Source organism: Lactuca virosa, chromosome 8 (genome assembly GCF_052849685.1).
Source record: "Lactuca virosa cultivar CGN04683 chromosome 8, Lactuca_virosa_CGN04683_v6, whole genome shotgun sequence".
Taxonomy (NCBI): domain Eukaryota; kingdom Viridiplantae; phylum Streptophyta; class Magnoliopsida; order Asterales; family Asteraceae; genus Lactuca; species Lactuca virosa.
In genome coordinates this window covers 151784456-151856544 of record NC_136433.1, presented here as the reverse complement: position 1 = coordinate 151856544, position 72089 = coordinate 151784456, and the positions used below count along the sequence as shown (strand labels likewise).

The following is a 72089-nucleotide window of genomic DNA, read 5'->3' as shown; positions in this document are numbered from 1 at the left end:
TCATCTCTTCCAAAAAGCTTCCTAACGTCCATTAGCTTCATAAAAACCCTTTCTTTACGAACATGCATGTCCAATGCATGTCTTGAACTTGGTTAGGTCAAAAAGGGTGAAAATGAGGTCAAAACCTCATGCATGGAACCAAAACTCAACCACTATTCAGATCTGGAACATTAAACCTCAAAGGGACCTCAAGGATCCATAAACTTTCCAACTTTATGGAATCCTTCCACTCAAACTCTCCCAAACATGGAGAAAATGCATAAAAAACTAGATCTAACATGCTTTAACACAAAAGGTAGAAGCTTGAGGACTTACAAGAGTCCAGAAACAACACAAAATGATGAGGAGAATATTTGTTTGTTGGAACAATGCACCAAAGACACCTTATTCTTCTTCAAAGGACAAAAAAACTACCACAAAAGCTTACAAGATCAATAATGGAGGCTAGGGTTTGTTTGGGATGAAAGGGAGGTGATGGAGGTTGAGGGTGTGCAAACCCTAGCCATCACACCCCTTAAGTGGGGGCATTAATCCCGAAAATTAGGGTTTTGCATGCAGGCGGCCGCCACGTCGTGGCACTCAAAATGAAGGCGTGTTTCCATCGGGTGAGACCATGCCATGGTGCCTTCCCCTACCACGTCATGACCAACCAAAACTCCATATTTTAATCTTTAAATGCCAAAAACACAAAGGGAAATATATACTTGGAACTGGTGTTACAAATGGTATACAAATTACATCTTGTCTTATACTAAAACTTAATAAAATACAAGATATAAATAATTAAAATATTTTTTATATAAAATAAGAAAATTAAATTTGATGTGTAGTGAAAACCCCCAAACAATATATATATATATATATATATATATATATATATATATATATGTGTGTGTGTGTGTGTGTGTGTGTGTATTTGTGTGTGTTTTTATATTATGTGAAACAACTGATAAATATATAGAGTATCTATAATGGAGAGTTCAATGTGAGAGTTGAATGAGGTGGAAAGTATATTTTCCATTCAATGGATTAAACTCTACCACTGTAAGATGGCACATTGGCATTCAAAGGATTTGGAATTCAATGGTCATTGAGCTCTTCAGTGAAAAAAAAAAGGTTGTAACTTTTAAATAAATATTATAAAGTAGTTTTTGTAATGTTCCATTGAACTTTGTAAAGTTCAATGCATTGTGGAAAAAAATTATAGTTATATGACATATAGAATGATGATGTGACAATCCATTGAAATCTTTGGAGTTCAATTCATTTTGGATGCCCTCGCAATAATTAAGAAATACACCAAAGTAATCATGCATTTATTCATTTTTTTAACAAAAGGGGATCTTGAAAGCAACGATCTAATCTAAACTACAATCAAATAAAATGTTCTTAATTTACATTGAAATTTTAATAACATTTTATTGCAAAACATGACCATAACACACCAGAATACATGACTTTTAGATGTTGATAATTGTCTATCTATATAAGTTGTTATAGATTCTTAGAAATGAAAAGTTCTAACCGTTAGTTTTGCTCTCCTTTTAGGTTGGTCATGGTCATCAACAAGCTCATAACCCGTCTTCCTAAAATATCAAAATTAAAGCAAGCTTACTCTAAAAAGTTATATATTTAGCATGCAAACTGCATAGAGAATAGGAAAAACACCAAAATGAACCCTCATATAATCGGAAATGTTATACCATACCAAAATGATATCATAGTACCATACATTAGAATTTATACAAAATCGATTGTGATATGTCATTATTTTAACCAATTAAAATGCCAATTACGGATCCAAACAACTGATCACCATTACATAATCAAGCCCAAATCGAATTGTGTGTGTTAGGAGTGAAGATATTAACCGAAAAACTAAACAAGAACCAATTAATTAATATAACCGAACTATTTTAACTGAACCATTACTAAAATATATGATGCAGTTTGTAATTTTGATTAACCGAATACATATGGTTCGATTATGGTTTTCATTTAAAACCAAACCACTATAAACCGAACCGAACCAATAATATTAATAAATGTTTTCTAATATAATATAATATAATATAAAAATATTTGGTAGGTAATTATATTAGGAATTAAAATTTTAAATGGTAATTATTTGAAACTACATAGGAGAAGTAATGTTTTATCAATACAAATATATATACACAATCATTTATTTTTTATAGCAATGGACTTTATGTTTTTCAATTTTGATAGAAGAATGTTTTTATTTTTATGTCATTTTAGACCATTATGACTAACCGACATTAACCATTAACCATAACCATTAATGACTAAAATCGTTAACCAAAACCAATATTAACCGTTCCTCAATGGCTATCAAAATACATTAACCAATTATAATGATTATAGTTCGGTTTTGACCAATAATCAAATCAAATCGTCTCATACACACCCTTAATTTGTGTTCAAATAGAATATTGGGAATAAATGATAATTATATATATATATATATATATATATATATATATATATATATATATATATATATATATATATATATTAAATCTGAAGGAGCTTATGAATAGTAACTTTCCATGCTTTTGGTTTTGACCACAAAATTTTACATGTTTTAGGTTTTGGTCACAACAAGTTTGGGAAATTGACAATTTTAATCCTTGGATTGCTTTGTTTTGTAGTTTTAGCCAAAATAAGTTTGGGAGGTTGACAGTTTTGGTCCTTGGATTGCTACCATCTTAATATTTACATAAGCAATCCCTGCTTTAAAATTATGTTTACATAAATGGTCCCTATAATTTATAGAAATGGTCCATATATTGATAAAAAATTACAGAAATGTTCGTTTTGTGATTTACACTTTCATCACATATCTTTTAAAGTTTTCCGATTTTCACCAAAAGCAGCATAGCCGCGCTTTGTTTACTAGTTCAAATCAAGAAACATGGATAAAAAAGAAACAACACAAAACTAAAATTCCACATGTCGAACCCAATATTAATCACATAACTGAGACCATTTTATTGACCTTTTATAGATCACAATAAAATGTGATGGATTTCACATAACCAAATCAATCACATTTTAGTGTAACCCCATAATAGATTTGGTATTTAGTTGGTTAAGAATATAAAAAAATTCGGATTTAACCAACATTCTTCCACCATTTTTGTGTAATCCTAAAATTCAACAAACAAATCAAAACTTGTGCATAAATAAAAATGATGCGAGGACTGAATTTTCATATTATTATTTTAAACATTCAAAATACTTAAGAATCTGGGTGTCCAAAATATTAAACTCGTTAACTCATATAAATATATGAAGATAAGATGCACATAAGTTTCATAAACTAATGTATTAATAAAACTTGACACTAGTATAAGTCGTGTCGTCCAATCCATTCATGATCATATAAAAGTCAAACAACAATTATTAAAGCGTAGCTACACTTCACGATCGTGTATGTAGTTTCTTTAAATCGTGTATATGTATTTATAGTTTTTTTTCAAAAAACAAAATTTAAAATATGAACTTCAGTCTAGCATAACTTATAGGCTCAAACACAATCCAAATACAATTTTTCTAAATGTATTATGATCAGTAAGTGTCGATTTTTAATATTGATTCAACTTTTAATGTCATGTTAGAATGGAACTCGATATCTCAAAATTAGGTATTTATATGTACTTTAATATCACTATATCATTAATTTGAGCATCAAGTCCCTAAAAACACCCATTGTTAAGTGGTCCGCTAAACTTTATTGCATCGAAACAAATTCTTTTGGTACAACACATGGTTAGTTCACGAATTGTATGTCTAACGCCTTAGTTTCGAGGCACGTAATTGTATGCTTGTCTATATACGTTAGCCAATTTGTCAACACTATCACATATTCACAGTAAACAAAGTTGTTGACATCAGTTTTGCCATAATGGAATTTTTGTTGTCTAATATTAGTTTACCACTTGTAAAGAGTTATAAGCTGTCAAAACTATATATGTCTACCACTTAAGTGTCGAGACGTGTCATTATACACTTGGTTATATGCATTTTAGCGAATGTGGTAACATTATAACAATAAACAAAATTGGTGATACCAATTTTTCCATAAAAGAATCTCATATTAAGTTTTCACCTTTCTACCTGAACAAGCTTATTAGTGTATATGCAAAACCATAACACAGTGCTACTAATACAATTTCAACTTGTGAGGTGAGTTTTCTCACCATACCAATGGGTCTAAGGCACCAAGGTCGGCCCATTTTACGTTAGTTGGATTACTTGCTATATAGAGGTGTGATATGTATGTATGCATGGTATGCGGTAGAGATAGCCCTTTAGGGCTAATGGTAGAGACAGCCTGTATGGCTGATGGTCGAGATAGCCTTGTGGCTAATGGTAGAGACAGCCTTTATGGCTGATGGTAGAGATAGCCTTGTGGCTAATGGTAGAGATAGCCCTTGTGGATAACGGTAGAGATAGCTTCATAGCTAATTGACGTGTGATATGTGGTAGAGATAGCTTTATAGCTAATGTGATATGTGGTTTGTGTGGGGTATGCTCTGGGGGACTCACTAAGCTTTCAGCTTACCGTCTGTGGATTTGTTTCAGGTACATCGGAGCCCAAGGGCAAAGGCAAGGCGTGATGATGCGGCGTGCACTCTATCTCTCTTTTCCGATATGGTTTGGGGGACACTCTGATGTTTTGAAAATAATAATGTTGTAATGATGGTGGTTTTGAAAACAATTATTGGGATTTTCATGTTTTATGAAATATGGTTGACTAATTAAAAATAAAAATTTTCTTTGTAAAATTTGGGTCGTTACACGGAGCGCCAGCAGGCTCTGAGAAGAAGAGCTTTCGGCTCGGAAGTTCTGCCCCCGCGGAGCCCCGGTTCCTAGCCAAACCCCCTAGTAAGTGAGTTATGCTTACCCTACTTCAAGTATAGCTTATGTATAAGTTTATTATCATTATTATGAACTTATAAACAATATATATATTACAAAATATAATATACAAAGTGTTATTATAATATTTTTTAACTACTCGCGGTACGGGGAATCTGGTTTGAAGGGCCGCATAGGGTTTTTGGATTTCAGAAGTGCTATAATGCCAAAATGGTCCTGCCATCCTGTGTTTCATGTTTGCCCCTGTTTGTACGTAGTGGTTGAAAAGTATTGTTTAACACTTATAAATCAATATCGCTCGTAAATAGTCTATAAATATTAGACTAAAATCTAGCGGTAATGATACTAGGTTTCGTCGAAGGAAATTATATTGTTAAGAAGCGAAGCGCTGTCCGAGTTTAGAATCATCACTTTAACAAGTGAGTGCATAGTTACTTTCATCTTACACATAGATATGAAGTATTTAATATAAATTACGTGTTATGTGTGCATATTATTTGTGTTCTTAATATCTATGTTGGATGAACAAAATATACATGTGTTTATTCGATTTAAACTGTATACGTATTTTATACCTATAATTATGATGGGTAAAGATGGGTAGATTAAAGATAAGATGAGATGAGAGATGAATGATGAGAGATGAAAGATGATATAGATGATGAGAGGTGAAAGATAATGAGAAGCGATGGCCCAGTCATCTAGCAGAGTATAGATAACAACCACAGACTATTCTAGACAGTCCGGTGGAACACTAGCAGGCTCGCAACCTGTAGGTATTGTGAACGGTGTGTTCACCAAATGTACTCTAAAAACTCTGGCAGCTATGGACTTAATGCCTCATAAACGAACATTGGCAGCTATGGACTTAGTGTCTTACAAATGAACGTTGGTAGCTAACTAGCTATGGATTTAGTACCCTATAGATGAACATTGGCAGCTATGGACTTATTGCCTAACAGATAACATCGGCAGCTATGGACTTAGTGCCTGTTAGATGAACCCTGGCAGCGATGGACTTCGTGCCTATTCCTTACGACAATCCTTAGGAATGAATGAATGAAAGAATAGATGATTCTTAGGGTAGATCCTTAAGTATAAAGAAGATAATAGGTCTGAGTAATTGGGTTAATTGTTTGATACTGAAACATAATAACTATATTATTGTGGGTTGAAAACCCTATGTACTCACCAGGTTTCCCAACCTGACCCACTCGGTTTATTTGTATCACAGGTGTCGATACGAAGCTACATTACACTGAGAGATTAACGGAGATGTAGATCATTAGTGTAAATGAATGTAAGGTATGTTTATGCTTATGTTTATATATTGAGGATGACATCCCAAAGTTTTGATATAAAAAATTTATATTTCTTCTGAAATGCTTTGATAATATATTTATCATGTTTTCTGGGAACAAATTCCGCAATATTATTCTTTAAAAATGAATACTCTGATTTTTAATAAGCATAAATAAAAATTTTAAAATGACCATGAATTTGGGGACGTCACATATAATGAGATAACTTACCTGGACAATTACTCCGACGATTGACAAATATCCCTCCGGCGTAACGGGTAACGCGTCTAACAGATATTAACCTAGAAGACTATAGCTTATCAGTTCCTATGACAATCTGATAATGAAAGCTAGATCCGTCACTAATCTCAATGAATACCGAGATTTCTATCAAATAAGGCTCAACCATGCATGACGGTTGTGAGGCAGGATCATTTCGGCATATAACCTTTTTGAAATCCAACGTGACCATTCTAGACACCTCTCTCGTACGAAGATCAATCAGCATTATAACTGAAATTACTGATAAATCTTATATATATATATATATATATATATATATATATATATATATATATATATATATATAACAACGACTATGAATATAAATATAAGTTACACCAAAAACGTAGCTTAACTTATAGGGATCCTAACGAAAATCGGAATTTGCGCTAGCAGAACTTCGACCCGAAAGCTTTTATTTGTTGGGCTTCTAGATACCTCAGGGTCCTACTAATATACCCTAATAACTAGAGAAACTCAAGCTCCATATTTCAGAGGAATTCAGAGAGAAGAAATGGTTTAATGTGAGAAAATGGTGCATGTTCGAGAGGTATTTATAGGTTGATTCGAGATGCGCATCACGCACATGGTCGGGTGCGCGCTACGCACTTGGTTAGGGGTGTTGACGTGGCTCCAGCAGTTGTCTGACATGTGGGAGCTTATGGGTGGTGTGTCAATGTGCGCCACGTGCTTGGTCTGTGCGCACCAGTTCGCGTGCAATCTAACAGATTCTTCAAAAACTCATATCTTCTCCATACGAGCTCCGTTTTTGGTATAATTTATATCTACATGTAGCTATCGACGAGATCTACAACTTTCATTTAGAATGTGTCAGCTAATTCTCATTTTATCTTTAAATTTATATTTATATTTTTAATAGGCTTAGACTGTTAAAGCCCGTATAAAAATCACAACTTCTTAATATGAACTTCGTTCTCGACTGTCTTTACATCGATAGAATCATATGGATGGATGAGATCTTTAACTCCCGTGTAGATTGTTTTTCCTAACAATCGACCAATTTTTATTTCATTTTCTATGTTGTGCACTGATGCGTTGAAACTTCTAAAAATTATAACTTTCCATACAAAGTCAGATTTAGGCATTCTAAATGTGCGCACTCTCGCTTTTACGACTCCAATGACTTTTGTCAAGACTATTCTAACTAGTCCTCTATCAAAAAGTCTATTTAACGTAATTGGTCGTTTATATTGTAAAGTGAAAATGAGGTGTTACAAATACGCATATGTGAATATAAATGTAAGTAAATTCACATATGAATCCACCACCTCCCCTCTCCCGCCACCACTCTTTTACTACCTTTGCCACGTCACCACCACCTCTACCACCAACCACCACCACCACTGCCACCAAACGTCGCCACCGCTTCCACCCCCACCTATGTCACTGTCATCATCACCAAGACGTCTGCCACCCGCCGACACCACCACTACTACTGCTACCACCATTACCACTGCCACCACCACCACCTATGTCACCCCTACCACCACCGTCTCCACCACTGAAGTGTTTATTTTTAATTTTAAGAAATATTAGTATTATATATATATATATATATATATATATATATATATATATATATATATATATATTGAACATAATATAACTCAACATGTGATTATTCAAAATATTTATGATTTAAAAAAGAAGTTTGATTCAACTTGTTTATAATCCTTAGTTTGTTATGATGTAAAAAATATTTAGACTCAAATATTTTATAATCTTTAATTATATATTTTATGATTCAAAATATATAATGATCCACAATTTTTTTAACAAAAACTTTATTTAATTAAATATATTATTGATCTAAAATCATATGATTCAAAAATGATTTAATTCAAAATACTATGATTCAAAATTTTATAATCCAAAAATAATATGATTCAAAAAAAAAATATGAACGCAAAATATTATAATCCTTAATATTTTTCTTATTTAAAATTTTATAATTGTTAAACATTAAAAACTCAAACCGATATTTAGTTTAAAAAATCAAAAAATAAATAAATAAATAAATAGCAATAATATCTTCAAGTATGTAGTAAAGATATTAAAAATAATAATAAAATAAATAATAATAATAATAAGACTTGAAAACCGAATATATAGTTGTTTAATTTTATTTATTTATTTTTTAATTTTTGTTTAAAAAAATATAAAAATAAATGGAAATAAATAATAAAACTCACTTAAATGACGTTTCATGGACGTTCGTCGCACGTGATTAAAACCTCGAGTCCGTATTATTTACCACAAATGTGGGTCGAATGCAAACACATCACGGTCAAATTATGGATTTGACGTTTGTGCCCTTAACAAAATTAATAGTGAAGAATTATCCTCGCAGTCCTCACCTTGTGATGGAATCTAATTAGTATTTAATTAAGATAAATATAAGGTAGAAACTAGTTACAATGAAAAAACGTGCAACCAAAGGACTCTATGTCCTAAACTAGACTCGAGCGTTTCTTTGGTAACATTAAATTTCAAAAGGGAAAAAAAGTTAACGAAAGTGGTATCAATGGTATGTCGCAAATTTGAGTTTTTAAAAAGCGAATTCATAATTTTGCTCTTATATATCCGGCCAAAAACACATAATTCCCAATTTGCAAAGTATCTAAAAGAAATGTTATTGCATAATTTATTTATTTTTAATTAATACTTGAATGAAAAACATATCATACACATAGTTATACCTTTACACTGATTTTAATAAATAAAAAAAATGAGCTCAATGAATCAACTAGTAAAATTTAGACAAAAGAATGATGGAAGAACAATCAAATGATGATTATATTAAAATTTCTTTAGAACTTGTTTATTCCATATCTATAGGATGCGTTGATTGATATTGAATTGGTGAGTTAGAATTTTATCATGGTACTAGGCAGAATTGTTATTTTGTTACGAGAGTTGGTAGATCTTGTTTTGAAGTTAGTTTGTTGTTGACACGATTGTATTAAGATTGACTAGAATTCTTTTCTAGAGTCCTAGACTTGTTCATCCGTTATGGTTTCTTCTGTATCCTTTATCTGTTATGTAGTGTTTGGTAATAGTAATCAAAGTGATCTCATTGGTAGACTACGACCTTGTCTTGGCCTTAACTTGGGAGCAGCAAGTAAGTTGTCTCTTCTTTCCTTGCATTTGCCTATTTGTAACAACCTAAATCGAATTACTTAATCTCTTAAATAACTAGATTACAGATATTCATAAATTACCACATTTGGAAATTAGGGTTTGGGTTTTTTAGAAGTTACAGATGGTTTTGTGTTTTTGGCTATGATATTCAGATATGGCAAGAAATGTTTGTAAGAATAAAAGGTTCTATTAATTGACAACAAACAAAACAATGGCTGGAATTGGAATCTATTTCCAGTTTTTTCATCAACGCATCAAACTATAGAACAGATTCATCAACTTTAATTTATAAAAATATTTGATATTGATCGTTGACACCTATGCCCTAGTCAAGATAGCAACCGACTCCCATTCCAAACTGCATATCACATCCTGTAGTAATAGTATAGTATTTAGTAAATTTCAGCATGAAAAGAATAATAAAACAACAGCTAAATGTAAAGAAATAAGAAATAGCAACATGCTTTCATTGCTATTTGCATCTATGACATACCGAGGGGTTCTGTGGATCAATGTCAAAGCTATTAATAGCACAGTTTTCAGCCAGTATTTCAGTAGGCTCTTCACCTATTACATAGATCAACATCAAAGCTATATTATATGTTTCTGCTTAAAGTATAACTTCTTCACAGAGATAAATAAAATAATCATACCTTGTTTAACAACAGCAAGAATCCCATCTTCAGAGCACATCATAACAGGTAAGACTCGATCAGATGAAATATTAGCACTAGCACGACTTGAAGAGCTCATAAAAGTGTCATATTGAACCTCCCATACATCACTGGAAGATATACATATATTAGATGTTGTGTCACTAGTGCCAATTCCTGAAAGAATTATTGGCTGTTGTTGCCTTCGAAGATCCCATGCAAATACAGTGCCATAAGAGCCTCCTGCCTACAAAATATGATATATATTTTTTTTCCACTTTGATTATTTAGAGAAATAACAAGTAACAAGGAAAAATGCTCACAAGACATGTGTGCTTTCGTGATGGATGAATATCAATAGAATGTACAACACCAGAAGAAGCTCCTTCAGCCCTGTATATTGAGTGGAATATTGTTTATGTCATGCATTTATGGTGGATTATGGTAGTGAATCCTTAGGCATTACAACCTTTACCATGCTTATTTTTGTCAACCGGAATAATTTAGGCAACTGCAAGTCAAATTATATAGCTTTGCCAAAGATTACTTTTGTGATTATCATCTCTACATAGATCACAGAATATCCTATTCATATCCATGAGTACAGTACTCTTGGGTGGTTTCCCTCATTGTAACCTGTCATGTTAAGTCTCATTCTTATGGAACCAGCCTTACACCACCATATATTGTTTGAGCTTTAAATAACAATGTGAGTGCAACAAACTACCATCCGCTAGGGAACTGAACAAGCTGTTCATATTTCATTTTCTTGGGAATTTGGATAGAATGAATATATGAAAGTAAATCGATCACAAAACTAACTATGAGTAAAACAAATAATGAGCAACAATAGCATGAAGTAGCATTTTACTTACCAGTTGCCCTTGAACTGTGAAACTGGCCCTCCAGGTCTCCTCTGATCCCACCACTGAAGAGAATTTCCCAAGCCGCCGGTAGCAAACTCCGTGGGAGACGCCCATCGGGCAGCAGTATAAGAAACCAACCCCTTGCTATCAAAAACTCGACGATAATCCAAACCCGAATCACCGACGCTAATCAAGTTCACTCTCCCATCTTCTCCAACACTCACGCACGCAGAGCCGTTTTCCTGCAAATCCAGGCACGAAATTGGTCCTAGATGCAAGGTTTTTTCGGGTATAGAGACCTCGGATTCAAATGATGCGTCGATAGGGTTTGGGAAAAGAATGTGGAGGGAGCCAGCGAAGGTGGAAGCAGCAATTAAGGGGTTTTGGAGCGACTTTTGAGCAACTTTTAGAGAGGATATCCTGGACGATGTTGGGAATGAGGATTGTAAGGTTAGAGTCGGTGCATCTGTAGGGTTTAAGGCATGGATCCCAATGGAGGTTTCGTCGGTATCGGAATTGAATGACGCTATAACGACGTAGCGGTCGAATGCGGAGAGAGGGGGGAGAAACCGGAGAGCGTCTATGTAGGTTGACTGTGGAAGCCTGTGGAATTGCTTTAGGGTTTCTGTAGACATTGTTAGGGTTTTAGGATGGAGGGAGAGTAAAATGGGAATTGGGGAGAGTTGCCGGGAAGTTTTTGGAGCTTAAAATTTCATGAGTTTTAAGCTTCATTGTTTTTCCTTTTTTTCTTTCCTTTTTCTTTTTTGTGCAAATACCTTATTATAATAAAGTAAATTACAGTTTTGGTCCCTGTGGTTTGATAAGATTCATACTTCCAATTTAGCCTTTGAAAATTTAACAAGATACATTCCTATGATTTAAAAAAATCACCCTTGCTTTTATATTTTTGTTTTTATATTTTGCCGTTTATATTTTATTTTATTTATTTATATTTTCTGTAATTTATATTATTTTTAAATTTTATTAGAATATATTTTTTTATATTTTGTTCATTTACATTTTTTTGACGTTTGAATAGTTTTTCTAGATTTTTTTATGTTTTGTTCGAATGTATTTTTTAATGTTTTTTTGATTTTTTATTTTTTTTATGTTTTTGTAAAGCTTTTTATAAATATTTTTTGTATAAAAAATATAAGAAAGTTTGTTAAATGTGAATATGATTAACATGTATTAGGTATAAAAATTATTTATTTTAATATGGTTATTGTATAGGCTAACCGGAATTTAAAATGAGTGTCAGTGGCTTCGAGTTTAATATTTTTAATTTTAGAAATTGTTTTACATTTTGTTCCGAATGTCAAATGCTAATCAGAATTCTTATAACTCAAACACATGTGTCAATATTTTCTAGTTCATTTTTTTATTTTTAGAAAAAAATTTCGTTTTCGAATTATATGGTTTCCAATTAGCCACCATATAACTTGAAACTCGTTTTTAAAATTCGGCTAATATCTGTCAATCCTATTAAAAAAATAATTTTATACCTAATGTATGTTAATAATATTCACATTTAACAAACTTTTTTATATTTTTTACAAAAAATATTTAAAAAAATATAAACAAATAAAACATCAAAAAAATGTATTCAAACAACACGTGAAAAAACTAGAAAAAATTATTCAAAAAAATATAAACGAACAAAATGTAAAAAACATTAAACAATATATTCGAAAAAAAGTTAAATAAAATTTGAATAATAAAGAATATAAATAAATAAAATAAAATGTAAGCGAAAAAATATATAAAAAAATAAACAATAGTATATATATATATATATATATATATATATATATATATATATATATATATATATATATATAGGCTTAGGTTATTCTATTTAAAGTAATTATTGTGTTATTGTATACATAAATGTGGGCCAATCAAATTTACTTATTTTAATAAAGTGATTAATATATATTATTGAATTAAATATAATTGAAAAATATCATCTTAATTAATTACAATGGTAATTTAGTCAGTTAATATAGATTTAATAAATGAAATTTGCATATTTTAAGGGATCATAAATTCTATTAATTTTAAAAATCCGATTTTAAGAATTATAAGGTTTTTAATTCGGACATTCTGACAGAATATGTTTGAGTAGATGTTTAAAAATAAAAATATTCTTGAACCATAAAATAATAAAAATATTCTTGAACATATTTCTTGATCATGACTTTAAAAATTTCTTGTAGAATAACAAAATTCTCGAACCATCAATTGAAGAATTAAAACAAAAAATTACATTAATTCTTATAGAATACATGTAACAATTGCTAAGAATTACATTTATTGTAAAAGAATAAAATTAAAAAACTTTCAAATCAGGAAAAAAAACATCAAAAATCTAACAAATACACTAATTCATTCTAAAAGAATAATGTTGCTAAGAAACACTTTCAATTTTGTTGTCCGTTCTTCAAGTATCAAGTTCTTCAAGCATCAATTTCTGTGAAAACAAATCTAATTGTAGTTTATAATCCAATAACGCATTAGCAAATGATAAATAAAAAACTATATAGCAAATGATAAATAAAAAACTATATTCCTTTAGAAAAATATGCGGACTTGTTAACTGCACCAAAACCAATAACCAAAAATTGTAGAACATGTATAATCAATGAGAAAACATACATACTACATTCCAACAGAATTAGAATTCGTGTTTCATTCCGATAGAATTTGAATTCGTGATTCCATTCCGATATAATTTGAATTGTATAAAACACACAAACCACTAAATCATTTCATCAAACAGTTAATTATAATTAAACATAAATTAAGCCGGATTGAAATGTGATGGATAAATTATAATTAAACAAACGATTTCCACTTCACCAACTTAAATTTTTACAAACAATAATTTGTTTCTATTCAATCCCACTGAAACAAATCAGTGAAGAATGTGCAAATCAACGTGATGGAAATCTATAGACAAAAAAATAAGGATTGAAACTGATGCTTACCATTCTATCGATAACCACTATGGATTGTTGACAGATGGCTTCAAGGATGATAAACGCTTCAACGGAGATGAACAGCGGAGATCGAGCAGTTGATGCCGGCGGGATAGCCGGAGGTGAGCAGTCGACTGAGGGTCGTCTCGTGTGGTCGGAGGTAAGCAGCATGGAGGAAGCGCCGGTGGTGAGCAACGGAAGTGACCAGCACCGATTGACAATCTTCTGGTGTGGCCGGAGACATCTACGTTTGGCCGGAGACGGAATCGTTTGGACTTCGGAGGATTCACGATGTAGGCGGAATCCATCTTTGCCCGATCAAGAGGAACACGGGTTTAAAAGCCCTAATCTTTTAAGTGGATCCACTTGTTGAAAGCAAAGACACCCTTATTTATTTAGGTTATAAATCAATACCATGATTATAGGGGTTATTTTTGGAAGTTACTAAACAAATTACTAAATTATCCTTATTTATTTATTTATTTAATTATTTAATTTTTTATTTAATTTTGATTGGCCCACGTTGATGCATACAATAACACAATACTTACTTTGAATACCTGGACCTAGCTCTCTCTCTCTCTATATATATATATATATATATATATATATATATATATATATATATATATATATATATATATATATATATATATATATATATAGGCTTAGGTTATTTTGTTTTTACTAACTATTGTGTGCCAGAATGCACAGATCTGGACCAACAGATGAAATTAATCAATGAACATGATTTGAGATTGTATGATATTACAATGGGATATCATGTACCATATAATCACACAAATTTTAGAAAAATTGTATTTTTGACAATTAACTACAATTATAAAAGGAAATTTTCGGATTTTTAGGGATAATTAATTCTCCTAATTTTAAAAATCTGAATTTTTTTATTAATTCAATTTTAATTATAACGTAATTTGTAAACATAACCGATTTTATTCTGTCAGAATATTTTTTTTATAGAATGGTGCTCTTTCAGAATTTCATTCTATTAGAATATTATTGAAGAATAACAAAATTATTGAATCAGAGTTTGAAAAATAACAACATTCTAATATATATTCTTATACATCCGAACTTAAATACAAATTCATACATATTCTTACAAACTAAAAGTCTTATATATTTTAATATAATTATACACATTCTAAAAGAATATCAACAAAAATGAATAAAATTCTTAACAAATAACAACATTATTAAAATGTGAGTATGATCAAACTTTATTCATTCTTCAAGTTATTCCTATTAGGTCTTCAACGCATTTTTCCAGCCATTCCTATCACAAATACAACAAAAATTAAAAATGGTTAAAAGCATGTTACTTGCAATTAACTATCATTCTATATATTATGGTAGAATACATAAAATATAAGAGAATACATAGAATATATTTTGGCAGAATACATAGAATATATTCTACCAGAATATAACAAGTATCTTCTAAGATAATAAAAAATATAAATAAAAAACATAAATGCAATGGTATTACAGTCAAAGTTTCATTCCTCGAATTTCATCGCAGTAAAGAGAATATGGACTTTTGTATCCCACAATCCACAAATTAGATATATCTTGTAGCTACGATTATCAAATTTTTTGGAATAAAACATAAATAAAGGTTAGGAAATTGTTCAATACTTCTATTCGAAAGATTATAAATGTTTGATGATGTTTCAACAAAAATAGTAAAAAGTATGTGCATTCTAAGATAATAAAAAATATAAATTCTGACAGAATGTATCACACATTAAATAATTGTAATTTATTCTAATATAATATAATCCTAAAAAACATGTTTATTCTGCAAGATTGTACTGTAATCATTTTCCCACAATGGTTTTGAATATTCTTAAAGAATTTGTATTATCAATAGTATGAAACTAATTCAAAGAAATCAAATTAAATCATCATTTTTATGGAATAACTAATCATAAGCAAAGTCAAAATAAGGAAAATAAAGACCTCATTAGACCAACACCAGACTAGATTAACACTAGATTAACAGGTGAAGTAGAAAAGAAGCATGACAGTTTCAAAAAGCTAAAATCCAAGAAAGATGAAAAATGGTTGTTCTATACCATTCCAGATTATGAATATGATAAGAGAGCAACATGATGAAGTCGTATCAGGATAATGTCTGAGAACAATACTCTTTCAGGTCGTCCATACTCTTCCGGGTCAAAACCTAAACATCATCAGCCCCAGTGGTAAGGAACCTGATGTTATCATCAGATAAATTAAACACATAGGTATTAGAATAGAAGAAAAACACTATAATTGTCAATTTAGAGTATGAAACCAGCCTCTTCCTTGTGGGACTTATCGCCAAAAGTTGACAAGTCAAATGAAATAGAGACAGGAGTACTCGAATCTCCTAAGTTTCAAGATCAGATTCTCACATTGATTTAGGAGTTTATTCTTGAAATCTCGAAATCACTTAATAAAAACAAAAAGGAGGAAACAAATTTGACCTTGATTAAGCAATGACGAATTGGAGTTCCGGTTTGTAAACCATATTTCGTTCCGAACTGGAGTTCCGATTTGTAAACCATATTTTTGAAGTCTTTCCCTCTGGTGCTCCTGTCATCTTTGATCGTGGGTAGTTTAGGATTGATTGCATAGCATGTCGGCGATGGAGATAATGATGGTGGTGGTCGACAGCCAAGATGATGATGGTTGTGGATGATCGTTTTCAGAGAAAGACGAGGAAAGGGTATTGGTGTTATAGGTTTTAAAACTGATAACCTAATTTAAAGGGGGTATTATTTGATTTTATCAATTTACCATAATTAATTATAGTATAGATTACTATTATACCCTTATATTTATTATTAATGATTTATTAATTCCTGAATTCTCATTGGTGCATACATGCACACAATAGTTGCTAGAAACATTTGAACCTAACTCTCTCTCTCTCTTTCTCTCTCTCTCTCTCTCTCTCTCTCTCTTTCTCTCTCTCTCTCTCTCTCTCTCTCTCTCTCTATATATATATATATATATATATATATATATATATATATATATATAACAAAAATATAAAAGTAAGGATAAAGTGGTCTTTTTAAATGGACTAAGGATATGCAGTGCAATTTTTTTAAACAACAGCGATGCATCTTGTCGAATTTTTAAAAATTAGACTGAAAATACGAATCTGACGAAAACACAAATACTAAAACTGTAATTTACTCTTATACATATATTGAAATTCATGTGCCCTAGATAGTTTTAGGCCGGAGGGTATGGAGCGGGAAAGGGGAGCGGGAAGGCTTCCCTCTCACTGGAACACCGTACCGTGGGTGAAGGGAGCAACCCGCGGGAAAGAAGTGGGGGGAGGGGTGTCGCACTCTCTCTCCTCATTCTATTGTCCAGTTCTTTTTTTTTTTATCTTTTTTAATATTTATAAAAGTATATACCTACTAAAAAAATATAAAAAATATATCAAAATTCATGGTTTTTAATTCCCTACAAAATGAGTATAATTTATGTATGAAATATATTTAAAAAAAAACAGTGATGAGAGCTTCTCACCCATTAATTGGGTTTTAGGTGAAGGAAATGAAAATGAGGGAAAGGGTGGTGTGGCCCACAAAAAGTAAGGGAAACTCCCCACCCATACTTTGGCCATAAGGTATAATTTATGGTTTTACACTTTGGACATAAAAGTTTGTTATTTTCAAATCTACCCATAGAACTTTCTTATTTTAAACTTTGGCCATAAAACTTTTCTATGTTGGCATATTTGGTCCCTATATTTTTGTACGTTCACACTTCCCACGATGTTACTCTGTTGAACGCCACTTTCCATATATACGTACATTGTAAATTTTTAGTTTTACCCCTCAATTTGATATGTTATTTTAAAATTTGCCCATAAAAAATTCTTATTTTAGACTTTGTCCATCAAACTTTCTTATGTTGACATATTTGGTCCCTATATTTTTGTACGTTCACACTTCCCATGTCGTTACTTTGTTAAATGCCACTTTCCATCCCCGTACTTTATAAAATGTTAGTTTTACCCCCTCAATTTTTCTTACTTTAGACTTTGGTCATAAAACTTTCCTATGTTGGCAGATTTGATCCTTACATTTTTGTACGTTCACACTTCTCACGCCGTTACTTTGTTGAATGCCACTTTCCATCACTATACTTTGTAAAATGTTAGTTTTACCCCCCTCAATTTGAACAAAAACAAGTTCCACCTATTTGCGTTACGTATATTGGCATGTTTGTATGTTTGATGTGTTTGGTCACTACATAGAAAATAAATTACAATAATTGTCCATGTAATTTACGAAATATGTCTCCATGTAGAATTATATTTACATGAATGGTGCATATGTTGATGTACTACACCACCCTACTGTTCTCGAAATATTATACACACACAAAATAGAAACAACAAACGAGAAAAAAAAACCAAAGAAGCATTGAAATATGTAAACATGAAAAAAAAATCCAATTGTCGCAAAGCGCGGATTACCTTCTAGTTCTATTTAATATTATCATATGTGAGAAAATTCTAACATGATAAACTTATTCTTTTTTTTTCGTATAAGAGTTGTGTTTTTTTTTTCAAGAAACATTAATCACAATAAAAATGTTTATATATATCCATATTGATGAATCACATAGAAATTAAAAATTCTAACATAATAAACTTATTCTTTTTTCGTTATGCACGTTGTGTTAGTGAACATCACCCCAAGGGTGGTGTGGTGAGCGTTTTCGTGGTTCATCGTAGTTTAAACTATGGTTGATCACTCTTTTTGTCTATATTTCTTATCTATCTCTCTCTCTCTATGCGTTAAGACCATCCAGTGGTTGTGGTGGATGGGTGTTGTGATGAGGTAGCCACTTTTTTGGACATTCACGGCGTTAACATTCCTAATATAATATAATATGTTTTAAAGTTGTAGTATAATATAATTTGTTTTAAGGCTATTATATATCAGAGTTTTAACAAAAAAAAAATAATATAAAGTATTCTTGTATTGCTTGTTAACGTCATGTTCTTGAAATTTGCTTAGAAAAATGAAGGAAATAGAGGAAATAGAGGAAATATATGATAGGTTTCCTATGCATCTATACATTAATATTTGACAATGGAAGCAATAAAATTAACTATAAATGTGCATGCAACCTACGATCTAGGTCTTACTAGTCACAACAATTTACTTTCAAAGCTGCAAAAGTAATACTACAAAAAGAGATATGATTACTAACATTTAAGCAAAATCAAATTTGCTTCTTGAACCCTTTTAGATCTCGAAAATCATGAAGCTTCTGGAAGGCTCTAGCACCCAAAAGAGAATGCCTTTAAAGGATTACACCCAAAAGACTAAACATCATAAAATAAGGATATAGGAGAGTAGACTTGCAAAACTTGAATTCTTAGAGTGCAAGGAGGAAGGGACGAAATAAATAAAGGTCGGGCGGGTCTATTTACAGATAAGTTGACTTGAAGGCATCAAACAAGTAGCATACATCGTGTTTTCTAATGGCTCATTGAGATTTTTCAGCAACCGTGCTCTTCTCTTTCTCCTTAGCGGGTTCCTTCAAGTTTACTTCCATTTTGTCAAGCTTCGTCTCCTTGCTATCTTGATGCTCCTCTTCATTACTTGGACTAAATTCTTCATATTCATTTACTCCTTGACTTGAGCTTATGGTGTGGAAAAGGCAAAAACTTCAAAGACCATTGGAATTGAGGCTCTAGCTTTAGTGAGCTTAATTTCTTCTTTTGGTTTTGGATTTTCCCAAGCTTGCAACTCTTATTTCATTACCTTTTCCAGCTCTTCTAGCTCATTATCTTCATTTACCCCATCCATAAGAAATAGTTCATTTTGTGCTTTCGAGTTCATCGAACTTTCGTGTAACACCCTGCTTATTTATTAGATAAATAAATTAATTAATGAACAAATGGTAGCCCTAAAATAAATAGTTATATATCAAAGGATGGTCTCGAAGGGATAATTATCACAGTTTTAGAAGTCGGGGGTAAAAGGTATAAGCTCTGAATTTAATTTGAAAAAGATTTCAGAAGTCAGGGTGCGTTTGGTAATTATTGGACTTAGATTGAAAAGAATTTTGAAATGTTGAGGGTTAAATGGTAACTTATGGGACTTAAATTGTTAAGAATCTAGAATGTTGGGGGCTGTGTTGTAAATTATAGACCTAAGTTGAGAAGAAATTGAGAGGGGGGACTAAAAGCGAATTTTGGGCTTAAGTTGTAATTGGACGGGGTCATGACCCATCACCTTTCTTCTTGCCATCCATTTAAAAACATGGCTTCAAACAACCCTAACCCTAGGACCATTTTTCAGCCGCCGCATCTCGTCTCCAGCCGCCACCACCCCACATTCGTGTTTTTTCCGATCAGCCAAGATCCGACGAATCTTTGTTGCCGACGCTGCGTCAGTCGGAGACCGGAGGAGCGAGTTGTTTCTATCGCGTCTGTAAAGGAGGTTGGAAGACGAAGTCAGGAGTTGTTCCGCAGCTGTCTCTCGCCGGTAAAGGCACGCCCCTTCCCACCATATTCGCTCTCTTGTTTCTTCATCTCGTCGAGAAGCCATCACCTTGCTTCCGCCGCTGCTGTCATTTCCGGCGAGAATGTATAGAAGACGAGTGGGAGAATCAAAGCAAGAAATGACGAGGTGTTGCTGTTGCAATCGTTTCACCAGAAAAGGCGTGTTTACTGCGGCTTCCTCCCCTTCTTCTGTGCGTAGAACCGACGACAGCCATTTGGCTGCCGCCGCTCACCACCACTGTTAGGTGTGGATGTGTGTAACGTTTGTGTGTGTTAGTTTCGTCTGATTGTGTGGATTTATTAGATGTTGTGGGTGTTGTATGGCGTGTTTGTGCCTTGCTCAGCCGGAAAAACCAAAGGAAACCCACCACCACCACTTACCACCACCGGCCACCACAAGGTGACTGTGTGTGTGTGTTTATTTCCCTTTTAGTGTGTTTATTTCTGGGTTGTAAATGTAATTTGAAATTGGAATAATAAAAGAAATTGAAAACCACCACCTTAGGGTGGTGGCTGCCGCCTCCTGCCGCCACCGGCCGCCGTGTCGGTTGGCGGTGTGCTTGCCTCGTTGAGTTCGATTTGTTTAGGGTGATTGAAACCCTAATGGGCCTTGTAAGCCCTAATGGACCCTAATTGACCCAATAAAACCCTAATGGGCTTAATGATATTTTAGTGGGCCTAATAGGCCCAATAAAGCCCTAATTGACCTAAAAGCTTAACAAATTGATAAATGGGCTAGTATTTGGGTTGGAAACCCTAATTAGGGTTTGGAAAACCCCAATGCCAATAAAACCCTAATTTAGGGAATTAATCGAGACACTCGGGGATTATTTGATAACTTGAATTATTATATAATAATTATTGGCAAAAAAATTAATCTAAGCAATATTGGACTTAATTGATTAAGTCCTTAATGGGTTAAGTAGGAAACTTAACCCTAATCGTCATTTTATGTGAAACCCTAATTTCACTTGGGCCTTAAGTTGGGCTTTTCTATTGGGCTTTGATGATTGGGATGATAATGGGCAATCTAGGGACAAGCAAATGGGCTAAAATAATTTAATGGGCCTAGGATAAGGCCCATGTAAGGGGTTTGGGCCTAATTTGGAAAATTGGGCCATAGATGGGCCATAGTTTGGGCCTTAATGATTATAAGATGTTGGGCCTTAGAATAAGACCATGTATAGGCCTGGGCCCAATTTGGAAAATTGGGCCGTGTTGGGCTTTGATTGTTAATTGACTTTGGGCCTATGGATTGGGCCTTGGCCTTGAATAAGCCAAGCTTGGGGTAATGTAGTAATTATCCAAATAATGTACTTATGGTTATGTGTTAGGACCCAATTATTAATTGGGTGATGTTTTGTTATTGACAGATCGGGATTCTGTCATCCAGCAACTGGGGTTGTGTCTTCGGGACTTCAGCAGTGTGAGGTGAGTTACCTTCCAGTAGGAGTGAGTCTACGGCCACAATGCCGGCCTACTAGTAGGAATTGTTTGTTAGATGATTATCTGGTGTGTTGTTATCTGATATGCTTTATGTGCTAGGATGCTATGACATATGTGTTAGTCGTGGTAGGGGTGATATAGCCCCTAGTTACCGGTTGAAAGATACCGAAGGGGTAGATAGTACCCATGCATGCCTAGCAGTGTGATCATGATATTTTATTATGTGGTAGTAGTAGGGTGTGAAATAGTCCCCGGATACCGGTTGAAAGATACCGAAGGGGTAGGTCGGGCACCCAGATATGCCTGACAATATATTCATATATGTTATGCTATGTTATTATGTGATAGTGGTAGGGGGTGAAATAGTCCCCGGTTAGCGGTTGAAAGATACTGAAGGGGAGGTTAGCTCCCGGTTACCGGTTGAAAGAGACCTAAGGGGAGGCCAGCACCCATATATGTTAGGCGGTTACCGGTTAAAAGAGACCGAATGGGAGGCCAGCACCCATATATGCGAGTTGGTTACGGGTTGAAAGATACCGAAGGGGTAGGTCGGGCACCCAGATATGTTTGACAATATGTTAGTAGTATGGTATGTGGTATGATGAGGGAACTCACTAAGCTTCGTGCTTACGGTTTACAATTTTGGTTTCAGGTACTCGTTTTCAAAGGAAATGAGCCGGCTTGATCGCAACGCATCACACTATGTTTTCCGCACATGAGATCTTTAGGATTACACTCTGATATGGTTTTATGATAATATGTTTTGATTATTGACACTTTGGTTTTGACATGAGATATTAATATGAATGTTTTTATACTGATGGTTTTATATAATTACTTAATTAAAACGAAATTTTTGGTCTTGAATTTTGGGATGTTACATATTTCGTTAATTTTGAATACGAAAAATATCATATTAGCCCAACAAACCTGTCACTTTTGTTTTAAAAGGTCATCAAAATTATTTTTTTTGTAGATAAAGGGAATGAAGTAGATTATCAATGGTTTAAAAAGTCATTATTGAAGAAATGACCTGGTAACCCGGTAAAATGTAAGCCATACCATTTTCCACATATAAGAAAATTAAATTCCAACTATATCTTCCCCATTTTTCCAATAGCAATATCCTTCCCTTCAACAGTGCTCTGTTCATGTTGTGAAAACTGTAAAAACAAAAAAACTAATTTAATGCAAAAATTAAGTTTTTTGGGGTTTTTACCCCATAAAATGGATCGATTAACCTAAAACAGTTAAATTAAAAACTGAAATAATTCATTCCCCGACAACGACCGCCAATAACTTGATGTGCACAGATATACCTACCAGTTTTAAATTTATAACATAACCAAACTTAACTACTAATGCACTGATAGGTAGTGTACCTAGTCAGTTTATAATATAGAAAAAGTAAGTCGGGTATCGATCAAATGGAATGGTATTTAGCTAATAAAAAATATGGAACAATATCGCCAATAACTTGCATATTTTGTATGTTTGGGCGGGGCCCATTATGCGAGTTAGGGCGAGGCCCATTATACTCATTGGTCGGGGGCCGTTATGCGAGTTAGGGCGAGGCCTATTATACTCATTGGGTGGGGCCCGTTGCTTGTATGGTATGTGGTAATTTGGGGAGACTCACTAAGTTTTATGTTTACGGTTTAAATTTATGTTTTAGGTACTTTCAGTTTGAAAGGGAAGGGCCTGACCTGATCGCAGCACATCCACTCGAGTCCAACATTTTTATGATTTTTAGATTGTACTCTGATAACTATTTCCATATCGACATACATTTGATGCTTTGATATGAATATTGGATGATTTTGATTGACTTAAAACCAAAAATTGTACTTATGATTTTTGAGATGTTACATAAATGATTTAAATAATTAGTATAACTTTTATAAATTTTAAAGGTTAAATTAAATAATAGATATAAATATTATTTATAATATTTATTTCTAAAAAAGAAGTTTATATTTATAAAGTTTAAAAGTATTTTATTAAATATAAGAGAGAGAGAGAGATAGATAGATAGATAGAGAGAGACATAGAGAGAGAGAGGGGGAGAGAGAGTAGGGCCCACTAGGAGTGGAAGACACTCTCCCCCTCTTGATTTGGTCTAACCACCTCCATGAGTTTTGTTTGGTTGTTAAGTCTTCCAATGTATGTTGTTGAATGGTTCAACCCTCATAATTCAGATGGATGACTTTTAGATGGAGATTAATGATAAAAGGATTTTATTTTTCCTTCATTGACTAGCCTTGGCCAAATTTACACACATACATACACTCTCTTCTCTCTAAAGCGTTTTGAAGAAAAAAGTGCTCACAAATTTACTCTCTTGAAAGATCAAATTCATATTTGATTTTCAAGTGTAAGATTGTTTGTGCATTGCAATAATGAGCTATCATTAAAGTGTTGGAGCTTATTGGTGAATTATTTCTACAGAGGAAGTCTCAATTGCCTTATTGCCATCTTCACCAACGTTCAGACCTTCTGAGAGGATTCAAATGCTTCAAAGTTTGTAATCCTTAAATCCACATATAGTTGTTTCATTTAATCTTACATGTTCATGTAAAATGGTCATTTGGTGGTTTCTCCTTGTTCAAGTATTTTATATAATTTTATAAAAGTCTTACGTTGCAAAATCTCTTGATTTTATGATTTTTGAAATCCAAGCTTGAACAAAACCCCAACAATTTCAAGTATGTTTAGACTATTTCTTAGTATTTTGACCGTTGTTTTAATCATGATGTGTGGCTAAAACTCTTAGTTTCTAAATTTAAGTTGTTTTTACATTTGGTTTGTGTGATATATCATGGATGATTGTTGATTTTAGATTTCAGTTTAGTAATGCATGTTCAATCATTTTTATTGAAACTTATTTATGCGCTTTACTTGAATCTGCCATCTAGGCTAGGTTATATTTAAGTGATTATTAGTAGGATTTATAGAATACATAATTACTTTTGGATTTTTACGAAGTAACAAACTTTACACTTTTCATCATAACATGCATTACACGTTTAAAACTTCTTGAACTTGTGAGAAATGGAAAATAGTGTCGGGAAACTTGTTTTCTTAATGCAATCTTTCAATCATAATTCAAGACTTGCTTGAAATTGTTTAGTTAGATTAGGTTTAGTTAAAAAAAAAAAAAACTTGTTTTAGCTAAATATTATCGTACCAAGTGTTACAAACTTGGTAATGTCGAGTATCGATTTAAATTGTGAATCAAACACCTTATATCATTCAAGTTAGTGATCATACCAAGTGTTACAAACTTATAGTCAGATTCCCTTCTTTTTGATTATTTCAGTCCTTATTACTACATGTTTGTTTTATATCAAGCTTTTATTTCTACTGAAATACAAACACCCTTTTTTGATTTGACTTGGATATATTTCTGTTTAAATATGAATCCATGTGGAGACGACCTCACTTACCACTAATACAAGCAATTGTGAAAATGTGAGTAAATAATCCGGATCCCTTACATTTGTTGGTATCGACAACTAACAAACTGACGTCGTTGTCAGGGATTCGACTATTCCAACTTTTGTATGCTAAGATCTAATCGTACAGGTACACCTTTGGAATTCAATCAAGAAATCGAGAATACATCAAGACAGTTATGAAAAAGCAACTAAAAACAACGACATCAACAAAAAACCTGTGCAACAACATCATTTATCCACTTATCTTTGCATCAAGCGATCCAGAGACCGACTATGAAGTTCTATCTGATCATCCTGAAGAAGAAACCCGCGACTTAAACATGGGAGAAAACCATCCGGAGAGAACCCTAAGGCAATGGTTTGCACCGAACATAGAACAACAACCATTGTGCATCAAACTTTCGCAAGCAACTCAATACAACTTTCAAACAAATCGTCTATAAGCTCGTAGATAAAAGAGACGCAAGTAAGATCATAGGATCGTAGAATCGGAATTCGATCCGATCCCACCCTCCCTTGATTTATTTTTTGAAAAAAATAAAAAAATCATAAAACAAAAAGTATTATAAAAAATTATAAACAATTATAAAAAAATTGAATTTACGAATTTACCACTTTCACTCTTTACCGCTTTACCGTTTACTTTTTTTTATTGTGATTAATGTATAAATTTTTTTATAGGTTTTGAGCGAAAAACTGAATATTGAAGATATTTTAATGTTTTGAACTTATAAGTTAAAATTATATATTTTTTTTTGTAGGATCTTAGAATCTCGATCCCGATATTATAAACCCAAAAAAGATTCTATATAGAATCCCGGTGTTAACACCCTTTCCAAGAAAAAGCTATGAAAAAAAAAATACCACCTAGTGAACTTTGACTCAACATAGATAGTTGTTTCTGCTTTTATTATTGGGTTGACTTTTTGTATTTTGTTGATATAAAAGAATATGTACCGACATACTATAGATATTCGAAAGTTGCTAGTAGTACATGTCGAGACATGTCATGTGAGCAACTAATCTTTAACACATATGTATATATCTAAATACTATAGTATTTATTTCCCATAACAATTAAGATAGTCGATTACACATAAATTACTGCCTTATATTGACATTACAATAATATAATTGATAAAAGAAATATAAATATATTTGTAATGTTCTTAGCAATAGTTAAATAACACATTTGCGTCATACAATCATTTTGTTCAAGAAAAGCTATAATTTATAAATTTATTAACTTAAAATAAGTTGTTAGTAATCAAATAGAGTTTTTTTTTTTTTTTTTTTAATCACAATTTTAAATTTGAATGGATTCTACATTCATTCTTTATTTTAAAACAGGCATTATATTTGTATAATTTTCTCTTTCTTTATGTTAATACTTACTTGATGAGTTATTTTGCAAACATGGTGTACTGAAAAACTTGATTCTTTCAAAAATCAATAAACAAATACAACACATAATTATTTTACATGTCAAAATCGACACAACAACAATACACTTCGGAAATCCCATCGAAATAGAATAAAGTACAAAAGAAAACGAAATCATCACATGTTTTATGAGTATGATATGTTTGTTACATTCTTTGACCACCTGTACTAATGATTCACAAATAATATGAATGTTCCTCTTCTAAGATTTGAAAATTAACTTCACTAATACATTTGTAAACAAAACTAAAACTATTTTATAAGTGAATCTAACATGAACAATAATTGTTTATTATTGGGTCTGGTAAGAGGCTGTATATAACTTCACCAGATTTATACTGTTTGAAATCATACTTAGAAACAACTTATTCGGTTTTGACTTTTCTAATATGTCTTAGTCGGTCAGATTTAAAATTGTATCTTACTAAATTAAACTTTTACTCAATCAACAATTATCAAACAAATCCTTAACCAATTTATCTTAGCTATAATAACATTAAAATGAATGATAATAATTATTACGAAAAATAAGAAATGTCTCATACATCCCACTTCTTTCATGGTTCGTAACTTAACATAGGAAAAACCAATAATTATATAGAGACCAAATTTAGTAAGTCTGTTGGACTTTGGACCATTGCATCTGTATAAGCAATAGTATTGAATGAAAAAGCAAGAATTGAATTAAGATTGAATTTGGTAAGTTTGGACCATCACGTTTGTGTAACCATTACTACTAGAGGGAATTTCATGTGCCTTTGGCGCTGTGTTGTTTGTTTTATTTGGTTCTTTGAGACTGTTGTACAAAACAAAACATATTATAATATTGATGAGATGGTAGTACATGAAAGAAACGGAGCTTGCAAAAGATGATTACATAAGGAAAATATATTAGCAGAAGATGTTTTCTGTGGAGGTTCACGCATTAGACATACGGATGAATATCTTCTGGGAGTTGTTTGATCTCTTTTTTTAATTTTTTGATAATCTCTTTATGCTTCTTTCTCATTTTGTGCATGGTTTTCAACAGCACAACAGTGTCGGTGTTGGTTTCAAATAGAATTTCTTTCAACTACCTGTATGTAAATAGACCGACATCTGCTTACTACTACTAGTTACGTAAAAATCTCTATTTGCTATCCGCTAGACTACTACTAATAACTGACTACTGACCTTATGAAAATGATGAGTCATTTACTAAGCCCAATGACATAAAGTTGAGCTGGAAAGTGCAAAGCAGCCCACACCTACAAATGGAAATTGAGTTCACTCAAAGATAACTTAAAGTTAATTGAGCTCATTATCAGAAAAGCATGTGCAGATAGTCAACAAACCTAGTCAAATATCAATTGGAGAAAAATTTCCCAAAACTGATCCCATATTTAGGGCAATAATTGAATGTGTATAAGTAAAAATATGCTCATCAAAGTTTTAATATGCTTATGGTGAAGGAAAAGTATTGGAATCAGTTTTGGGATCACTTACTGTTACACACACAACCATCATGATTCTATGCTTACTACAAATTAAAGATTAGCAAAATCCGTTTTTTGTTTACAGCAAGCAAAATGATCAAGTAACATATTAAGTCTGCAAGGGGAAAAGCATGTAGTGATTAAAAGCAATTAGATAAAATCATTTTAAAAGATGGACTAAAGTTGCATGTTTTAGGGCTATTAAACAAACACAAACAAATATTGAAAATATATAACATAAAGGAATTACATATAAAGAGTTTTTTGTGCTTACATAGCTGATTACTTCTTTGTGCTTACATGACACTGCAACATCTACAACACAAACAAATCATCACTAAATATGTTCCCTTTCAAAACCAAATCTTTAAGACCACCCAACAACATTCAACAAAAGGGTAAGTTGGTATTTTAATTTACGTCCATATTTTCTTACAACATCCTTGTAAAACCATTCTAGTAAAGCAACTTCCATTGCAAATTTTGCAAGTATCATAAAATCCGTAACATAAATCAAAATTCAAAAAGATAGATGTTCCTGATAAAGTATTCTTACCACTAAAAAATCATTTTTAATCAATTAATATACATGAAAAACTTAGAGTAAAAAAATTATGATGCAACAATTCAAAAATCTCTATTTGGTATTTTAACAAACACTTGGTGGGCATAATTTAGTTTTGGTTTTAGTGAGCTTCATAATGGAGAGCAAAAACCCAACTAAATCAAAATAAGAATTCCGTCGGACGACTTATCTGCAGCACTTGTAATAAACCCAAATATGAAGACAACGTAATCGATTACCAACATATATGAATTCCGTCTGACAAAAAATAAGGGAAGACAACTTGCCTGATATAAAATCATTGAACAGTGGGCGGTGATCAGAAATGGCGGTGACGTCACTGGCAAGGCTAGCGAACGAAGCAGGAGGAGGGTGTGGCTGATTGTAGGTGGACCTTTGGTAAATTGATTTCTAGAGAGAAGTGGAGATCGATTAGAGAAGGAGAACCGATGGCAACAGATCGAACGGGAAATCGGCTCACCCTAGCGGAGGCAAGTGACGGTGGAAGTGGGAGGTGAACGGGATATCGAAACAGATAGGGGTTGACGAAAGAGGGATGAGCTGATGAACTGAGGTGCCCTTAAAATGAGGAAGAAAACTTTCGTGGCAAAAGAGGAAAGAGAAAGAAGTATACTGTTCCCCAACCTTTTAAGCTTTTATGTTATATATAATTGTAGTATTGTGTACTTATTGTATTCTCGAATTTTAAATAAATAGTTTAGGGAAAATGAGTTGCGAGGATAATTACCTGTTATAGCAGGTGACGATGGTAATATGTGAACACATTTAACAAGTTAAATGGTCAAATGTGTACAAAAAAAAGTTGTCTAAATGTGAACATTTTTTTAATAAAAAATTCTTAAGAATTTTTATAATTTCTTATAACATTTTTATGATATTTTTTCTATAAGTTTTTCTAATATAATGTTTTCAACTTTGCTTATAATTTTTTTTAACCTTTTTTATACTTTCATATAATTTTAATACATGTGCTTTTAAACCAAATATTTTATAAATGTTTTAAATTTTTCTTACAAGTTTTTAACTTGTTTTTTTTTTTAACATTTTCATACAATTTTTTTATAACTTTCATACATTTATTTCTAAACTTTCTTTTACAACATTTTTAAAGTGTTTCACAGATTTTGTGACACAATTTAATATTTTTTTATAAAATTTTAAAATATTTTCGTTAGATACTAGTTTAAAACGTTGTATTAAAAAAAAAATTAAAAGTTTATAAACCTCTAATTAAAATGTATTAAAAAGTTGGAATAATTTTAAAACATTTACATTATATAGATTTTTTTAGTTTTTTATTTGCTAAGTAATATTTTCTTATTATTTTTTTAAAAAACTCTCCATACTTATTGTTAAATATTTAATTTCATTGTTAGATACTATTTACTTTAAAAAAATATTGTATATGCTTAAAAAAAAGAAAAAAAATTATAAGAGGCTAAACTTTTGGTGAAATTTTCAATAAAGTCCTAAAAGTTTTTTTTGAACAGAAAAGTCCCGATCATTTAACATTTTGCCTAAATTTACAAAAAAATCATTTTTATATTTGAACAACAAATGATAAATTATGTGATTTTCTCAAAATAATGAGACTTTTCTGTTAAAAAAAATCAGGATTTTTTTTGAAACTTTTCCCGAAAGTTTGAGACTTTTCTGTAGATTTCCCTATAAAATATTTCACAAAATAAAAACATATTTATTAATTAAAAGTAATGTTTAAAATTGATCAATATTTAATTAATATTTAGGAAATTATGGATATTTTAAAAATAACATTTGAAAAAAATAATACAAACAAATATGAAAAATAAAATCGCTATTAAAAGTGGAAAATGATTTATCAAGGTAATTGACTTTTCTTTTTGTTCACATTTAGACAACTATTTTTTGTTCACATTTAACCATTTAACTTGTTAATTTGTTCACATATTACCATTGTGACCTGCTATAGACAGTGACAATGACAATCTGTGAACAGATATAACAAGTTAAATGGTCAAATGTGTACAAAAATAAAAAAGTTACCTAAATGTGAACAAAATGATAAAAATGATTACCCTGGTAAGTTATTTTTCCAATAGTTTATGCTCAACTTCTCTGCTTTTTTAATAAAATTTATTTTTGTTCAAAAAAATTATTATATAATATAATAAATAGTTTTAATATTTTTAAATAACTAGTTTATTTATTATATATAAAAAACAATTCTGGTATTTTTAAATAAATAGTTTATTTATCACACAATGTAATGAAAAATTATGATATTTTTAAATAAATATAGTTTATTTATTATATAATAAAATAAAATTTTATAATATTTTTAAATAAATAGTTTATTTACTATAAACATTTCTAATATTTATGAAATTTTATTCACCGCAGTCATTAAGCTAAGAGGTATGTTCATACGGTGTTTATTCAAAAAGTGACTTCACCTTCACAACACCGCTACTACCACACTACAAACCCTTGAAAATGGTCACCATTCCATATTATCATATATTTTTTAATTTATTTATTTATTTTACTGCAACAAATATAATTAATATTATACATATTACATTTAAAATAATTAACTAATTATACAAATTAAATAAAAATCTTTTTTTTTTATAAATAAAACATTCTACTATTAAAAAGTATTACATAATTAAACTTAAAAAGACAATAACATTTAAAAAAAGTGTAACATCCAGTTTCGGCATGTTTCTAATTTCGGGATAGCGTGTAACATCCTGTTTCCCGTCGGTTCTTATTTCAAAGCCGTGGGCCGAAAGTCGATTGTGTAAGGCTTTAGGCCTTAATTAGGCAAGGTTTAGTCTTTGTGGAATGAGGTAATGATAGTTAAGAGATTTAACCATTGGATTGTGTTTTTGGGCCGAAAGGGTAGAAAGGGAAAAGTCATAGGCGGGGTTCTTACATGAAAAATGGATTTTTGTTCAAGAAGTTTTTAGTCAAAGATATCTAGATAATATTGTGGGGCTTTTCGATACCTTTCCATGGATATAAAGATCGTCAAAATCGGAGTTAGAACGGAAAAGTTATGACCGTCCGAAGTTTGTAGGTTTTTGGGTTAAGCCTAGTACGTTGGGTGTACTAGGCAAGAATGATCACGGAATCCAACCTAGTACGTTGGGCGTATGCAATCAGGTGTCAAACCCTAATTTGAGGGTTTTGAGCCATATTTAAGCTCATTAACTCCCCAAACCATTTCCATTCTCACCCTCCATCCCTTCAACGTCCTTCCTTGAAACCATAACCCTAGTTTGAGCCTTGTGAGCAAAAAGGAGGTGTTTTAAGTGCCTTGGAGTGATCTTGGTGCATCTTGGAGAAGAGGGGTCTTATTGGAGAAGTGTTGGTTGCATTGAAGCTTGTAGATCCATACCTAGTTCACCTTGATCCTTCTTCTAGAGGTAGAAAACTTGAATCTTGGTGATGCATTTGTTAGATTTAGTTAGTTTTGGGTGTTATGAGCTTTTGGTCATTTTAGTGCATAAAGTTTAGATATTGAAAGTTTGTGACCTTGTTATGGATAAAGTTGGAAACTTTATCCATCTAAACATCATTTTGATTCAGATCTGAGGGATGGAGACGTGGACTTAATGGATTAAGTTGATAAAGATGCACTTTTGGTCCCTTTGATACTTAAGACTAGATCTTGGTTATTTGGACCATTCTAATGGATACAGTTGGAAACTTTATCCATTATGGAGTTATTGGGAAGCATAAAAATGTAATCTTGGTCCCTTATTCCCTTCCATGAAAATGTTAGAGAGCTTAAGAGCTTAAGACGAGTTAGGGTTTTAGTGTTGGGCATTTTCTATGCATGCAAACTCATAAATATGGAAACTTTATGGTTTGGAATGATATTTAAGGGCTAGATCTGCAATTAGACGAAAGGACTTCATGAAATAAACACTTAATGGGGAAGTGACTTTTGGCCGAGTACGTTGGGCATACTTCTGATCACGCTGGGCGTACTCCCTTGGAAGCCCGATCTGGACCTTGATTACGCTAAGCATACATGCCGTGTACAATGGGCATACTCAGCCTGAGTCAACTCGATTGACTTCGTTGATTTTGACTTTGACCAGGATTTGACCAAGTTTGACCTAAGGGTATCTTGGGTATTTTGAGTTGTATTTGAGATTGGTTATTATTTGATGAATATGTGACCGGTAGAGCTGATATTCAGAGCAATGTCTTGTTCAACGACCTTTTCAGACTGAGAGGTGAGTTTTTTTTCCTCACTATACTAGCAAATCGAAGGCACCAATGCCGACCCACTGAGTTATGTATCCTGATATATATGATGTTGTTATGTTGTAGTGATCTGTTAGATCGGTGTCCTGGTATATATATGATGTTGCTATGCTGTAGCACCTGGTTCCTGGTATGTATTTTATTTAAGTAATTTTGCATTTTTGACCTTGGACTCGGTGAGTTGAAGGACCAACTCGTCGAGTAGAAGCGGGATGAGACGGGAGATTTAAGTGATGGACTCGTCGAGTCGGATCCCGGACTCGACGAGTAGGCTCTGTCTGGACAAAACCCTAATATGAGGGTTTGCACCCTATTTAAACAACCTTATACAGCCTCCATCGCCCCTTTATGCTCCCAGAAGCCCTCTATAGCAAACCCTAAGTGTTTTGGTGCAAGATTCAAGGCTTTTGAGTGATTCTTGGTGGTTTTGTTCACAAGGAAGAAGGAAGAGCATAGAAGGATCAAGAGGAAACTGAAGGATTCGAGTTTGGTTCATCATTTGCAGTCTTTGAAAGGTATAAAGTCTGTATCTTGCTCTTTCATTTGATAGATCCTTTTTTGGGGAGATTTAGGGCTTTTATAAGCCATTTTGGTAACCAACCATGATTGCAAACATGGTTGGGGGTCAAGACTTCGGATCTAGCACTTGGGAAAAGTCACAAGGCAGATGTGGGTTGCTTTTGCACCCAAGAAAGGTCTCATGCATCATAAGAGCTTATTTTATGTCCTTTTGAGCTCAAAGTCCCATGCATGCACGTAAAGTTTGTAACTTTACGTGCTAGAACGATTGAAGGAGCTTAGATCTATCTTTTGGTCAGGTGTTGTACATCAGAAATCGAGGATTTTGGGTGTGGACGTTATCGACTCGACGAGTTCGTTCTTGGGACTCGACGAGTCCAAGGCTTTGAGTCCCATATCTGTTGAGGGTCAAAAGGACTCAGTTGGGTGTTAGAAGGGTTGTAGCGGGACAGAAAGAGTGACCCAACGCATTAGACTTAATTTTAGACCTGGAGTTCATGGGACTCGACGAGTGCTAGAACAGACTCGGCGAGCGCAAGGCAATCTCCTTATGTTTGAAAATGAACTCGACGAGTTGTTCATACAACTCGGCGAGTCAAGATCAGGACTTGTTCATCAGTTGAAGGTGAACTCGGCGAGTGTTCATCCGACTCGGCGAGTCGGATGAAGGTTCATTGATGTTCGTAAGGAAGGGGAACTCGTCGAGTCGTTGCCAAACTCGACGAGTCGAGTCGTGGATAAGGACGAGCAAAGGGAAGGGACTCGACGAGTTGATGGCCCAACTCGGCGAGTCGGGTCAACTGGAAGTTGACTTTGTCTTGGACTTGGTTAGGGGTAAAATAGTCATTTTACCCTAAGAGTAGATATCAGTTTCTGACTGAGTGTTTTGTGGGGATTGTAGTCGGAGGATTTCCGGAGCAGCAGCAGACAGAGGTTTCCCGCTCGGAGTATCAGCAGCTATTCGTACGAGGTGAGTTACCTTCCAGTAGGGGTGAGTCTAAGGCCACAATGTCGGCCCACCAAAGAGGAGTATTTAGAAGATGATTGTCTTTGTGATAATTATCTTGGTCTGGTTACATTCTTTGCTCATGAGTTTTATTTGTATGATATGTTACGTGTACGATAGGGATTGGTTTCCCTGATAGTGGTCCTTAGGACCGAAAGGTAGGTCAGTACCCGGATATGCCTGACTGTATGCTTATATCTTGTTGTTGTATGTTAGTGGTAGGGGGTGGAATAGTCCCCAGTACCGGTTGAAAGATACCGATGACAGTTACCGGTTGAAAGATACCGATGATGAGTACCGGTTGAAAGATACCGATGATGATTACCGATTGAAAGATACCGATGATGATTACCGGTTGAAAGATATCGACGATGATTACCGGTTGAAAGATACCGACGATGATTACCGGTTGAAAGATACCGACGATGATTACCGGTTGAAAGATACCGAGGATATTGTATGGTATGTGGTATGATGGGGGAACTCACTAAGCTTTGTGCTTACGGTTTCGGTTTTGGTTTCAGGTACCTCTTCGTCTAAGGGGAAGGAGCCGGCGGCGTAGCATCGCATCGCATCACACACACACATGATTTCCGCATGGAGTTTTTCTGGGATTGTACTCTGATATATATTATTTTATGACTTGGGTTTCAAACATGATGCATTGTTTTATGAGATGATGTGTTTTCACAGTATTTTCTTATGAAAGTTTTTGTGAGTCGCTTAATTAAAAAGAAATTTTTGGACTTGAAAATTGGGTCGTTACAAGTTGGTATCAGAGCCCTGGTTTGAGGGATTCGGACACACCCTCGGGGGTGTCTGGACTTAAACTGAGGGGCTAAAAGGTTTTTACAAGGAAAATGGCTTTCTAAAATCTAAATGGAAGGTTTTTAAGAAAGACGAAGTGTGTGATGCATGCGACCGGCCGGGCTCAAGTAAGTTTACCCCAAGATACCCATACTTGATATGTTATGCTATATGGTTTTGATTCAGAAAACTGCATGCTAGAATAGGACTAAGGATCTAGGAGGATGTCTTGTGTGCCTGATATATGATTCTGAGAATTGCATGCTAGTTAGGGCTAAGGATCTAGGAGGATGCCTTATATGCCTGTTGTATGAGCTGTATGCTAGGACTGTTTAGTCAGCAGTAGGATGGCATGTGTAGGTTATGCCTGATTTGGTTACCTAATGCACAAATGCTGCTTGCTTTGTGCTATGGGGGTTCTGGCCATCTTCAACTAGCTAAGGAACGGATATGTAACAGTATCTGCAAGTTAGTTAGGGGGAAGTGGTAGGGACTCCTAGTGCAGCTGATGGCGGTGGGTAGGTCGGAAAGTGCCCTAGGGAAAGCCTAGGATGAGGTCAGTGGAAAGGGTATCGGTAAAAGGGACTGGGTGAAGTCGAAGCAATCCTTGAGGAAAGTACGGGTAGATGTGGAAGGTAGTATGGGCCCGTACTACTGAAAGTAGAGGACCCGTACTCGAATCAAGGAGGGCTTAGATGGAACCTGGAAACTTGGAAAGTGTGCGAGACCTCCGAAAGTATATGTGACCCTGACATTCGTATGTTTATTTTCAGAATGGTGGTCACGCGACATGGAGCAGGAGGTTCAGGATCTGGGTCAGGATCGGGCTCGGGCGCAGGATCCGAGCATGTGGATGATGGGTTACGCGAGTTCATCGCGTCCGAGATCACGAGAGGTATCCTTGATGCGACGCCGGTTATCTTCGGGTCGATCAAGGAAGGGATTATTGAGCTGATGGAGGATCGCCTCCGAGCATTCAGGAGTGATATGGCGTCTAGCCAGGCGGGTACGCACACACTGTCCTTCAAGGACTTCCGAGGGAGCGGTGCGCCGGATTGCCATGGGGCGAAGGACCCCATTGCTGCCAGACGATGGATTGCAGACATTGAGTCTGCACAGTTGACTAGCTTCTGCCCCGAGGGGTCGAATGTGAGGTATGTAGTAGGATGCTTAAGAGACAGGGCCAGAGATTGGTGGGAGTCGGTTGGTGACTCTCTGGGAGCCTCGGCTGTTGAGGCTATGACATGGCCGGATTTTGTGACCCGGTTCAGGGCGGAGTTTGCGCCAGCTGTGGAGCTTCAACAGCTGGCCAGGGAGTTCTTGGACATGAGACAGACTACGGAGACTGTGGCGGAGATCACCGCCAAGTTCCGGGAGAGGGCATTGCTGGTGCCCCAGTATGCGGGTGATGAGGACATGAGGAGGACCCGCTACCATGATATGTTACGAGCTGACATCCGGGAGCATGTCAGTTTCTCAGCTTGCCCTACCCTGGATTCCATGATTGCCAGGGCTAGGGAGAGGGAGATTGATCTGGAGCACATCCGGAAGAGGAAGGCAGCGGAGGGGCTGACGGCGGGGGCTTCGGGGAAGAAGCCCAAGGGATCCGATGGTAGGCCGAAAGGCCAGTCAGGGCGGGACCGCTGTGGGAAATGCGGTCGGTCTCATGAGGGAGCTTGTCGCACTGGGCCGAGTTCAGGCTGCTATAAGTGTGGCAAGGTTGGGCATTTTGGCAGGGATTGCACTGCCCCCGCTCCTGCGATTCAGATATCAGACCTGATTTGCTTTCATTGCAATTAGAAGGACCATAAAAAGGCTAATTGCCCCAGGTTGACAGCAGCAGCGGCGCCGGCAGTGGCGCCGACTCCAGCGACAGCACGGGTTGTGGATGGTCGGAAGGCCAAGATGGAAACTCCAGTGGTTCGGAGCCGAGCATTTCAGCTGACAGCCGAGGAGGCACGCGTTGCACCCGATGTGGTGACGGGTATGATTTCTTGCTTTTATGTTATGTCGCTGTGATTTTGATATATTATGTGCCTTGCTTAGGATCGTTTCATGTGAACGGTATCCCAGTTCAGGTGTTGTTTGATTCGGGTGTCACCCGATCTTTTGTCTCTCTTGCGCTTAGCAAGAAGTTTCCAGAGTCTTCGGGCATGTTGGATTGCCCTCTAGAGGTCGAGATTGCGGACGACCGGTCTTTACGGGCGTCAGAGGTCTACCGGGATTGTGTTTTGAGGCTGTTCGAGGAACATTACCTGGTGGACTTGGTTCCCATACCTTTGCGGGGGAACAATGTTATTATTGGTATGGGTTGGCTGAGCCCCAATGGGGCAGTGATTGACTGCGCGCAGCAGTCAGTACGGATTAGGACCCCTAGTGGGGGAGAGCTGGTGGTTCAGGGCGAAAGGCCACAGCGAGGACCAGCTTTATGTTCGGCAGCGAGGGTTAGGCGCTACCTCCAGCAGGGTTGCGCAGGTTATGTCGCCTATGTTACGGATACCCGGGAGGCGGGTAGGGCGACAGTGGGCGATGTGCCCGTGGTACGAGAGTTTGCGGACGTATTCCCCGAGGAGTTGCCTGGAATACCTCCGGAGCGACAGGTGGAGTTCAGGATCGACCTAGTCCCTGGTGCGGCTCCGATAGCCAAGGCACCGTATCGGTTGGCTCCTCCTGAGATGCAGGAGTTGTCTACACAGCTGCAGGAGCTGTTAGACAAGGGATTCATTAGACCGAGTAGTTCTCCCTGGGGAGCCCCGATTCTGTTTGTGAAGAAGAAGGACGGGTCGCATCGGATGTGTATAGATTATCGGGAGCTGAATGTAACGCCCGTGTTTCTAGGCTAGACATTAATATTGACATAATGGTCTAGGTTAACCTTTGTAACTCATTTGGAAGAAATGAAAGAGAATTATGTGAATATTATGTGTTTTATGCTTAATTATTAGGGTTTAATTAATTAAGAATAAAAATGAGCGTCAAAAATAAATATTAGATAAAGCCGATATCTATTAAGAAACTTGTAGTGGGCGTGACAAGGATTACGGATATATAAAGAATGCCGAAATCCGAGTTATAACGAAGAAGTTATGACCTGTCGGAGTTTCGCGACAAAACCGGCACGGGGCCGAATGTCGTAAAAAGTGAGTTTTTGATAAACTACTTTTTGGCTTTAGTGATCTAAACGAAACTCGTAGATTTCGTTAAACCGAGAGTAAGTATAAAAAGAACGCCCAAATCTGACTTCGTATGAGGAAGTTATGATTTTTCGAAGTTTCAGCTTAGCAATAGACAGCTAAAAACTCGAATTTTATATCGAGTGATTTTTAGCCGACACGACCTAAACGAGAATCGAAGGTCTCGTGATTAGTAGCACAACGGTAAAAAGTCTGACGAAAACGGACGTCGGATGAAGAAGTTATGAATTTTTAACGGATTTCCTGTCCCGGTCTGTTAAAAATAATAATATAAAAATTAAAGTCAAAATTAGCCGACGAAGTCTAAACAAAAGTTGTAGAGCGTAATTTTACCTACGTGTGCATATAAAGAACGTAAAAAACGGAGCTCGTATGCGAAAGTTATGGATTTTAGAAGTTTTGGCGCGAAAATCGAGGAATAATGCCAAAACCGGGAATTTTCGCACACGTGGACTTCGGCCACGTGTCTTCGCCTCGCATGTGCCATCTGTCCGGAATGTTGCTGAGTCATCCGACGCGTGCCCTCTTTTCCTTGGGTCCGAACCCTCGCAGAAGCCACAAGCTTCCCTCATCGGACTCGGACTTCGGTCCAATCAAATCATGCCAGCGAGGGCCTCGCATGCGCAGCCACATGCGAGCCTATGTCCTGCGAGCTTCGGATCTTTGCCACCTGGAGGCTTCTCAGCCGTCCGATCAGAAGCTTCCCCCTATAAATAGAGGGTTGCGAGACTTCCCGGGTAATTTTGGGATTTTGCCCTTTTTCACCCCTAAACTCATATTTTTAGCATTTTGACCTCCCCCGATGCCCCGAGATCATTTCCAACGCCCGGAACACGTCCCGGAGTGCCCGAAGGCCCGAAAAATTTATTTTTTCGGTTTCGAAGCCCGACCCTCGCAGAGCCCGGTTTCTCAATAAAACTCCCGGTTTTATTAGAAACGATCGTTTTAGGAAACGAATTGCTGCCCAATTTTCATTAAATCAAGTGAGTGTATAGTCACTTTCACCTTACACATAGATATAAAGTATTTACCTTAAAATACGTGCTATGTGTAAATATATTAATTGTTTATTTGAGGTGACTGTTGAATTGATGTTTTATACAAGTTTTAAACTGTATATATATTTTTATCTACAAATATGTTGGGTAAAACATGGGTAGATGAATTAGATGATGTGTGATGAAATAAAAGTGATGAGAGGTATCGATGTTTAAGATGATCTAGTCATCTAGCAGAGTATAGACGACGGCCACAGACTATTTTAGATAGCCCAGTGGAACGTATGTTTGAACTATATGTTCATTAGGTGTTTAAGACTTGTAATCGGTACGTATGTTTGAACTATATGTTCATTAGGTGTTTTTGAACTATGTGTTCATCCATTAGTTCTTCCTTTTGACACTATTACGTGTCGGGGTACGGGAGCGTACGGGAGTACTTTATCAGTATTTTCCCTATACTTTTATTTGGAAGAGCTTTGGAGTCTTTGTTCTTTTATGAAGTGATCGGACGAGCTTCATGAGTTAGTGATATAGATCATGAGTTAAATAGTGGGTGTGTGATGAAAGGTGAGTTGGATAGATGAGATGATCAGTGATATAGATCATGAGTTGAGAGTGAGTGGTGAAATATGGGAAAAGCTTTTACCCAAATGTTGGCGTGAGTGGTGCAATATGAGAAAAGCCCTTACCCAACGTTGACCCCCGTCATTCAGCAGAGTAGGGATGACAACCATGGACTGTTCTAGACGGTCTGCGGAACACTAGCAGGCTCGCAACCTGTAGGTGTTAATGTACTTGAGTGTTCATTCGTTGTACTCTAAAACCCCCGTCATTCAGCAGAGTATGGATGACAACCATGGACTGTTTTGATGGTCTGTGGAACACTAGCAGACTCGTAACCTGTAGGTGTTAATGGACTTAAGTGTTCATTCGTTGTACTCTATTCCCCTCATGAGTGCCTTTAGGGCATGTAAGGCTGGGGAAACCCCTTAAGTATGTTCATCAGCTGTATGGAAAACCCATTGACATGTATTGCGGGGAAAACTCCTGTGGGAAATACCGTCGATAAATAAGAGCTATGGACTTAGTATAAGGAAAACCCATTGACATGTATTGCGGGGGGGAAAACTCCCGTGGGAAATACCGTCGATGAATAAGAGCTATGGACTAGCACATGGCGACGATGTGACTTCGTGCCTATTTGATATAAATTGCTGAAGGAAAGCAATGTTGTCACCTTGTTGGTTGTTTTATGTTAGGATGTCTTGTTTAACATAACTTGCTGAGGGAAAGCAATGTTGTCACCCCGATGTTTGTTTTATTTGACATAACTTGCTAAGGAACCCCCAAAGCAATGTTGTCACCCTTAGTGATAATCCTTAGGCTAGGTCCCTTGTGATAGTTGTTTTAGGGACGTAAAGTGAGGATAATGTGAATGGGTAATTAGGGTTATTTTTGTTTGGTGAAATTAATAAATTTATTATTGACTGAGAACTTAATAAGTTTATTATTTATTGTGGGTTGAAAACCCTATATGCTCACCAGGCTCCCAAGCCTGACCCACTCAGTTTATTTGTATCACAGGTATCGATACGAAGTTGCTTTACACTGAGAGATTAAAAGAGAAGTAGATCACTAGTGTAAATGAATGTAAGTTTTGTTTATACTTATGTTTTTGTATTGACAATGACATCCCAATGGTTTAAGTGAATAAAATTCATTTCTTCGGAAATGATTTGATAACATAGTTATCATGTTTATCTGGGAACAAATCCCGCAACACTTTTAATCAAATGATTACTCTGAAATTATTTTAAAAGCATAAATTAAATCGGTCTTTTCTGGCCGTGAAATTGGGGATGTCACACTGAATAAGGTAACGGTGAAGAGCCGTTACCCACTCCCGAGGATTGATGACCTCTTTGACCAGCTACATGGAGCATCTTGGTTCTCCAAGATTGATTTGCGATCAGGGTATCATCAGATGAGGGTCAGAGAGGAGGATGTACAGAAGATGGCGTTCCGGACACACTATGGCCACAATGAGTTTGTGGTGATGCCTTTCGGGCTCACCAATGCTCATGCCGCGTTCATGGACCTCATGAACCGCGTGTGTAGACCGATGTTAGACCGGTCTGTGATAGTGTTTATTGATGATATCTTGGTTTACTCCAAGACGCGAGAGCAGCATGAGGAGCATCTGCGAGAGGTTCTGGAGACTTTGAGGAGGGAGGACTTGTATGCTAAGTTCTCCAAGTGTGAGTTCTGGTTGCGCGATGTGCAGCTTCGTGGGCACCTTGTCAACCAGGACTGGATTTCGGTAGATCCGGCCAAAGTGGAGGCCGTGATGAGATGGGAGGTTCCGAGGTCTCCATCTGAGATTCGGAGTTTCCTAGGATTAGCCGGCTACTATCGGAGATTCATCCAGGATTTCTCCAAGATAGCCGTACCCCTGACCAGGCTGACAAGGAAGGCCGTGGTCTTTCGTTGGGGGCCTGAGCAGCAGGCTGCATTCGAGACATTGAGGCAAAGATTGTGCGAGGCGCCAATCTTAGCCCTGCCAGAGGGCATGGAGGATTTCGTCGTGTACTGTGATGCGTCCATCTCGGGTTTGGGCGCAATATTGATGCAGAGAGGGCATGTCATTACTTACGCTTCGAGGCAGCTGAAGCCTCACGAGGCGAACTACCCGACGCATGATTTGGAGCTGGGGGCTGTTGTGTTCGCCCTCAAGATTTGGCGCCATTACCTCTAGAGCCTGAGGTATCTCATGGACCAGCCAAATCTGAATATGAGGCAGCGTCGGTGGCTTGATGTGGTAAAGGATTATGACTGTGAGATCCTCTACCACCCGGGAAAGGCCAATGTGGTGGCCGACGCGCTTAGCCGCAAGGCAACGCCGATTAGGGATATCTGTCTAAGGATGACAGTGGTGACTCCGCTTTTGGAGCGGATTCGGGAGGCCCAGCGGGAGGCCATGAAGGAGGAACATCGGAATAGCGAGCGGATTGTGGGTCAGGTTTCCTCCTTCGACTATGACAGCCGCAGATTATTGACACTACACCGTAGGGTGTGGGTGCCGTACCACGGGGGTGTGCGCCAGGTCCTGATGGAAGAGGCGCACAAATCTCGATTCTCCATTCATCCCGGGGCGACGAAGATGTATAGGGATCTTCGCCTGGACTATTGGTGGCCCTGCATGAAGCGGGATGTAGCATGGTACGTGGAGCGGTGCTTGACCTGCAGAAAGGTCAAGGCCGAGCACCAGAGGCCACACGGCAAGATGCAGCCGTTGGATATTCCGCTGTGGAAATGGGAGGATATTATGATGAATTTTATCACAAAGCTTCCCAGGACCGCACGAGGGGTAGATTCGATTTGGGTCATCGTCGATCGATTGACCAAGAGCGCTCATTTTATTCCAATTCAGGAGAGCATCTCGGCCGAGAAGCTGGCCGACATTTATATCAGAGAGGTGGTGGCGCGGCACGGGGTGCCAGTGTCGATGATTTCAGACAGAGATGTTCGGTTCACTTCCAGGTTTTGGAAGAAGTTTCATGACGAGCTGGGTACTCGTCTGCATTTTAGCACCGCCTTTCACCCGCAGACGGATGGTCAGAGCGAGCTGACCATCCAGACGCTAGAGGATATGCTGCGGGCATGTGTTTTAGACTTCCGAGGTAGCTGGGATACCTACCTTCCGTTGGCGGAGTTCTCGTATAATAATAGCTATCATGCGAGTATTGACCGTTCTCCTTTCGAGATGTTATACGGGAGGAAGTACAGAACCCCGATATGTTGGGGTGAGGTTGGCCAGAGGGTCATGGGGAGCACCGAAGTGGTGCTCAAGACGACAGAAAGGATTCAGTAGGTCAGGAGCAGACTTCAGACTGCACAGTGTCGGCAGAAAAGCTATGCTGACAAGCGCCGATCGGACCTGGAGTTTCAGGTCGGGGATATGGTTCTCCTGAAGGTGTCGCCATGGAAGGGCGTCATCCGATTCAGGAAGCGGGGCAAGTTGGGTCCCAGGTATATTGGACCCTTCAGGGTTATAGCCCGGGTGGGCAAGGTGGCTTATAGGTTGGATCTGCCTGCCGAACTCAGCCAGATCCACATCACTTTCCACGTCTCTCAGCTGCGGAAGTGCCTGGTGGACAACTCAGCAGTGGTACCCTTAGAGGACATTCAGGTCGATGACAGCCTGAATTATATTGAGCGGCCAGTGGCGATCCTCGACTGGAAGTCGAAGGATCTGAGGAACAAGAGGGTGGAGCTCGTGAAGGTGCAGTGGCAGCACCGGAAGGGCTTGGAATGGACCTAGGAGCCGGTGGAGGAGATGATGGAGCATTACCCAGAGCTATTCCAGGATCGAGCAGCAGACTTCGAGGACGAAGTCTAAAATAAGTGGGGGAGATTTGTAGCACCTGGTTCCTGGTATGTATTTTATTTAAGTAATTTTGCATTCTTGACCTTGGACTCGGCGAGTTGAAGGACCAACTCGCCGAGTAGAAGCGGGATGAGACGCGGGATTTAAGTGATGGACTCGTCGAGTCAGATCCCGGACTCGACGAGTAGGCTCTGTCTGGACAAAACCCTAATCTGAGGGTTTGCACCCTATTTAAACAACCTTATACAGCCTCCATCGCCCCTTATGCTCCCAGAAACCCTCTATAGCAAACCCTAAGTGTTTTGGTGCAAGATTCAAGGCTTTTGAGTGATTCTTGGTGGTTTTGTTCACAAGGAAGAAGGAAGAGCATAGAAGGATCAAGAGGAAACTGAAGGATTCGAGTTTGGTTCATCATTTGCAGTCTTTGAAAGGTATAAAGTCTGTACCTTGCTCTTTCATTTGATAGATCCCTTTTTGGGGAGATTTAGGGCTTTTATAAGCCATTTTGGTAACCAACCATGATTGCAAACATGGTTGAGGGTCAAGACTTCGGATCTAGCACTTGGGAAGAGTCACAAGGCAGATGTGGGTTGCTTTTGCACCCAAGAAAGGTCTCATGCATCATAAGAGCTTATTTTATGTCCTTTTGAGCTCAAAGTCCCATGCATGCACGTAAAGTTTGTAACTTTACGTGCTAGAACGATTGAAGGAGCTTAGATCTATCTTTTGGTCAGGTGTTGTACATCAGAAATCGAGGATTTTGGGTGTGGACGTTATCGACTCGACGAGTTCGTTCTTGGGACTCGACGAGTCCAAGGCTTTGAGTCCCATATCTGTTGAGGGTCAAAAGGACTCAGTTGGGTGTTAGAAGGGTTGTAGCGGGACAGAAAGAGTGACCCAACGCATTAGACTTAATTTTAGACCTGGAGTTCATGGGACTCGACGAGTGCTAGAACAGACTCGGCGAGCGCAAGGCAATCTCCTTATGTTTGAAAATGAACTCGACGAGTTGTTCATACAACTCGGCGAGTCAAGATCAGGACTTGTTCATCAGTTGAAGGTGAACTCGGCGAGTGTTCATCCGACTCGGCGAGTCGGATGAAGGTTCATTGATGTTCGTAAAGAAGGGGAACTCGTCGAGTCGTTGCCAAACTCGACGAGTCGAGTCGTGGATAAGGACGAGCAAAGGGAAGGGACTCGACGAGTTGATGGCCCAACTCGGCGAGTCGGGTCAACTGGAAGTTGACTTTGTCTTGGACTTGGTTAGGGGTAAAATAGTCATTTTACCCTAAGAGTAGATATCAGTTTCTGACTGAGTGTTTTGTGGGGATTGTAGTCGGAGGATTTCCGGAGCAGCAGCAGACAGAGGTTTCCCGCTCGGAGTATCAACAGCTATTCGTACGAGGTGAGTTACCTTCCGGTAGGGGTGGGTCTAAGGCCACAATGCCGGCCCACCAAAGAGGAGTATTTAGAAGATGATTGTCTTTGTGATAATTATCTTGGTCTGGTTACATGCTTTGGTCATGAGTTTTATTTGTATGATATGTTACGTATACGATAGGGATTGGTTTCCCTGATAGTGGTCCTTAGGACCGAAGGGTAGGTCAGTACCCGGATATGCCTGACTGTATGCTTATATCTTGTTGTTGTATGCTAGTGGTAGGGGGTGGAATAGTCCTCAGTACCGGTTGAAAGATACCGATGACAGTTACCGGTTGAAAGATACCGATGAAGAGTACCGGTTGAAAGATACCGATGATGATTACCGGTTGAAAGATACTGACGATGATTACCGGTTGAAAGATACCGAGGATATTGTATGGTATGTGGTATGATGGGGGAACTCAGTAAGCTTTGTGCTTACGGTTTCGGTTTTGGTTTCAGGTACCTCTTCGTCTAAGGGGAATGAGCCGGCGGCGTAGCATCGCATCACACACACATGATTTCCGCATGGAGTTTTTCTGGGATTGTACTCTGATATGTATTATTTTATGACTTGGGTTTCAGACATGATGCATTGGTTTATGAGATGATGTGTTTTCACAGTATTTTCTTATGAAAGTTTTTGTGAGTCGCTTAATTAAAAAGAAAATTTTGGACTTGAAAATTGGGTCGTTACATATGCGGTAGTGACCTGTAGATCTGCCTGTTTGTCTGTTGATTGGTTATGTGTTTATCTGTGAAGTATATGTCGACATGTTATTGTTTTGGATTGAAGCTTTACTGCTATGTGCATGAGCCAATAGACCAAGGGTATTCCATTCTGATGACTGAGTGGACCCGAGGGTATTCCAGTCCGATGAATGAGTGGACCCGTTACATATTGGCGTTCCGGTCCGATTACTAAGTGGGCCGAGGCATTCCATTCCGATGACTGATTGGGTTGGGGGTAATCCAACCCAATGGTTGTAGACCCGTGGGTATTCCAGTCCGATGACTGACTGGACCAACATGCATGATTATATATGTTATATGTTTGTGTGGTGGTACTTTAGGGAACTCACCAAACTTCGTGCTTACAGTTTCAGTTTTATGTTTCAGCTGATCGGGGCAAGACGAAGGCTTGATCGTGCATATCCTTCAGTTTTTATGAGAATAGATTTTGGGATACTCTGATTTGTGACTATTGACACTTTGGAAACTATGTTTGTAAACGCTTATGGTTTTGGATTGGTTTCAAAAATGGAAAATTTTTACCGTGATTTCCTGAATGTTACATAGCAAACCATAATTTGATAGAGTAAAAATCTTGAGCTTCAAGAGAATAAAGTTTAGACTTTACTTGATGTTGACAATGTTGGTTAAGTAATTTAAGCTATTGAATTGTGTTTTGGAGCCAATGGTAGGATGGGAAAAGTGATAAGTGGACTATTTGTGCGACATAAAACTGTTTGACATCATTTCTAGTATCCCATCTCAATTGAAAAAACTCATAATTATCTGTCAAATCTCTAGCTATACGTTAGAATAATTTTATACTAATACGAAAACGTTCTTCGAATTTCTCTTGGTCGTATAAACAATAGGGGCAAAGTAATCACGTACCAAAAGTTTGTTTTCCGCAATACGATCTGTGTTGATCAAAGTTCCACTCCTCTTTTTGACATTTGAACTTTCGGCTTCTTGAAGCAACATTTCGCTTGCCGTTTTCGTGAATGTGTAAATCATCGAATGACGAAGAAGAAGATAAAAAAATATTCATCTTTTAAAAGTGTGTTTGTACTTTGTCGTGTGAAAATATATATGAAAATAATAGTATTTATATAGGTAAAATGGATGATTTAAATATTAAAGAAACAAGTTTTTTTAAAACACCCAAACGGTCCATTTTTTTGACAGTTTAAATACCAACGGTCTATTTTGCTTCGTATTTCTTCCGTGAAGAGTTGTAGAGAGGACTACTCTACGCCCTTTGGGGGTGGTGTTCACGCGTGGAAATTGGAGCACAAAAGCTTCCATTACAACCAGCCGTACTCACATGTACGAGGTCCAAGGCTAAAGATACGGTCTAAATCGTTGCGACGAAGCCATGTCTCTTAACAATCGTTAAGGGTAAAACACTGATATTCTTTTGGGGGTATTTTTGACAACAATAAATAACTTCAAGGGGCTAAATGAAAGTTTCATTTAACATACCTTTTTGCAGAGGACTATACGGAACGGAAGAATCCGCCGTTGCACACGTCAGACGACTGCTGGATATTGTGGCTTGCACCACCGCCTTCCGTGGTTCATCTAACTCTGAACTCTCCCTTAAACGCCTCCACGGCTGCTCCTACTCGTTCGAAAGAATCAGGATCTAGCAATGGCGAGACCGGTCAGGATAAGAAGCCGAACGGAGAGGATAAATCGCCGAAGACAGATGTCTCGATCAGTTCAGATCCGTCGGAGAAAGGTGAGGCGGCGGCGGAAATCTATCCACCGCCGAAGCTTGGACAGTTCTACGACTTCTTCTCGTTCTCTCGTCTCAATCCTATCATCCAATGTATGTCCCTAACGAGTTCAAACCTAAATTTCATTTTATTGTCCAGGTTTTATAGCTTGCGTTTTGTTTTTACATTTATATTTACAAACATCAGGGGATCCGGTCATCCGTTTCTCCAAGATAAAACCGACGACGATTTCTGCCAAATCGATGTGAGCATCAGCTATTTTTTTAGACATGTTCATAGTGTTGCTAGATTGTAAATTTGTAATCTAGACGTATGTGACTATTATTCACAGATCTAACAAAACTCTTATGAAAGCTTTCATCGATCACAATAATGAAGGTTAACTTACCAATCACTTAATTTAGCATCATAACTTCTTCACAAGTAAATGATTTATATTTTTACAGTTTGGGAATCTAACTTACGGATTTCAAGCGAACACATAGTTGTGGCAGACAACCCATGAATAGTAACAAGTCCTCCTCAAATGGCCCGATTGATTCGATTTTGCATGAGGAGAGAATCAGAGATTTGGGTATTAGGATCACAAGAGATGTGTCTGATGCAAGCACAAAGTTAATTGGATGCAAACTATGTGCAAAAAGAAAATTCTACAGGTGAGATTTCAACAGAAGAAGAACCAAAGAAAGAAGATGAAGAACATAAAAAAAAAGATGTTGATGAAAAGATTCGATACAGTAATAGAACCAGAAAGTGTTGATGATAAGAATACAGCCTCCGAATCTCCGATTGCTGAGGGTATGCCACCACACCAATAGCCATTAATAATCTTCGATTTGTAAAAAAGGTTTACGAAGGAAAAACCAAAATTACCATAAATAAATGGTAACTAAATTATTTCACAAACTTAAAACCAATCCACCAAATATGTTTTTGAAAAATAAATGACTTTTTTATAATAATTAAAAACAAATATTTTCGTTATATCTTATAATATTAGTGACAGACTCTTGTTAAAATTACAATAATATTTTGGAAACTAACAAACACATCCCCAAAATTCTTCTAGAAAGTAGTTTTGTGGTTCATGTGAATAGAGTAAGAGAGAGAGAAGACGAGAGGCCTGAAAATAGCCATCCACCCAGCCATTACATTCTTCAAATTAAATCCATCTTGTTACTTGTACGTACTTGCAAAATCTTCTCTCTCTTCTCTCTGTGTGTGTGCGTGTCACCTTATCCTATCATCTCTTTCCCTTCTCTTCTTCCCCCTCTCTCTACCACTCCACCATAATTTATCAATCCTCTCATTGGCCCATCTCCTTAGCTACTATTTCCTACTTCTATTTCTACAGTTCTACTTCTACTTTCAATTCCTCTCAATTCTCCATTCAATACATGCTCTTCACTCCTCACCAAATGCATCCTGCTTTTTAATTTCTCATTTACCATCACTTCCAATTCCAGAAGTTTCCATTATCCAGAAAATCCAAAATTCCTATCCATAGTTTTACTTTTGTGCGTGTTTCAATTTGAGTATGAATCTATAAGGACTCTTGAGGGAAATTCACATCATGATTGTTGTTGTTATGTTCACCTGAAGAATATTAAATTTTGATTAATTGGTTTAGCATTGTCATTTTGTTGATTGAATTGGCTGTTTTCTTCTTCTCTGTTCGTTGTTGGTTGTTGGTTGGATTTGATTATGGCGCCAAAAGCTAGTAAAGGAAAACCTCACAAGGCTAAGGGAGAAAAGAAGAAGAAGGAAGAGAAAGGTACGTTACACGTCTTATTTGTGTTTCTGCCAATTTTAAACTACAACAAATGCTTTCAAGGAAACAATTTCAGAAGACATAATAATCATTGGTTATGCTATTTATTTCAATTGCTTGAAACTAGATTGAATCTGTGTCCTGCACTTTTTAATTTATTATATATATAGTTACACACACACTAAGAACACAAAATCTCGTCAGAACAATTTTTATTTTTATATCGATATAAATATCATTTTATAGCATAAAAAATGATAAGCTTAGATATATACTGTAAATTTGTATCGAAAAAATTAAAACCATGAAAATAAAAAATTAAACCTTTATTAATGAATAATGTTGAAATTAATTTTTTTGGTTGTATATCGATGTGTATAATATTTTTAAAACATAACAATGATAATCTTTGTTATAATTATAATTAGTTTTCCTTTTCAAATAAGATAAAACTATATAAAAAAAAATTTAAACCATTCCTTAATGCATAATGATAAAAAGAAAAAAAATTTCAAACATTTTTTTTTTCTAAATTTCGTATTTGTGTATCAATATGATATATTTATAGTATAAAAATGATAAATTGAAGTATATTGATTTGTATTTTTTGGAAAAAAAAGTAAAATCACTTTTCATCAATTAATATACACATTCATTAATGAATGATACTTTTTTTTTTTTTTTTTAGCTTTTTGTTTTATTTGAAAAAAATAAATATATTAAAATTTCTTATTTTTATGCTTTAAATATAAAAAAAATATAAAAACACGTTACAATAAAATTTGTATATACTTATCATATGTGTTGTTTAGCATTAGTTTTTAAAATGTTATATGTTTTTTCACATCATATGGATTTTGTCAAATATAACATTATTGATTTTCTTGAATCATAAGTGGTATTTGGATTGTATATGGAGCCCAACAGAGACGAAGGTAGGTTGAAACTTGAATGTTTGCGACTTGATCGAACTTAGAGTGGAGGAATGTTTGTCGTAAAAAAAAGTGACTATTTGCTCATTTTAAACAAATTACATGGTGTTGACTAATTTGATTTAAATTATTATTATCATCATTATTAGTTTTTGGTTGCTTTTGCTTTATTGATATTACATGGATACTTCTAGTCTCAATGATTGTGGGTGGGGTGCGATGATGTTTTAAATGTTTATTTATTTATTAATCTTAACTTGTCTAAAAAATATTCTTGTTACTATTATTTGTCATAGTTTGAAATACCGAGTAACATTCTTTGTTTGACAGCATTACCAACGGTGGTAGAAATAGCAATAGAAACGCCTGATGACTCCACAGTGACACTTAAGGTAAAGCCCAATACAAAAAGCAATCGGTTCTTTTACTTGGCTGCGATCAACATAGATTGTCTTTACTATCTTTATATCGGTTTGACTTTTTGTATTTTGATGATATTAGGGAATATCTACTGACAGAATATTAGATGTTCGAAAGCTGCTAGCAGTAAATGTTGAGACATGTCACGTGACAAACTACTCTTTAACGCATGAGGTATATGCAAATATTTATTGTTTCTCATCAAAGTCAAAATAATTGATTATGCATAATTTTTGCTTTATACTCGATTTACAGTGTGTGTTTTATCGTATAATTGGCATTGGTAAAAGAACTCTGAAAATACGTTTATTGTTTTTTTACTAGAAGCCAGTTAAGAATCTTTTGTGTATATAATCAAGTTTTGTGCAACTTAAACGATAAAGTGTTATGAAAAATATTATAAATTAGATTTATAGCATGCATATACAACGTCTTACAGTTTTGTTTTATAATTATTGTTTATATATCTTCACTTTCTTTATGTTGATCCTGATTACTTGGTGAGTTACGTTGCCAATTTGATGCAAAAAATATGTTCTTTTAACAATCAATAACTAAATCTATGAAGTGATAGTTTATTTTACAAGTCAAGATTGGTAGATAAAACGAAGTTATAGCATGTTTTTTTTTACTGTAAAATATTTGTTGCATTTTGTAACCTTTCACAAATTTGATCTACAAGTAAAATATAAACTTGCATTATTTTTGTCACTTTTAAAAATTAGCTGTAAGTTAAATTGTTTTTGCTATAATAAAGTTGACATGGCGGATCATAATTATTGAGAAAAAAATAAGAAGATAAATATATTCCGGCTTCTTTCATGCTTCATACTCAAAATAGAAAAACACAATAATTAAATAGAGACCGAATTTAGTAAGCATGGATCAACGCATCTGTATAAACAATAATATCGTGTACTATTAAGTCAGACAAAAAAACGACAATTAATAAAGATTCAGTTTGAACCATTACGTTTGTGTAATCAATAATATTGATACTTTTCAAGTTGTATGAATTGTCGATTTCTAATAAATTTAAAAACAATGTTACAAATTTTTTTTGAACCAGCAATTATATTAAAACAATGACCCTAGCAAGATGCTAGGGACCAATGTTACATTTTTTCTAAACTCAACGAACCGTTATCGACAGGTACGAGGTCCACGGTTAAAAGATACGGTCGAAGTCGTTGCTCTAAAGCCATGTCACTTAACGGTAGTTGAAGGTAAACACTGATATTCTTTAGGGGGTGTTATGACAATAACCATAACTTCAAGGGGCAAAATTGAAAGTTTCATTTTTACATTTCTTTTCACAGAGGATTACACGGAAGAATCCGCCGTCGCACACGTCAGACGACTCCTGGATATTGTGGCTTGCACCACCGCTTTCGGTGGTTCATCTAACTCTCCCAAGAACACCTCCACTGCTGCTCCTCCTCGTTCCAAAGAATCAGGATCGAGCGATGGAGAGACCGGTCAGGATAAGAAGTCGAACGGAGAGGATAAATCGCCGAAGGCAGATGTCTCGATCAGTTCAGATCCGTCGGAGAAAGGTGACGCTGCGGCGGAGATCTATCCACCGCCGAAGCTTGGACAGTTCTACGACTTCTTCTCGTTCTCTCATCTCACTGCTCCCATCCAATGTATGTCCCTATCGATTCCAAATCTAAATTTCGTTTTGCTGTCCAGGTTTTTATAGCTTGCGTGCTGTTTTTACATTTACAGACATCAGGAGATCCGCTCGTCCCTTCCTCGAAGATAAAACCGACGACGATTTCTTCCAAATCGATGTGAGCATTTCTTTACTTTCTATGAAACGTATGAACTATGGACAACTCATTTCAGACATTTTCGTAGTGTTGCTAGATTACTGTAGCGACTGATATGAGTTGTATGCAGGTACGTGTTTCCGGTGGGAAGCCTATGACAGTTGTTGCCTCGAGGAAAGGTTTCTATCCGGCTGGAAAACGTATTATTTCAAGTCATTCTTTGGTTGGTCTATTGCAGCAGATAAGCCGGATCTTTGACAGTGTAAGTACAAGCTTCATTGTAATCCAGACGAATGTGATAACTATTATTCACATATCTAACATCTAAAGTGTTATACTACAGGCATACAAAGCTCTTATGAAAGCTTTCATCGAGCACAATAAAGTAAGTTGAACTTAAACTTACTAATCACTTTAACATCATAATTTCACGAGATAACAATTTAACAAGTAAATGGTTTATATTTGTTACAGTTTGGGAATCTCCCTTACGGATTTCAAGCCAACACATGGGTTGTACCACCAGTTGTGGCAGATAACCCATCTGTTTTCCCCCCACTTCCAGTAGAAGACGAAAACTGGGGAGGAAATGGTGGTGGACAAGGAAGAGATGGTAAACATGATCATAGACAATGGGCAAAGGAATTCTCAATATTAGCAGCAATGCCTTGTAAAACACCAGAAGAAAGGCAAATTAGAGATAGGAAAACTTTTCTGCTTCACAGCCTATTTGTCGACGTATCAGTTCTAAAAGCTGTTGCAGCCATTAAGCATTTTGCTGATAGTAACAAGCTGTCCTCCTCAAATGGTCCGATTGATTCCATTTTGCATGAGGAGAGAATCGGAGATTTGGTTATTAGGATCACAAGAGATGTGTCTGATGCAAGTGTAAAGTTGGATGCTAAATATGATGGGAGTCGTATTCTAGGCTTGTCACAGGAGGAACTTGCTAAACGTAACTTGCTTAAAGGCATAACTGCAGATGAGAGTGCCACTGTTCATGTAAGTATCATACTATCAATCTATCATGCTGTATATATATACATACACACACATATATCTATATAATGAAAATATTCAACTATTGTGACAATGCAGGATACATCTACTTTAGGTGTAGTGGTTGTTAGACATTGTGGTTATACTGCCATTGTGAAAGTTGAAGCCGAGGTGAACTGGAATGGGAAACCGATTCCTCAAGATATTGAAATTGAGGATCAACCTGAAGGGGGTGCCAATGCTTTAAATGTCAATAGGTTTGTAAAAAATTTGATATGCAACAAATCTCTTACCACTTTGTCCTAAATAAATGTAACTTTTTTTTTTTTGTTAAAACACAGTTTAAGAATGTTATTGCACAAGTCGCCCGGTGCAGCTCGAGTTGAAGATTTGCAGTGTGGTAATGTTTTGGTGAAGAAAGTGTTGGAGAAAAGTCTGGAGAAAATGAAGGTAGAAGAATGTAAAGATAGAAAATCTATCAGGTGGGAACTTGGAGCGTGTTGGGTGCAACATTTACAAAACCAGGAGAAATCTGATTCCAAGAAAGTTGAAGAAGCTAAGGTGGAACCGGATGTGAAGGGTTTAGGAAAGGGATTGTTGAAAGGAATTAAGAAAAAGTCTGAGGATAAAAACGGAAAAACAGAGGAGGTTGACACAGTTAATAAATCAGATAACAAAGAGACAGTAAAATTGGATGAAGAACAGGAGATGATGTGGCGAAAGTTGCTTCCGGAAGCAGCTTATTTGCGTCTTAAAGAATCAGCCACTGGTCTTCACCTCAAGGTTGAGCATAATCTGATATTGAAGGGTAATATTGGTTTCTTGATTTGTATTTGATTCGGTATTTTGGTTTATGTTGGCAGTCACCTGATGAGTTGGTTGACATGGCGCATAAATTCTATGACGAAACTGCCCTTCCTAAGTTGGTGGCTGATTTTGGCTCTCTTGAACTTTCACCTGTTGATGGAAGGACACTGACTGATTTCATGCACACAAGGGGTTTGCGTATGTGCTCTTTAGGGCGAGTGGTAAGAGTCTAAGTTCATTTCTTCTTTTTTCCAATACCAATTTTACCCTTGACATTGTTATATAGCAATCTGTACTTTGCTTTCTTTTATCAGGTTGAACTTGCAGACAAGCTTCCTCACGTGCAATCACTATGTATCCATGAAATGATAGTTCGAGCTTACAAACACATCTTACAAGCAGTTATATCAGCAGTTGATGATGTAACTGATTTAGCTTCATCAATAGCATCCTGCTTAAATGTATTACTAGGAACACCTGACACAAGTGACTTAGAAAATTTAAAGTGGAATTGGGTTGAATCGTTTCTTTCAAAGAGATATGCATGTGAACAGAAAAGCGACTATCGTGGCACTCTTCGTAAATTTGCCATTCTTCGAGGGCTTTCTCATAAAGTTGGACTCGAGCTTGTTCCTAGAGACTATGATATGGATTCAGCTTACCCTTTCAAGAAGTCTGATGTTGTAAGCATGGTTCCTGTGTATAAACATGTTGCATGCTCATCTGCTGATGGGCGAACACTTTTGGAGTCATCTAAAACATCATTGGATAAAGGCAAACTTGAAGATGCTGTCAACTTTGGAACAAAGGTAACTAAATCTTTTGTGTTGACTTTTCATTAGTTCAATAATAAATCAACTAAAATCTAACATGATTACTATGTTTATTGTTTAGGCACTGTCTAAACTTGTATCTGTATGTGGGCCTTACCATCGAATGACAGCTGGTGCATATAGTCTTTTGGCTGTGGTGCTTTATCATACTGGTGATTTTAATCAGGTACAAGAACATTTTTTCTTGTGTTGACTTTTGTGAATACAATAATAAGTCAACTAAAGAAGGGGTTTTGACTACTATCTATCTATTAGGCTACTATCTACCAACAAAAAGCTTTGGATATAAATGAGAGGGAACTTGGGCTTGATCATCCAGATACAATGAAGAGTTATGGGGACTTGGCTGTTTTTTACTACAGGCTCCAACACACTGAGTTGGCTCTCAAGTATGTTTTTCTTTTCTTTTCTTAAAAACAATAAAAATGTATCATAGAAAAAAAAAATGAGAAGAATGTATTTGGCTTATGTTTGTGTTTGTTTGTAGGTATGTGAATCGGGCGTTGTATCTGTTGCATCTAACATGTGGGCCATCTCACCCGAATACTGCTGCCACTTACATTAATGTAGCAATGATGGAAGAAGGTTTAGGAAATGTTCATGTTGCTCTTAGGTACCTTCATGAGGCTCTTAAGTGTAATAAAAGACTCCTTGGAGCCGATCACATACAAGTAAGTAATCTTTCTCTCACTTCTACTTTTCTATATATATATATATATATATATATATATATATATTCTATTGAAGATTATATTTTGTCATTTTGTGATTCACATGTTGTATTTAACACTTGTGTCAGACTGCTGCTAGCTACCATGCTATAGCAATTGCTCTTTCCTTGATGGAAGCGTATTCCTTGAGTGTTCAACATGAGCAAACCACTTTACAGATTCTTCAGGCTAAACTTGGACCTGAAGATCTTCGTACTCAGGTACCTTACACAATTATTATTTTTAATTTATGATTTTCACATTAAGAATTTTAGTTTTACTAAGTGTATTAAGATATTGTAGGATGCAGCAGCGTGGCTTGAATACTTTGAGTCCAAAGCCCTCGAACAGCAAGAAGCTGCACGCAATGGTACCCCAAAGCCTGATGCCTCCATATCCAGCAAAGGCCATCTAAGGTAGGCTATTGGAATCAGGAAAGGAATGGAATAGTTCATTCCAGATTACTGATGGTTTTTTTTTTATTGGGTCAGTGTATCAGATTTGTTGGATTATATAGCACCAGATGCAGATATGAAAGCAAGAGAAGCCCAAAAGAAACAAGCTCGTGCGAAGCTCGTAAGTCAATGTTACCAAGATATTTGTAATTAAATATTTTAATATATGTATGTCTGATATTGCTTTTAAAATTTGTTAGATGAAAGGAAAACCTGGACAGAATGAGGAACCGTCACTCGATGGAATTCAAAAGGAAGATATCGTATCTCCAACTCCAAGTCTTCATATCAGAAAGAATTCTAGTGATAAGGAGAACAAGTCTGAGATCCGAAATGAAGATTTAAAAAATAAGAAAACTGAATTAGTTCAAAAAGAGGAAATTCAAAAGGAACAAAACGGTTATTTGGTAGAAACTGACAACTCAGATGAAGGATGGCAGGAAGCTTTTTCTAAATCAGGTCGTAAATCTTCAACCTCCAGAAGGCCAAATCTGGCAAAAATAAACACAAATTTCATAAACGGTGGTGTTTCTCAGTCATCAAAGTACAGATCAAAACCCACTAACTTCACATCCCCAAAAACTAGTGAGCCAGCTGTCACCAAGAAATCTGTTAAGACTGAGAAACCCACGACTAAGTCAAACCCATCCAGTCCAGCTTCAAATGATCAGACTGTGAAACGTTCACCAGTCATAAGCTCAATCAGTGTCAAAGAAGCCGGAAAACTCTTTTCTTACAAAGAAGTTGCATTAGCAGCCCCTGGCACCATCGTGAAGGCCGTAGCTGAACAGTTACCAAAAGAAAATTCCACAGATGAGATTTCAACAACAGAAGAACCAAAGAAAGAAGATGAACAACGTAAAAAAGATGTTGAAGAAGAAAAAAAGGAAACCCCAGAAGTTGACACAGTCATAGAACCAGAAACCGTCGATAACACAGATCCAGGGGTAGAATCATCTGAAATTTCAAAGGTGGAAATAGAAACAGAGCCGATTGCTGAGGTGGCAGATGAAGATGATGACAAAACACCAAATGAGGAAGGTATTCAAAGTCAAAGTGAAAGTCAGAGTCAAAGTCCGAGCACGGAGACGGAAGCGGAAAGGGAAAGGGAAAGGGCAAAAGAAGCTGCGAGTAAGAAACTTTCGGCAGAAGCACCTCCGTTTAGCCCGTCTAATATTCCGGTTTTCGGTTCGGTTTTGAAAGATCATGTTGGGATATTACCGCCACCTGTCAACATACCTACAATGGTGACAGTGACACCTGTCCGTAGGAACCCTCATCAATCAGCAACAGCTAGGGTTCCGTATGGCCCGCGTCTTGCGGGCGGGTACAACCGGTCGGTCAACCGGGTTCAACGTAATAAGCCCCCCGCTTTTGAGCTTGTTGTTGATGGAGGTCATTTAATTCCTCCAACAGTTATGAACCCGCATGCGGCTGAGTTTGTTCCGGGTCAACCCTGGGTTCCAAATGGGTATCCGGTTGCTCCCAATGGGTATCTGGTTACGTCCGGTGGGTATCCGATTTCTCCCAACGGGTATCCTGTGAATGGGTTTCCTAGTCAAAACGGGTACCCTGTATCTCCGGTTGACTCAGTTGAGTCACCGGTTAGCTCGGTAGATTCTCCTTCAGTTGTTACAACTCAACAAGTCTGTGTTGTTGTTGAGACCCCAACTGAACATGTGGGGGAGAACAAAGAGGAAGTTTTGGAAAATGTTGAGAAAATTGGTGAAGAAATTCAGTCTGTAACAGTTGTGGTGGAAGAAACTCAATCTGTAATGGAAGAAAAGGCTGCTGAAATAGTAGATGCCCAATCGCCAGAGATTGTTGATGAGAAACCAATAAAGAATGGTGAGGTTGAGACCATTGAGGTTACAAGTTAAGAAGGGTAGTTTTGTCATATTAAATTTTCAAGTGGTAACATTGCTGCTTGCTTCCATGGGAATATGCTAATGCAAAACAATTTTGCTCATGTGGAAAACCGAATTTAGCTCTTCCTGAGTCTGTATGCTGACATACTTTGAGCGAAAATGCCGAATCTACCCCTTTTCTGCATTTGAAGTTTTGCTGGATTTTTCAAGTTCCTGATGAGAATCTGGTGAGTACTGTAACTTTTGTTTTTCCAGGCATTATTTTCTGCGTTTAAAGACTTGCGATGAAGTTAATAAATGGTTCAGAGTTTCTTGATTTAATTGTTGAATAAATATGTTATAAGGAGTTGTTTCCTTTTTGACTTGATGAGTTTCATGGGTTAATCACTTAATCTAGACAGCTATATATGTATGGTTGTTTCTTTTGACCTAGCCTGGCTTAGTGTATCAAGATCTTTGCCTTTTTTTCTCTCAAAGTATGAAAATTGAAATTGATGAATGTTTTGAAAATGAATATGGAATGCAAGGATAAAATGGTAGTACTATTTTTAACTCAAATGCTTGTTTCATTTATCAAAGTGGTACAAATAATCCAAACAATAATTCATCATAAACCCTAATTTCTAATATTAAATATCTCACACATACATATTTCCCAAAATTTGGAAAAACAAAGTCACAACAATCCTAACCCTACATCCATGTTGCTCCGCCAGCACATAGTGCTGGCGAAACCTGCTGCAAGTTCATGATCACGAGCGTTGCGGCAGCGTGCGCTAGAGCACCCGCCACAACAAAAACATGAAAAATCTGATGACTATGGCCCGCAATATCAAACATACCTGGCTTCCATCTCTCCGGTATCCTCTTAACATAAAACATCGCACCCACAGAGTAACAAACCGCCATCACAACCTCATAAACAAGAGCCACCACTATTTTGTGGTCATCCCAATGGAGGTACACGGCGTGGGAGGCGGGAATAACGCCGGAGAAGCCCATGACGAGGAAGAGGGTGGCACGGAAGGAGCGGTAGCGGGGTGCGGAGAGGGCGGGGGAGAGGAGGGTGAAGATGGCAAGGAGGCCGAGGGTGGTGATGGAGGAGAGGTAGAAGAGGCGGGAGAATGGGTGGCAGGTGAAGGCGTAGTAGATTGGGGCGAAGAAGGAGGAGACTATCATGAGGGAGATTCCGGCGTAGTCGAGGCGCCAGAAGAAGAGGTTAAAGGTTTTTGAGTGGCACGCGAAGAGGTGAGAGATGGAGCTGCAGATCAGACAGGACATGGCTCCGGTTAGGAAGATGAACCATGGCCATTTAGGGTTTGGGTTTTCTGGGTTGTTGATTAATATGATTGATGGTTTTAGAATTTCTCCTAGGAGTGATGATTCCTGCACAACATCATCATCATCAATTATTTTCTAATTATCTAGTAATAAATTTTCTATTTTGCATCTTAAAAATAAATGAAGTAAAAAAAAAAGTGACTAGTATATTTAGTTGAAAGGCATGTGTATGGTTTAATGATTCATTAATTGTGTTGTTGCCTCTTACCATCTTACTTAGCCATCCATTGTGTTAGGTATATCAAATTATCAATATATAAATTGATCTACTATAAAAGTAATATCACCAAAAGCCAAAAGCCAAACACAAATATATGTAACATAACTTTTGGGTGATCGTGATATCTATTTATTAGCGTGGCATTTTTTTAGCGAACACAAAGTACCCAATGAAAAAAAAATATTATAAAGTGTAGGGGTGATTATAAAAAGAGGTGTCAGGACTCAGGCATATGTCTCTTTCGGCAGCCGCATCACGTCACGTGTTATGGACCATGGACCACCAAAAGACCCTTTTTAACCCGAATTTTTGTAATTTCTCGACACGTATGGGATAATATATTCACATGTCCTCCACAATCTTTTCTTTTGTCCATAAAATCAACTTTGTCAAAACGAGGAATAACTACTAACTAATATGCTATGCCTCATGTAAATTATCTTCGTATTTTTAAATTTTAAAATACGGAGGAATTGCTTTAAGACCATATAAATAAAAAACCATTGCTTATATTTCGATATTTATCCTAATCTTGCAATTATTAAAAGAAATTGATCAAAAACGTATCCATTTGGCTAGACAGGTTTAGTACTGGATATTGTATACTTTGTAATTATGACGTTTAGGTTCATTTCTCTTTCACAAATCAGATAATTTAATATTGCGTTCAACATTTTGTAACAATATTTAGGTGATATATTTCCTGTTATAATTAACATCAAGACATTAAATGATAAACATGAAAAGTCATTACGTATTCATGTTTAGTTATATCATTTAATGATGAACATGAAAAATTGCATCAACTGAAACATGAAAATTGATTACTATTATAGCCAATTTATGTCTAAAAATCATCTTCCATAGACGAATTAAAACTTGCATCTTAGACAGACACTACTCTAATAGTCTAATTAGCTCTAATTGTATAATAATATTGTGTGTTTTTAGAGAAATTCGGTTTGGTAGTAGATTATAGAGTAACATTCAAGAAATGATCGGGGTATAAAAAGGAAAACTCACCGGTATTAACATAGAAGCGACGGTGGCATTGGCTTTCGTCATCATCGCAGTCGTCATGGTCGGTTCTCGGATTCCGTGAGTACTGCTTATTAAATTTCACATGAAAGTTAAAAATTGAATATTTAAATGAATAATCACGATGACCTCAATGAAGCCATGAACGGACCTGGAGAGGAAGAAGCTCGCGATCAATGATTCCACCTTGTCCTTGGTCAATAAGCTCCAAATCGTCAATGACAAAAATATGAAGAAACCTACCAAATGCCTTGACAAAATTCATCACGAAGAAACGATCAGTATATATAAATACGTACACGATCAAAACGGCGAAATGCTGTTGAATTCATGATTTGTATATAATCAAATGATGAAGGAATCAGAATCACTGGATCGATTACTTACGTCCAGATATTTAGGGTTTCATTGTGCCAACATACTACGCTTCCGATGACATCCTTCAACGGCCATTCGCATCTATAATAATCCAATATGAACTCGTTATCTTTCAAATACTCCGGCAATTCATCGTACTTCACCAATCGCCTGCCAGATCTTCCCTTCGTCGACATCTTGTCCGTACACTCCGACGAGATAGCTCTGTTTCCGACTCCTCCACCCGTACTCTTCCCTCCTCGCCTCTTCATTCGTCGCCGGGAAAGATCAAATTATCACTCTCCCCAGCGTTTATTCGCCAGCAATCCTCCCATCCGATCACTTTCTCTCCCTCGGTGAATCCGTATAACTGAAACATATACATTGAAACATTGAGAGCTTCGAGAATTTATAACCTGCCATTTAAATTTTTACGAGATTTATTAATTTTTTTATAATCCAGATTTCTGATCCTATGTGCACATGTAATCTTTCGGTTTACACGTGTCAATAGACAAAATGCTTTCTAGATTGATTAATAATTTTCTTACCCTTGACAAGTAGGTCAACGTTACGCGGGAAGAGGATCCGGTGGGTCGAGTTACAGGTGATCATATTCTTCATCTTCACTAATTTCCCCGTACGGTTTATTTCCGTTAATGTATGTTAGGGAAGGTGTGAAATGAGAAATCGATGAGTCATCTAATGGGGTATGACACGTCAGTACATTTTCAAATAAAAGAAATGATCGATATATAAAAGGAATGAAATACTCTACTCATATATATGAATGAACACTTAGGAAAAAGTAATCAATATTTTATAAAATTTGTAAAATAATCTTCGGAACCCTTTATCTTCGATGATTTCCCAACAATGAAAATTTCTAGGGACTAGGAACCAACATAAAAACACCCTATAGTCCATTTTATCGTCGGACTATTGTGATACTTCTGCGCCATTTACAAATATGATTTTGAAACTACCAATGGAGATTACACCAGTGAGTTTGATACTCTAATACTTGATGTCCATTAGGAGTTTGTGGATACAAGTTCGCATAGCTATAAACCAAGATTCATCTTCTGAAAAATAATCGTTCACCCAATGACTATCGTATATAGTCATTTTGAATGTCTTGAAATCCAAAACACCCAAAAACCAATGGACACTTGATATATTGATAGCGATGTAAAACTGCACAAAAGGTTGGAGTTAACTAATCATCAAATAACATTTTCTTATAAATGACTATTAATTAGGTGATGTAATTGAAACACAAAATACCGCATCACACTCAGACCAAGCTGGATAAAAGGATTTATCAACCATGTTACTCCAGTCATATGCATTTGTACCGAAAGCTGTCAACATAAATGTTCAATGAACATCATACGGTCCACGCTTTATCAACAATGAGATCCAGATCATGATGTGTTGCCAATCAACACACATATACAATAAAGTTAGTATTGTTACTAAATATGTACTACATAATGATCACATACGTATATAACTTACATCACATTCCAACCAACCCAAGTGACTATCCCTATATAAGCGTGTCCAAAACTCAATCGTTGGTATAGTAGTGAGAAAATGGTGCGCAAACAACAACGAATCATCCCGTTCTTCATATAGAGTATGAATGGTAAGGTCTAAACAACCGTCCAATGGTGATGGATGTTGGCGTGCAACGCCTTTCTTTCTTATATGTATCCATGAATACCGTATTGATACATGTTTTTCTTGATGAGAATGCCTAAGAGGTGTTGGAGTCGTTTTTGTATTCTTCCGAGGGAATCATTTTTATATCCGACGAGTCATTATATGTAGGCGTCTTGTAACATCCCATAATAGAGATAAAAATTTTCATTTTAAAAATCATTAATTCCATACATTAGATGTCTCAAAATCAACCACAATAAAGAATATCAAATCATCAGAGTAAAAGTAGTCATAAAAGCGGAAACATGAGGGGGATGCTGTGCGATCAAGTCAGACCATTCCCTTTCGAACTGGCAGTACCTGAAAATGTTAAACCACAAAACCGTAAGCACAAAGCTTAGTGAATTCCCCAAAATACCACATATCATACATACAATTAGGGGTGTTCAAAAATATCCGTATCCGAAATTCCGAAATTCCGAATCCGAATTATCCGAAAAATCGGATATCCGAATTTTCGGATATCCGAAATTTCGGATATCCGATTTTTCGGAATCAGAATTGGATAGTGTTTTTCAGATTTTTCGGATAATTCGGATATCCGATTTCCGAAAATTTTGATTTTAGTTTATACATTATATGTTATTTTAATCACATATGTCTTATAATATGAATGTTAGTAACTAAAGCATATTCATAATACCCTTAATTAAATACATATATTATTTCATATGCCTTTCTAATTTAAAAATATGTTTTTCTAATATAAAAACTTTCAAATTTGAACAAAATTACAAATTTTCGGATATCCGTTTTGGTATCCGAATCCGTATCCGAAATTTCGGATATCCGAAATTTCGGATACGGAATCAGATACCAAAAATCAACTATCCGAAATTTCGAATATCCGAATTTTCGGATATCCGGTTATGAACACCCCTACATACAATTGCCATGGGCTACCCCCGCGTCTTACAACACAATGCCATGGGGTACGCCTATGGTCTTTCCATGGAATGCCATTGGCTACCCCCAAGGTCTTACAACCATGTGCCATGGGCTATCCCCATGGTCTTTCATCCAATTGCCATGGGCTACCTGTAACGTCCCAAATTATGAAAGTAAAAATTTCATTTTTAAAACAACCAAAACACCTATTTATCATTTACTTAACCACTTAAATGTATTTTATAATAAAAACAGTTATCAGAGTACAGTCCCAAAATCTCAAGGTTGCGGAAAATATGGGTGTATGTGCTGCGATCAAGCCGGACCCTTCCCTTTTGAACCGGAAGTACCTGAAACCATAAATAACAACTGTAAGCACAAAGCTTAGTGAGTTTCCCAAATACCACATACCATACATAACATACGTGTCATACATATCAAACATGCAATAGGAGGTGCTATGTGCCAACCATAGTCTTGCCATTATGCCACAAGCCGTATCATGGTCTTTCCTTGCCAAGTTGGGGACCAAAACCCTGGGTCTTACAGACAAGTTCCAGGATCCACCTCCTGGTCTTCCATGCAAACATCACAAAGAAAACTAACATACAATCTACCACTACTTATCTACTTAACTGCCAGAGTCCAAACTCTGGTCTTGCATACAGCTTTTCCAGGAGCCACCTCCTGGTCTTTCATACAAATTCCAAGAGCCAACCCATGGTATTCTTATAATACATAAACAAATAGCCCGACATTGGTGCCTTCGACCCAATAGTACAGTGAGCAGACTCACCCCAGACAGCTGAAACCCACAGATAAAACTCTGGCTGCAGACCGGCTAAAATCCTTGAGTTATCAAATACCAAAATGACGACCCATTAATAACTAGATCCTGACTCACACTAAGAGTTCAAGTTAGGGTAAAAGACATTTTTACCCTTCCTCTAACATAGCCCAAAGCCAAGGCTCAATCCAATTGTCCAAAAGCCCAAAAATCTAAAATAACACCCAAGGCCCAACTACGACCCAATTTTTCGAATTGGGCCCAATCCTTCTCATGGGACTTCACCCATTGGAGTCCACTAAAATATCTATATCAAACATAGCCCAAAACAATCAAGCCCAATCTTAGACCAACACCAAAGCCCAAAACAAGGAACCCAAGTCCGCTGAGTACGCGCGGCGTACTTAGCTTGTACGCTCAGCGTACTTCATGAAAGGCTTGTACGCGCAACGTACAAACTTGTACGACCAGCGTACTCACCACTCATGGCCAACTTTTCCAATTCAACACTTAACCCGTTAAGACATGATCCAAACTCATATATGGCTTCCATAAGGTGGTTAATCACATAAAGTTGCCAACTTTATGTGCATGCATGGCTAAATGGGGCTCTAGAGCTCAAAGGAGCTTAATAATTGACTTAATACATGCATGCGACCAAAACCACCATAAAGTTTGCACCTTTATGCCCAAGGAACCCATAATATATCCAGATCTATAAGATTGAGCTCCAAAAATGACCCTAACTCCCAATCACCAATCAAAAGGACCAAAATGACCAAAAATGTGCCAAGAAGTAGATCATTTTGTGACTTATAGGAACATTCTAAAGTACTTGCGAGAACTAGAGAAACATTCCTAGTCTACAGAGTATTTGAAAGAAAGCTATGTTTAAAGTTGTTACACATGTGATAAATTTTAAAATAGATTGAGATGATTCTTAATCACAATCGGGCGTGTCTTTATTATGAATGAAGAGAAAGATACATGTATAGTGTTTCCATGTAAATTTTAATTACAGTTACACATCAGAGTTAGAGTACATTGTGGTTTGGACATGCTAGGAAGCTTAATATATGGGTCATTATGACTATGAGTAATCCTATTACGCGAATATTGGTATCTAAGTCATATTTAAGCATCTAATACATTTTCATTAGTTATTCTTTTTATATGAGTTTTATATATAAAACTAAAATTTTTTGTATTCACAAAGTTTATAGAAATCAAGTTTGTCAAATCTACTTGACAAAGATCCATCATTAGTTAAAGCATGAAAGTCAAGCTGGTGCTATAGGGCCTTGTCGATATAAGTAGATGTATTGATTGAAATTTAGTATTTGGATATTGGAACAATAAATACAACATATATTGTAATGGGTTGGGATATTGGATATGAGTCATTCATTGAATAATTGTTGTGTTCTACATTAGCATGTTTAAATCCTTGAATAACTAGGTTGTTCTAAATGTCCATAGTCATTCATAGCTGTGGGAACATCTATGAGGTAAGACTAATATGGGTGGATTGGTGGATTATCATGGAGATGAGGATAGCAAGAGTTGCTACCAACTTCATAGGTACTTTATTGGGAGAATAAGTATTGGACTTGACCCACATCAAAACCACTTTATGGATCGTAGTCAAGAGTGATGTTTTGATCAAGGTTGTATCTTTGTATTCTTAGACATGAGATACATATTTGGGACTTGAAGTGTAGGAATTGTTGTGCTTTGATGTGGTTTAACGCTGTTCCGTAAAAGGGCGGTCATATGGGCCATCGTTGGGTATGACATGAACTACATTGATCGCGATCCATATCTCATGTTCAACATGATGTCCGAGACAAAGGAATAAATTGATACCACACCTTTAGTAACAATTGTAGCTTAGAGCTCTTGTAATTGGCTGTTGATGAGATGACACCCTTCATATATTGTTAGGGGCAGTAGCATGTTGCTAGACGTCAACTACTGTCTATGTCAGTCTTTAATGAATCTTGTGCAAGTGGGAGATTGTTGAATCTATATGCCCAAGAATCATTATGGAGTGATATTGCTAATGATATATGATCGTATAGGGTTACACCTTAATTAAGTTGGCACTTATTGAATATTTATTAAGTATTTGATATTAATAAATAAATTCAACTCTTGTATTTAATTAGTGAATGATTATTGTTTTATGAAAATAATAATAAAAGAAACTAGAAACTAGTCATTATATGATATTTTATCATATAATAAGTCATGTACAAAGTTTTGAACCTTTTGGTTAACCATGATTAAGTTAGATACTTACTCCACCATGGATAAAAAGGTTGGAGACAATTTTTCTCTTTTATAAGACATCATGGCTGAAAATGCTAAGGCATGGGAGATTGCTTGTGAATCTTCCCTATGATGATCTCCATGCTTTGTCCCCCTTTTACTTTATGCTTTATTATACTTTAGAGTATAATAATTGTTTGACATTATTTTACAGGGGATATAAAAGAGGACTCTTGTGCATGAAATGGTGCTAGTCTTTTTACATCTTCTTCTACTCTTCTTACTCCCAAAAGTCGTAGCTTTCTAAGACTCCAAGGAGTCTTCCCTTTTGAAGTTGGTGCTTGCTTTTTGTGCTTCACTCTGTGTCTTCCTTTAGTGCTTATTTGTTAAGCACTTAAAGGCTTAAAGAACAAAGTGTTACAACAGAAAACTAGCATTTTTTGTGCCTTAATCTTGATGGTGGATACTTGTAGAGAAGATCATGTTCTTTGATCTTTATATCTTCATCAACACCCCAAAACCAAGTGGGTTTAAAGGCTTCAAAGGTTATCTCTAAAACATCATATGGTTGTTTTTATTTCATTGTAACCTCTATAAATGGATCCATGATGGGTTGGTTTTGTTATGAACGAAAAATAGACTAGTTATTTTAAAAGACTTCCGTTGCCGTTTTTTGTGAAAAACGATCTTATATTTTGTATCAAAACCCAACATGGGATTGTTGAGGAATCTAGGCTATCATTATATAGTCACCGGAATTTTGAAACTAGACTAAGACTTAGTGCTTTATACATTTAGGTCATTGAGAAGTGTTACCGCGAAGCGTTGCCCTAACTTCGAGTCACCCGCTTTTGTCAGGTGAGTGCGTAGTTACTTTCAAGAGCATAATTTAATAAAAGTATTTATTAAATGCTAACTGTTTTATTTATACTCTATGCTACTTGTATACCTATAATAGTACTATGTACTGGGAACTGTACCGGACATAGTTTGCCTTTAGTATAAGTCTGGATTAGTTATAATATGACTTGTATAAGGTGTCTTGCTCCCAATAAGAAAGGATATTGTTTAGGTCTCATTCTGAGGGTAGAGTGTGAGATTAGAGTGGAGCGTCGTATTCCTCCTCTTTATTGGATGGCCAGAAATGGTGGGTCCAAATTAGAAAACCGGTAGGTATGTCTGGGTCATCGACCAAAGTAGATGACAACACTTGACTATTCTAGGTGGTCTAGTGAATTATGTTGCTAATGTGGACTTATAACCCATAGACATAGATAAAATATTTATCAATAGCTCTGAACATTGGTTACCTCTATATGAGTTGATGTGACAACCTGGAACTTCTATATTGTGCAACTATTCAATTCAATCATGTTAGATTCGTTTATGTTGTCTTTTAGCACTGTTTAAGGGTTCGTTTAAGTGTTCTAAGCTTAAGTACAACCAAGGTTGAGATTAGGGATGAGTTATCAGGTCGTAAAGTAGCAAAATCGGGCCATACGCTCCTTTAGGAGGAGTGTACGGCCGTACACATGGGTGTACAACCGTACACCCCCATATGGCCGCACACACACCCCTATATACATGGGTAGACCTCCCTTCCTTCATTCCTTTCTTCTCTTGGCTGCACACTACTCCCTTTATCTCAATCTTACTCAACCGTGAACCCTCAAAGGCTTCAAAAACGTGAGTAATCCATCCTTTAGCTTGTTGTACATGAAAGACCTCTTGATCTAAGCCTTGATTCATCAAGTTTCATCATGTTCTTCATCCTTTGAAGGAGTATGGCCGCACACCTTCATAAGGGTGGCCGTACACTCCTTAAAGGCCCTCCAAAGTGAGAGTTTGACCCCTATCTTCTAGTTGGACATGACCCTAGCCTTGATTCACCTTAAAGTCGACATTTTGGGCATGAACATGAAGGGTGTACGACCGCACACCCCTTTGTACGGCCACACACACCTCTTAGGGCCATAAACCCACTTTGATGATCTTTATTGGCCTCAAACTTGCACTACAACTAAGCATGGACCTAGAACACTTCTTGGATGCTAGTTAGAACCTTGGAAACAACTCAAAAGCACATCTTATCATGAGTGTACGGCCGTACACTCATGGGCCGCACACCCATGGCCGTACACACCCTTAGGGTGGCTGTACACCTCCCTCACTCAATCCCATGTGGTTTTGACACCTAGTCTAAGTGTTTCCAAGTCCCTAGAGTGGTTTCCTATCATGTCTAGTAGTGAAATACCCTAATATGGATCCTATATGTGTTATTCATGATGAATAGGATCCAATTGTGTTCGAGGCTTCACTTGACACTCAACATCTCATACCGATTTTTCGTACAAACCACTCACTCAAGGTGAGTTCATACCCCTACATTTTCTGAGTTTTTAATGTTTTCAGGGGGGGGGGGGGATACAAGCCAAACATAAATGATTTTATGTAAATTATACAAAAGGATTTCAGTAAACTTATAATGGATGAAATCAGTACAAACACACAGTTCCTACAGTTTTACAAAATATTTTAGATATTTTATCCCTTCTGTATTATGCTGAGCATAAGGGACGTTTTCAACTTACAAGCTTAACCACATAGTTTTGGGAATTCATACAAGGTTATACATATACACACACACAAACTATAATATGTATAGTTTGGGAATTCATACAAGGTTATACATATACATACACACAAACTATAATAGGTATAGTTTGGGAATTCATACAAGGTTATACATATACATACCTACAAACTATAATAGGTATAGTTTGGGAATTCATACAAAGTTATACATATACATACACACAAACTATATTAGGTATAGTTTGGGAATTCATACAACAGTTTACAAACTTATACTTTATAAACCTTTCAGTTATTTATAAAAAGGGTTTTCAACATTATTACCTATAAAGTCGTTAATCTAGTTGGAGACACGTCCTTGAGCACTCACAAACTTAACTGAGTGAAGGACTACCCCTTGTGACCAGAATCTCCTCGAAGGAGAACGTGATTTTTGTGTATAGATCTATACGGGACTGACTATCCCGCACCTTGCTGCTAGCTATAGTAGGACCGGCAGGTCTACGGGTGACAAAGTCATAAAGGATACTGGTGCCTGATTCGCGCCATATCAAGTTAATGTATGGTCATGACACTCGCAATTTAGATAACAACAATTTACTTATGTAATAATATACTATACATGAACAATGCTTATTTAGCACAAGTACAGACAAATACATGTTTTCTCAAGGAGAACTAAAACTACTATACATACTGATAATAACCAGGGTTTTCAAACAGAACACTTCAGACAGAGATTTTTCATACAAAGTTCATCATACAATACACCTAGTGGTAGTCCAATCATACAACATTTTTACTAAGATTATCTCACTTTTACTAAAGAAAATATTGGATTTTCTTGGAGTCATGCAAACATTTTACAGAGTCATCAACAGGTTTTCAATATACACAAAAATCGCTTATGAACTCACCAGCGTTATGCTGATACTCTTTCAAAACTGCTTGTATTCTCAGGAAATCAGTAGACAGGTACCACCTGGAGTTTTGAGAAGTCGGAGCGTTAGAGTCACGTCTTTCTATTTTATACCTTTGTCATACACAAAACTATGTTTCGAATAAATGTAAACCTTTTTCATATATGTATTCAATGTTTGGTTGTGTTTACTATGATTGCTATGACACAATTGTTGTGATACTACGTATGACGTTCTCCACCCCCGAACGTTTCAGCCGTTCCGGTTTGGGGGTGTGACAGTTGCACTAGCCATTGACTCCCCTAACTGTGTAGTCAACCAGATACTTAAACGATTTATTTGGTGGGGGTGATTCCTCTAGATAATCATTCATTTAGGATTCGTGAGAATCAGTTGGGCTGGGTAGAATGTCTTAAGGATATTTATGTCAGATTTTATATACATATATTATCTGTCAATGATTGTTTTGCATGAATGATATTATGATTAGTTATCATTAAATTATTATGGCCTTGAAAACCCTATGCATCTCACCAAGTTTCCCAAACATGACCCACTCATTTTATGTGCATCATAGGTAGAGGATGTAAGGCTGCTGAAGCTTAGTTAGGATGCCGAGTGAAATAAGAGATGAGCCTGTTATAGTATTTCAGGACCTTTTTATATATTTACATTGTAACGTATGTTTCGATATGAATGATGACATCCTCAAAATTTAATATAACGAAATAAATTTTGTTATCTTAACATGTTTTATATAACTGGGAATTTCCGCATCTCAATTATTAAAGCAATGGCTAAAGCTCTGCCAGCTTCTTATAGTCTTACTTTAGGCTCCGAGTTAAATAAAAGTTTTAATCGAATATGAAAATTGGGGGATGTCACAGTGCAAGTTAAATAGGAAATTGAAGAAGATGTTAAAAATGGACAAGTTCCAAAGGTCCCAATAGTTCCACACATTTCAGCCTTGTTGAAGAGGATGAGGAAAAGAAAGTCAGAGAGAATCTTGAAGCTGAAGTTGGGTAAGAGATTTGGTAATGATGGTGATCCCGAGAATCCAAAGGAAAAGCTCTTTTTGTAGAGTAGCATGGTGTTTGGTAATGTTGTCATAGTTGGTTGTCTTTTAAGAAACTTGGTTGTTTGTCATTTAAGAAACTTGGTTGTTTAAATTGGACTTTTTGTATGAAAATTGTTTT

General features: G+C 36.3%; 4 protein-coding genes and 2 long non-coding RNA genes across 6 annotated transcripts; 3 read left to right on the top strand and 3 right to left on the bottom strand.

The window, feature by feature from the left end:
* Positions 1-9817: 9817 nt before the first annotated feature.
* Positions 9818-11910, bottom strand: LOC145128341 (Transducin/WD40 repeat-like superfamily protein). The gene is made up of 5 exons (XM_079063147.1): positions 11179-11910; positions 10627-10696; positions 10304-10550; positions 10144-10217; positions 9818-10022 (listed from the first exon to the last, which is right to left on the bottom strand). Exons 1-5 carry the CDS (start codon positions 11802-11804, stop codon positions 9969-9971), a joined length of 1071 nt encoding a protein of 356 aa, XP_078919273.1. The 5' UTR covers positions 11805-11910; the 3' UTR covers positions 9818-9968.
* An 8963-nt stretch (positions 11911-20873) lies between these two features.
* On the top strand, positions 20874-22937 carry LOC145133068 (uncharacterized). Its single transcript, XR_013718379.1, has 3 exons — positions 20874-21103; positions 22077-22134; positions 22802-22937. It is a non-coding gene; the product is annotated as an uncharacterized LOC145133068 (long non-coding RNA).
* Positions 22938-27729: 4792 nt separating this feature from the next.
* Positions 27730-47942, bottom strand: LOC145130789 (uncharacterized). The gene is made up of 4 exons (XR_013717761.1): positions 47334-47942; positions 28800-28840; positions 28224-28297; positions 27730-28126 (listed from the first exon to the last, which is right to left on the bottom strand). It is a non-coding gene; the product is annotated as an uncharacterized LOC145130789 (long non-coding RNA).
* Positions 47561-48714, top strand: LOC145130965 (uncharacterized). The gene is made up of 5 exons (XM_079065712.1): positions 47561-47588; positions 47935-48273; positions 48368-48425; positions 48513-48559; positions 48628-48714. Exons 1-5 carry the CDS (start codon positions 47561-47563, stop codon positions 48684-48686), a joined length of 531 nt encoding a protein of 176 aa, XP_078921838.1. The 3' UTR covers positions 48687-48714.
* A 639-nt stretch (positions 48715-49353) lies between these two features.
* LOC145130787 (protein REDUCED CHLOROPLAST COVERAGE 2-like) lies at positions 49354-59069 on the top strand. The gene is made up of 20 exons (XM_079065554.1): positions 49354-49955; positions 51215-51276; positions 51386-51478; positions 52458-52530; positions 52624-52950; positions 53033-53097; positions 53207-53338; positions 53420-53461; positions 53551-54078; positions 54175-54332; positions 54417-54858; positions 54939-55103; positions 55197-55691; positions 55777-55881; positions 55971-56104; positions 56203-56386; positions 56515-56646; positions 56729-56841; positions 56917-57001; positions 57081-59069. The coding sequence occupies exons 1-20, from the start codon at positions 49886-49888 to the stop codon at positions 58758-58760; spliced, it is 5085 nt and encodes a 1694-aa protein (XP_078921680.1). The 5' UTR covers positions 49354-49885; the 3' UTR covers positions 58761-59069.
* A 282-nt stretch (positions 59070-59351) lies between these two features.
* Positions 59352-62132, bottom strand: HHP2 (heptahelical transmembrane protein2). Its single transcript, XM_079065555.1, has 4 exons — positions 61735-62132; positions 61499-61597; positions 61333-61414; positions 59352-60134 (listed from the first exon to the last, which is right to left on the bottom strand). The coding sequence occupies exons 1-4, from the start codon at positions 61974-61976 to the stop codon at positions 59442-59444; spliced, it is 1116 nt and encodes a 371-aa protein (XP_078921681.1). The 5' UTR covers positions 61977-62132; the 3' UTR covers positions 59352-59441.
* Between the last annotated feature and the right edge of the window lie 9957 nt (positions 62133-72089).

Excerpts from the sequence above, each read along its gene's own strand:
- LOC145128341 (XM_079063147.1), bottom strand. The coding sequence starts at position 11,804 with ATGTCTACAGAAACCCTAAAGCAATTCCACAGGCTTCCACAGTCAACC. Across the intron at positions 10,697-11,178 it reads TCACAGTTCAAGGGCAACTG|GGCTGAAGGAGCTTCTTCTG; the intron begins GTAAGTAAAATG and ends CTCAATATACAG. Across the intron at positions 10,023-10,143 it reads TTGATCCACAGAACCCCTCG|GATGTGATATGCAGTTTGGA; the intron begins GTATGTCATAGA and ends CTATTACTACAG.
- LOC145130965 (XM_079065712.1), top strand. The coding sequence starts at position 47,561 with ATGGATGATTTAAATATTAAAGAAACAA. Across the intron at positions 48,274-48,367 it reads TCTCAATCCTATCATCCAAT|GGGATCCGGTCATCCGTTTC; the intron begins GTATGTCCCTAA and ends TACAAACATCAG. Across the intron at positions 48,560-48,627 it reads CATCGATCACAATAATGAAG|TTTGGGAATCTAACTTACGG; the intron begins GTTAACTTACCA and ends ATATTTTTACAG.
- LOC145130787 (XM_079065554.1), top strand. The coding sequence starts at position 49,886 with ATGGCGCCAAAAGCTAGTAAAGGAAAACCTCACAAGGCTAAGGGAGAA. Across the intron at positions 54,859-54,938 it reads CCACTGGTCTTCACCTCAAG|TCACCTGATGAGTTGGTTGA; the intron begins GTTGAGCATAAT and ends TTATGTTGGCAG. Across the intron at positions 56,105-56,202 it reads CACACTGAGTTGGCTCTCAA|GTATGTGAATCGGGCGTTGT; the intron begins GTATGTTTTTCT and ends GTTTGTTTGTAG.
- HHP2 (XM_079065555.1), bottom strand. The coding sequence starts at position 61,976 with ATGAAGAGGCGAGGAGGGAAGAGTACGGGTGGAGGAGTCGGAAACAGA. Across the intron at positions 61,598-61,734 it reads GAAACCCTAAATATCTGGAC|GCATTTGGTAGGTTTCTTCA; the intron begins GTAAGTAATCGA and ends AATTTTGTCAAG. Across the intron at positions 60,135-61,332 it reads TCGCTTCTATGTTAATACCG|GAATCATCACTCCTAGGAGA; the intron begins GTGAGTTTTCCT and ends GATGTTGTGCAG.